The sequence below is a fragment of the Megascapheus bottae genome, chromosome 38, assembly GCF_031878675.1.
Source record: "Megascapheus bottae isolate mThoBot1 chromosome 38, mThoBot2.hap1, whole genome shotgun sequence".
NCBI classification, from domain to species: Eukaryota; Metazoa; Chordata; class Mammalia; order Rodentia; family Geomyidae; genus Megascapheus; species Megascapheus bottae.
The window spans coordinates 5,507,702-5,578,122 of NC_143546.1; the positions used below are offsets into that span (position 1 = coordinate 5,507,702).

General features: G+C 51.0%; 1 protein-coding gene across 1 annotated transcript; it reads right to left on the minus strand.

Annotated features, from left to right (window-relative positions):
- Window positions 1-917: 917 nt before the first annotated feature.
- On the minus strand, window positions 918-50,071 carry Ergic1 (endoplasmic reticulum-golgi intermediate compartment 1). Its single transcript, XM_090325431.1, has 10 exons — window positions 49,934-50,071; window positions 31,698-31,759; window positions 30,057-30,129; window positions 20,090-20,184; window positions 16,721-16,845; window positions 13,085-13,189; window positions 12,715-12,775; window positions 10,807-10,907; window positions 9,025-9,147; window positions 918-1,450 (listed from the first exon to the last, which is right to left on the minus strand). The coding sequence occupies exons 1-10, from the start codon at window positions 49,951-49,953 to the stop codon at window positions 1,343-1,345; spliced, it is 873 nt and encodes a 290-aa protein (XP_090181557.1). The 5' UTR covers window positions 49,954-50,071; the 3' UTR covers window positions 918-1,342.
- Between the last annotated feature and the right edge of the window lie 20,350 nt (window positions 50,072-70,421).

The window sequence follows — 70,421 nt, forward strand, 5'->3', positions numbered from 1 at the left end:
ATAAAAATAAAAAAGCAAGGCAGGGCCGTCTCTGGAGGGGAGGGGAGGAGGAGGGGGAGGAGGAGATGAGGAGGAGGAAGAGGAGGAGGAGGGGAGAGGAACAAGAAGGAGGAGGAGGAGGAGGAGGAGGAAGAGGAGGAGAGGAGGAGGAGGAGGAGGAGATGAGGAGGAGGGGGAGAGGAACAAGAAGGAGGAGGAGGAGGAGGAAGAAGAGGAGGGGAGGAGGAGGAAAACAAGAAGAAAAGGAGGAGGAAGAGGAGGAGGAGAAAAGGAGGAAGAAGAGGAGGAGGAGGAGGAGATGAGGAGGAGGGGGAGAGGAACAAGAAGGAGGAGGAGGAGGAAGAGGAGGAGAAAAGGAGGAAGAGAGGAGGAGGAGGAGATGAGGAGGAGGGGGAGAGGAACAAGAAGGAGGAGGAGGAGGAGGAAGAGGAGGAGGAGGGGGAGAGGAACAAGAAGGAGGAGGAGGAGGAGGAAGAAGAGGAGGGGAGGAGGAGGAAAACAAGAAGAAAAGGAGGAGGAAGAGGAGGAGGAGAAAAGGAGGAAGAAGAGGAGGAGGAGGAGGAGATGAGGAGGAGGGGGAGAGGAACAAGAAGGCGGAGGAGGAGGAAGAGGAGGAGAGGGGGAGAGGAACAAGAAGGAGGAGGAGGAGGAAGAGGAGGAGGAGAAAGGAGGAAGAAGAGGAGGAGGAGGAGGAGATGAGGAGGAGGGGGAGAGGAACAAGAAGGAGGAGGAGGAGGAAGAGGAGGAGGAGGGGGAGAAGAACAAGAAGGAGGAGGAGGAGGAAGAGGAGGAGGAGAAAAGGAGGAAGAAGAGGAGGAGGAGGAGGAGGAGATGAGGAGGAGGGGGAGAGGAACAAGAAGGAGAAGGAGGAGGAGGAGGAGAACAAGAAGAAAGGGAGGAGGAGGAGGAGGGGGAGGAGGAGTAAAGGAGCAGGAGGTGGGGGAGGACGTGACTCGGGGTGCCGGGGGGAAGGGGCTCTCCGTCTGACCCGGGTCCGCAGTCGTCTTGAGGATTCCGGGGCCGCCCCGCGGCGTGCGGGCAGGGCGGGCAGGGCGGGCCGGCGCCGTGGACGCCGTGGACGCCGTTTCTCCCCCAGAGATGCTGCTAGGACGCGGCCGAGGCCGAGGCACGTCGGTGGGGTCGGAGGGAGGAAGGGGCGGCTGAGATCCGAGGATCGCGGCTGGGGGCCGCCGGGCGCCGCTCAGCGAAAACCCGGCAGTGGAGCCGGGAACAAGAAAACCAAGTCCACGGACGCTGCCGGGGCCAAGTTCAGGCCCAGGCCTGGCACAGAGAGCAGGGCACCGGCGCCGGCCCCCAGCGCGGTCAGGAAGGCGCCGCCCGGTCAGTGCATCTTGCCCAGCTGGATCTTCTTCCAGGCCTCCGAGGCGGTGAAGATGCACGAGTCCAGGATGCCCGCCACGGTGAACGTGCCTCCGATGATGGCGCAGATCTGCGAGGGAGGGCGGGGGCCAAGGTCACGGCGGCACGGCCCCGCGGTACCCACCGCGCATGCCCCGGAGGACACGCTGCCCCCCCCACCATACCCACTGCGCATGCCCCGGAGGACACGCTGCCCCCCCCACCATACCCACCGCGCATGCCCCGGAGGACACGCTGCCCCCCCACCATACCCACCGCGCATGCCCCGGAGGACACGCTGCCCCCCCACCATACCCACCGCGCATGCCCCGGAGGACACGCTGCCCCCCACCATACCCACTGCGCATGCCCCGGAGGACACGCTGCCCCCCCCACCATACCCACCGCGCATGCCCCGGAGGACACGCTGCCCCCCCCCACCATACCCACCGCGCATGCCCCGGAGGACACGCTGCCCCCCCCCCCACCATACCCACCGCGCATGCCCCGGAGGACACGCTGCCCCCCCCCCCCACCATACCCACCGCGCATGCCCCGGAGGACACGCTGCCCCCCCCCCACCATACCCACCGCGCATGCCCCGGAGGACACGCTGCCCCCCCACCAAACCCACCGCGCATGCCCCGGAGGACACGCTGCCCCCCCACCAAACCCACCGCGCATGCCCCGGAGGACACGCTGCCCCCCCCCATACCCACCGCGCATGCCCCGGAGGACACGCTGCCCCCCCCACCACACCCACCGCGCATGCCCCGGAGGACACGCTGCCCCCCCACCAAACCCACCGCGCATGCCCCGGAGGACACGCTGCCCCCCCCCCACCATACCCACCGCGCATGCCCCGGAGGACACGCTGCCCCCCCACCAAACCCACCGCGCATGCCCCGGAGGACACGCTGCCCCCCCCACCATACCCACTGCGCATGCCCCGGAGGACACGCTGCCCCCCCCCACCATACCCACCGCGCATGCCCCGGAGGACACGCTGCCCCCCCACCAAACCCACCGCGCATGCCCCGGAGGACACGCTGCCCCCCCCACCATACCCACTGCGCATGCCCCGGAGGACACGCTGCCCCCCCACCATACCCACCGCGCATGCCCCGGAGGACACGCTGCTCCCCCCACCATACCCACTGCGCATGCCCCAGAGGACACGCTGCCCCCACCATACCTACCATGCATGCCCCTGAGGACACGCTGCCCCCACCATACCCACCGCATCTACTGCGCATGTCCCGGAGGACACGCTGCCCCCCCCACCATACCCACTGCGCATGCCCCGGAGGACACGCTGCCCCCACCATACCCACCGCATCTACTGCGCATGTCCCGGAGGACACGCTGCCCCCCCCACCATACCCACTGCGCATGCCCCCTGGTCATCCACAAGGTCCCCAATGTACTGACTCAAAGCCACGTGTCAACTGGGCATCTGTAGCTCGCTCCTGTCATTCTAGCTACTCAGGAGGCTGAGATCTGAGGATCCGAGTTCGCAGCCAGCCTGGGCCGGAAAGTCCGTGAGACTCTCCTCCTCAGTGAACCTCCAGGAAACCGTGGCCCGAGGGAAAGAGCACCAGGCTTGGTTCAGCGAAGAGCTGAGGGCCTGACCCGCGCACCCCCCCCCACCCCCCCCCCCCCCACAGAGCACTTGCTGATGAACCTACTTCTAATAAAAGGAGCTCTGGTAGCTCACGCCTGTCAACCTAAGCTACTCAGGAGGCTGAGGGCTGACGATGGAATAACTGTCCCCGACGTTCTTTAATTCCCACGTCAACCCTCTGGAGGAAGGGGGCTCCTGCATCCATTGTACAGGTAGGAAACCCATACGCCACCCAGTGCAGAAACAGAGGTGGGATTCGAACTCAGGAATGTCTTGAGACACTGAGGTAGGTGGCGACAGGCATGCCACCCCTGGAGGGGCGGAAAAGGGGACAGAACCCTTATGGATCGTTTCTGGGTGCCAGGAAACAAGAGGGCAGGGCAGGGTGCGGCAGGAGTGAGCCGGCATTTATTTTCACCCTGATATTTTCATGGGATGAGCTCAGGCCCGAGGTGGGGAGGAAGGCTCGGAGCTGGGACAGAGCGGGTTTGTGCAGATGGTTGGTAAGTAGAGCAGCTGGCATTCCAGTAATAACAAACCCAAGAGGCTGGAGCAGCCCCCCTCCCTGGGGAGTGGAGAAACTGAGGGGGGGACTGAGGGGTGATGAGGAAGTGATTTTAATCAGCCGGGCCTCACCCCGGCATGACGCAGACCTACTCTGCACAGAAAAAGTGATGGCAGCAAAGCTGGTTTATTTCAGGGGAAGTGGATCAGATGATGGGCCATTTTTATACCACCAAATGCTTTTCGAGCTTGGATCAGAAGGCAGGAAAATATGACTTAAGAGCAAACGAGGCAAAAATAATAATAATAAAAATAACCACACACACACATCTGTGTTCATCACACCGTGCAACATGAAGTTGTGACTCAGACACCCAGGCTGAAACTCTTTTTATGGGGCTGGCCCCAGGGAGTTTGGAGGTACACAAAAAAAACCCCATCCTGTGGGGGAAACTGAGGACCTGGGAATGGGCCCAGTCACAGAGCAAGTTATGATTAACCCTAAGGCTGAGGATCCTGGGGCTTGAACTCGGGGCCTGGGCACTGTCCCTGAGCTTATTTTGCTCAAGGCGAGCACTCTACCACTCGAGCCACAGCACCACTTGCGGCTTTTTCTGGGATTAATGGGATAGTAGGCCCATGGATTTTCCTGTCCCAGTTGGTTTTGAACTCTGATCCTCAGTTCTCAGCCTCCTGCGTAGCTAGAATGACAGGCGTAAGCCAACAACACCCAACTATTTTGTTCTTGTTGTTGTTCTAGTATTGGGTTTTGAACTCAGGGTGTAGCCATTGTCCCTTAGCTTTGCGTCAAGATTGGTGCTCTACCACTTGAATCATACCTTTAGTTCCAGCTTTTTGCTGCTTAAGGATCTCGTGGTCTTTCCTACCCATAATCTTCCCATCTCGGCCTCTTGCCGGGCTTGAGTCTGGTGAAGGGGCTGGCATTGGTGGATGGCAGGTATGTGTGTAAGGGGTAAATCCTGGCAAATTCCAACCCCAGGAGCCTGTCCCAAGCTACCACAGCCCCTGCTTTTCTGACAGAAGGGTTTCCTTATTCTGGGGACACAGCTAAGACCCACATTGGTGCTTAGAACTTCAGATTTCTAAACTGCACACATCCTGTTTTCCTAAGCAAATATACCTATAATGTGATTCACTAAGAAGCCACGTGTGAATGCCAGGTCCTGAGTTCGAGTCCCAGTTCTACTACTTCTGAAATAAGTCTTTTAATTATTTTCAGACTGTGGCTGACTGCAGGTAACAGAACCTGGGTAAAAGTGGAGCTTCTGTAGTTCCTCTTTACCTGCACCCCAAAAGCGTAGGCAGTGATTGGCATGAAGCAGTGATTGGGGGAAAGCTCAGATTCCCTCCACTAATGCATGCCCAGGAGAGAAGATTCTAGAAGCATCTGGTAAATAGTAGATGCTCAAGGTGTGCTAAATGAATATGGACAGGCTGCAAAAGAGTGGGGGAAAATGAGCAAGGAGAGGTGAATGAATGAAGCACTGAGGAAGAAATGATACCAGAGGTGAGGGGGGCAGAGGGGGGGCTGTGGCAAGGTGGGAGCAGGCAGCAGGGGCACCCCCTCACCCCCACCCAGGTCCCTGCACCCAGCAGGTGCTACAATGCCATGGCTTTGTAGTGTTCCAGAAATTGAGAGCCCTCCCATGTGCCTGTGTGTTTTCAGGTTCTCTGTGCCTCAGTTTCCTTATAAGTGGGGCTTGAACTTGGGGCATCACGTTCTTCCTTAGCTTTTTCACTTAAGGCTAGCATTCTACCACTTGAACCACACTTGTTCCACTTCTGGCGTTGCGCTGGTTAGTTGAGAGATGAGCAGTTTACTGGACTTGCCTGCCTGGCTTTGAACCGTGATCCTCAGCTATCAGACTCTGGCGTAGCTACAATGACATCCTGACTTTAGCCCTGGTCAAGCTAGGGTGGGAGGGGGGATTTTGGTTGGGGAAGAGAGCAAGCAGGGTCACTGAGGTGAGATGAGCCGTCCCAGCCATCGGCCATAACCCTTGAATCAAAAGCAGGATGATTCGATATGCAGGCTCCAGCCTGTCTCGAGAGAATCACATTGGATGTGCATTGCTGGAGAATCATCGCTAATGTCCCTCTGATCTGATTCGGTCATTTCCTTCCACCATGACTTGCATGAGGTCAGCTAGTGTTTTGCTTTTGTGTTGGCACTAGTTCTGGGGTTTGAACTCGGGGGCACGGGGTCCTGTAACTGAATTTTCTTTGCCAAAGCCCCCACTTCAGGCTTTTTTTTGGGGGGGGGGTTCAATGGAGATCAAAGTCTTAGGAACTGTGAATCCCAGCTGCACAAGAGACAGTGTACAGGAGGATCCAAGTTCAAAGCTGGTCTAGGCAGGAAAGTCTGTGAGACTCTTTATCTCCAATGAAGCAGCAAAGAAGTCTGGAGCAGACCTGGGGCTCAATGGTAACCAGTCTGCCTTGAGGGAAAAGGCGAAAGAAACTGCCCAGGTCCGGAGTTTGAGGGCCAGTCCTGGCACACGAACGGGCAGGGCAGAGCAAGCTCCCGACTTCACACCTGATGACCCTGGCTGCCTCTGAGCCTCAGTTTCTCTTTTCTACGACCCTGGGTGGGGGAGGGCCATCCAGCTGCCTAAATGCCAGGAACTGCAGAGTGGCGTTCGGGGTTTGTGGAAAAGGCAGAGTCAGAGAAATAAATAATGAACTTCGTTCTCATCGGATGCGGGCGGGCGGCAGACTGACTGGAGCCGGGAATGAGAACACCCACGAGAAAGGCAGGGGTGGGGGCTGTGGGGGGGGGAAGCGAGGGAGGGGTGCTGGGCCTCTACTTAGCACACATCATCATTCCTTCCTAGCTCTGAGTTTGTGGGGGGGGAGGGGTTCCCAGGGCTTGAACTCTGCCCCTGAGCTTCTTTTTGCTCCAGGCTAGTGCTCTACCACTTGAGCCACAGCTCCATTTCCGGCTTTTTGCTGATTCACTGGGGAGAAGAGTCTCACGGATGCTTGTACTCTGCCCAGGCTGGCTTTGAACCACAACACTCAGCTCTCACCCTCTTGAGCAGCTAGGATGACAGCTCCAGTTTGATTAAGCACTTATTATGTGCAGGTCTGGGAAGATATTTTCTACTGTCTTTTCACCCAATCCTGTGATCAGGAGCCAGACTCAGGGAGGGGATGGCTTGTTCAAGGTGACAAGGCTACGGAGGACACTGGGGGGTCCCCAAATCCAGGCTTGGGAATCAGGAGAGGGTCTGCTTTTGCAGCTGGGCCTGTGTCCTTCCGTCACAGCCTGCACAATGCTCTTCCTGCCTTTCCTTGTGGGGAGAGCCCTGCCAGGTATGGTATGTGCTCTCTCAGTTCTGTGAGAAAGACCTTGTGGAAGGGAAGTTTCTGAAATAAAAGATCTCCTCCTGCAGAGGGGATCTAGTAAGAACTAGTGCAGCTTTAAAAAATAAAAATTAAAAAAGGGAGCTGGAGCTCATATCTGTCACTAACAACTCAGGAGGCTGAGATCTGAGGATCACAGTTCAAACACAGCCCAGGCAAGAAAGTTCCTGAGACTTATCTCCAGTGAACCAGCAAAAAAAAGGAGACATGGAACTGTGGCTCCACTGTGTGAAAAAGCTCAGAGATGGCACGCAGGCCCTGAGTTCAAGCCCCAGCACCAAAAAATCAAATATAAACAACAACAACAAATACCCATTAAGCTTTTGGGCCACTTTCAATGGGAGAATGCTGTCACTGGCATTTGGTATTTCCTGGTGAGCAAACAACTGTCACACCCAGCCCACCCCAATTCTGGCACCTGGCGGCTTCCCCCAAAATAAAGCCAATCACACAAGCCGAGAAGGACGACACAGGCAAAGCCAGCCGATCTGTCACCACCACCCACTTGAGGGTGATTTCAAAAACAGGAGTTGCAATCAAGTGGCTGGGGACAACTGTGTGTGTGTGTGTGTGTGTGTAAGCAGCTGGCACTTGCCTGTTGTCAGCTGTAATCTCCCCCATTCCTTCCAAGGAGCAATTTTCTGGCAGAGCACAAAGTAAAAAGTCTGAGCAGGCGAAGGGAGTTATGGACAGGCAGAGAGGAGAGGGTCAGGTGGCCTGGGTGGGTATTTCTGGAGGGTCGGGGGGCAATCTGCTCAGGTTGCACACTGAGGGACGCCCTGGAGGCACCTCCAGGCCCCCATTCTTGGGAACTATCTCTGCCGGGCCCCACCTGCCTGGAGACACCCACAGCCACATTCCCAGCCCTGCGGGAGCCACAGAATACAGGGCTTAAGCCACCTCTTCATGTGCAGTCCCCCCCCACCCCCAGGGCTATTTGTAGGGGACCCCCCACTTAGAGCATTGCCTGCAAGGGCTGACTTTCTAAAAAGAGAAAGGGAAGACAGCTGCAGGTGCCCGCAGTCTGGGCCACGCTCACGCGCGCGCACGCGCATACACACACACACACACACACACACGCGCGTGTGTCTCAGTGCCAGTGTCCTCCCCGCATCTGCTGTCCTTGTGACAAGGGGCTTTGTGAGCGCACAATGACGCCATCTGCCAGGAGATGGCATCTGCCAGGGGACAGCTGGCGTCTCTGAGGCTGACCCCGCCTCCCTTGCCCCCCCCCGTTGCCATAGCGACGAGGACCAGGGGCGGGGCCTTGGGAAAGCTAGCAATAAGGATGGACAGTCTGAGCCCCTGGCACTGGACGGGGCAGACATGGTGGGGCAGGTTTGGGGGCCAAAAACAAACAAAAAGAAAAAAGAGGGAGAAGCTAAAGGAGTAATGGGGTGTTTGGCCTCTGGATGGGAGGGGGGGCTCCCTGGTGGTTTAGGGGTAAAACTCCAGTGATCCCTCTCAGGGCTCTGGCCTCACCACTTCCTAAAGGAGGACTCAGCTGGGGGGCTTCTTTTGAACCCCCCCACTATAGACCATGGCGGTACTTCGGTACTCCCTTCTCAAATCTTGCCTAAGCACAGGTTTTGGCCCATGGAAGTTTCTAGAAAGCATCAATGGTTGAATTAAGTGACATGGCTTCAGTCCTCTGCCATCTGGCAAGTGATGGTAATGCCTAGTGGTTCCACGCGAGAGAGAATGGGACAGGGGTGTGGGAGTGGGCCAGGGGGAGCCCAGGGCCTGGAAGATTCTATTCCTGAAATGCCTCAGGCCACACCCGCTAGAAGCCCAGCAGTTATCTGGACCTAAGCCATAGGAAGAGAATCGCAGGGAATCAGCTTCCAGACCCCCCCCACCGGCGAGCCTGGGGCATCTTGGGAGAATTCATTTGCTCAAAACTCTTCCTTTTGGGGATCTGTGGATGTGTACATTTCCCTTCCAGTGTGCCCGTAGTATATGGATAACAGTCACGGGACTTGAACTCAGGGCCTTTGGCTTTCCTTTATTTTACTTGTCTTAATCCTTTTTTTCTCCCTTAGTATTTTTTTTTAGACTCAAGACTGACGATCTATCACTTAAACCACCCTGGAACTGACATGTTTCTGGCCCTGTCTCCCAGCTCCCCAGGGCCCCGGGCGGGCACTGACCGTGGTGATGAACCTGTACAGCGGCTGTCTTCTCTCGGTGTACTTGACCGTGATGGGGCTGAGGTCATAGCGGAACCAGATGGCGGGGATGATACGTCCAGTGTGGCTGTAGGCCACATATTCCTGGAACAGAGGAAGGGAAGAGGGCATGAGAGCCAGACACCTGGGCCAGGCCTTCTGGAAGGTGGGGGAGGGGGGGTGGATTGCCCAGGAAGGAGGGGGCCTTCTCCCTCACCCCCTTCTGATTCTGCCATCAGCAGCAGCTCTCTGGGTACCATGGCTGGGGGAAATCTTGGACCATGCAGCTGTTGGGAAGTTGACCCTGTGACCCGGAAGCAGTGCCAGAATCTCAGGCTGCATCTGACCCCGCCACAACTCACGGGTATCACAAAGTCATTCATGCATTCAGCAGTCATCCGTCGAGCGCCTCTCTGGGGTGATGGTTTCCCCGGAGGAAGCCAGCACACAGCATGACAGAGGGACACGGGTCTGAGCTCCATGGGCTACACATGACCACAACCTGCTGGCGTGGTGTACGCGCATGTGTGTGTATGTGGTGCTTGTGTGCTTAGCATGCATGCCTGTGTTTGTGCGTGCGTGTGAACGCATGCACGGCTATGTATTCGTGGGCGTGTCCGTGTGCGCATGTGTGCAGGCATGCGCACAAAAGCCATGTGGGAATGAGCTCTAATTAATGGGGTTCTAGAAAGCCACAGGACCCCACCTGCCGGGAAGACAGAGGTGGCTGAGGGGCTGAATGAACCAGGGTGTCCTGGGGCTCAGTCTCTGACCTGCAGGCCTCCTTGTGACCAGTGTCTCTTGTCTCCAACAACTGAAGACTAACATTGGGGTACCCCAGTCCCAAACGCTGGGTCTGGGGTTCTCCAAGGCCTGGAGTGAACAAGACTCAGCTTAGCTTTCTCTAGGAGAGCTGAGGGGTAGGGTGGGTGACTGAGGACAGAGAAGAAGAATTAATTAATAGCGGTAATATAAGTGTCACCCTATCTTCCTTTGTAGGCTAAGCCATTTTGTTTTGAAGAACTGCCTCATCTGACAACCATCTTATTTATTGACTCATTTTATTTATTCAGTCATTTTTGTGCCAGTAGCGGCTCTTTTTGTTGGTGCTGGTGGTGGTGGTCGTGGGGCTTGAACTCAGGCCTGCGCCTTTGTGTTCAAGGCTAAGTCTTCTACCACTGGAACCATAGTACCACTTCCGGTTTTTGAGTGGTTCATTGTCTCACAAGGGCCCGAGTTGGCTTCAAACCGTGATTCTTAGATCTCAGCATCCCAGTGGTTAGGAAGACAGGTGTGAGCCACCAGTGCCAGCCCCTGCCTGCCTTTTCTTATATAGTTCACAGCCTCAGTCCTGGTCAGATTTTTCTCTCTTGGATTCTGTCACTACTTGGTATCCCATAGTATACCAAGGTCCAGGTATATTATTTTCTTTCTTTCTTTTTTGTTTTTTTCTTTCTTGCCAGTCCTGGGGTTTGAACTCAGGGCCTGAGCACTGTCCCTGAGCTTTTTGCTCAAGGCTAGCACTCTACCACTTGAGCTACAGCACTACTTCTGGTTTTTCCTGTGTATGTGGTACTGAGAATCAAACTCAGGGTTTCATGCATGCTAGGCAAGCACTCTGTCACTAAGCCACCTTCCCAGCCCTGGGTATTTCATTTTCATGGACACAGACTCTGAAAGGCTGGACTGGAGGAATTGCCCTTGTTGGCTCCGGCCTCTGCCAGTAGGGGGCGCGGCTGCACAGGCCAAGTTGGGCCCACCCACCTTATTAGCCACCGTGTACTGGTAGGAATACCGCTGCTTGCCATTCTTGTCCTCATACACCGTGGGTACAATCTTCAGGATGTAGTCGTGGGAGGCCAGGGCTGTGAAAAGGACACAGGAAGAGGGAGGGGGAGGAGATGGGCCTGATCCTGCCCACAGCTCCGATCCTAAACCCTGCTGGCAAAAGTGTGTGTGGGGAGGGGGAGGGGGGGCTGCCATTTTCTCCAGGAAAACCAAACGATCTTCAATTTCTCTCCCTTCCTGGATGCCAGAAACTGAGGATTTCCTCCTGGCTGGGTCTGTACATCTGCATGTACAGAATGATTACAGTTCTGGAAATCACCCAAATATCTGTCAACAGGATAAAACCATTCATGTGAGGGGAGAATTTGAGAGGGTTGTTAAGCTAAAAACAAAACAAAACAAAACAAAACATCCTAAATTACTGGAGAGGGGTAGGAGAAAGAGAGACAATTGTTAATGTATGTGAATAGGAAGAATTATCTAGAACAATCCCCTAGGAAAAGCTGAGCTTCAGCCACTGGCAAGAAAGGCATTTGAGAAAGATGCCATTTCATTCTGAGGATTGTTTGAGTAGCATTATTTCGGTGTGTGTGTGTGTGTGTGTGTGTGTGCGCGCGCGCATGCCTGTGTCAGTCCTAGGGTTTGAACTCAGGGTGGGCCTGGGCACTGCCCTTACTTTTGCTCAAGGTTAGTGCTTTACCACTTGAACCACAGCACCACTTCCGACTTCTTTTTGCTTATTAAGTGGAGATAAATAAATCTCACATTCTGACTTGGGCTGGCTTTGAACTCACAGATTTTTTCCTTCCCGAGGCTGGCTTTGAACCTCAATCCCTTGGTCTCCAAGCTTTCTGCATAGCTAGGAAGACAGGTGTGAGCCACGGGTGCCTGAGGCTCTGTTTTAAAAAGAAGCAGCCCATCAATCAATTGCTCTGAAGCACTATGATTGGTGATTGATTTCCCTCCCTTTTGGCAATGAGTGGCCACTGTTTTCCTTACTCACCTTCCTGTCCCCAGAGCCCTGTGCGGGGCCTGGTACGGAGAGGACAGTAAGCAGCAATGCTTACTGAATGAATGGGCGTATGGACAGAGCCATGAATGGCCTGCACGGATGAATCAGCCTCTGAGAAGCATGAAATAACAGGAACTGAGCACCAGGCTAATTGACCAAAGACCGATCTCAGGGGGGGGGGGGGATAGGCCTGAACTCTCCTGGGCCTTTAAGGATGCTGAGAAAAGTGAAGGAACCTTCCATGCCTTTCTAGAATCTTACAAGGAAACTGCTGAGTGAAAGCTGTGGATTCGAATCCTGCTCTCTCCTTGACTCTGCTCTTTCCTCAAGACATTCATCTGTAAGAGGGGTGGCGATGGAAGAGACCATTCTAGGCTTTAAGCACAACCTTTCTGTCACTGTTGAGTCTCCTAAGGAAAGAAAAAATATTTCTAGGAGCTGTGAGTGTGGCTTAGTGGTAGAGTGCTTGCCTAGCCTGCACGAAGCCCTGGGCACGATTTCTTAGTATCACACACACAGAAAGAGCCGGAAGTGGCACTGTGGCTCACGTGGTAAAGCACTAGCCTTGCAAGAGCTCAGGGACAGCACCCAGGTCCTGAGTTCAAGCCCCATGACCACCCACAACAACAGAAAAATTCAAGGCTGAATGCATACATGCGTACACACAAAGTAGCTGCCTTTTATAAAGCTGATTATTTCCCCAAATCATCCCCCCCACCCCAGGGTCAAGTTCACTCTCTCCCACGGTGGCTGTGAGCATGGGGGGAGGGCAGTGTGGGTGGCTTCCAGGCTGGTAGCCTGCCTGCCCCCACCCTCATACCCCCTCCAGGGAGACTCTGGGGGGAAAGCACCATTAGGGGTTGGGGACTTACGGTTGGAAGTGAGTCTGTCTGCTCCGCCAAGAGCATTGAACGCGCCATGGAGGTTCTGCACCTGTGGAGAGGCATTGTGAGGTAGGGGAGAGGAGGATCGAGGTTCAAAGCCAGCCTGGAAGGAAAGTCTATGAGACTCTGATCTCCAGGGAACCAGCAAGAAGCCAGAAGTGGCTCTTTGAGCTAAGTAGCCTTGTATGCATGAACCCAGCCTCTGGGAAGCTTCTGGAGCAATGGCAGAGCCCTGGAAGGGAGCGGGCTGGCTCTGGACCCACAGGCTGGGGCCCTCAGGTGGATGCAGGTGATGAAGCAGTCTCTCGGCCAGGCAGCCCCACGGAAGGACAGGCGGCTCCCCCCGGCCCCGGCTCACCTGCAGCGTGTCCCCAAAGGAGAGCTTGTGGATGGCGTGTGTCATGTCTGGGTTCTGCGGCTGGGCTGTGGCACTGTGTGTGGACACGTGGAAGTTGCCAGGAACCTGGGTGAGGGCGCAAGGGTGAAGTCACCAGGCAAGTGACATCAGGCAGGACCTGGGGACGCATCTCAGACCACTCCCCCAGCTGATCACCCCAGACAGCGACCCTGAAGGAGGGGGTTTGTGGGGGGCACGAGGGGGGCAGAGCTCACCCATGGGCATGGGGGAGGAGCAGGCCAAGAATAGCCTGCTTCAGCCAAAGACCCCCTCCTTCCTCTCCCTCCCCGACCCCCAGTGCTGAGGTCCCATGAGTGGCAGGGGCACAGGATCTCAGACAGGCCTCAATGACCTCACCCTCCCCCCCCCACCCCAGTGTGAGCCTGGCCCAGGCTGGGACAGCAGCCACCACTGGTCCCCAAGGCCTGGACCCTGCACGGGGTCCCAAGTGGGTGGGGCTCACCCCAGGTTCCCGCGTGGCACCTGCCATGGAATGCCACCCACCCTCCGGTCCTCCTTAGAGTCTGACTGAGGGTGGCTGCCGGGGCTAAGAACTCGCATCTCTTTCTACGATGTCCAGCCTGGAGTATTTCATTGTGGCAACGGAGAAGAGGAACCCTGCCTGCTGGCCACCCCCTCCCTCTCACCTCAGTTCTTATCTGCTTGCCACAGTCTGGCCAGGGCACTGCCAGGGCAGAGTCTGGGCCTGTTCCTACCTCCTGAACCCCTTCCCGGTGGCTTCCCTTTCTTCTCTCTTACAGCTGTGCACATCTGCCCTGCACATCTGCCCCTCCTCCCCCCCGCCCCCCCCCCCGCCGCGCCATCCATCACCTGCTTGGGCACAGCCCTAGAATAGAGGTCATGGCGAATGCTCCATGAGTGGGGAATGAGTAAGACATGTCATCGTTCAGTCCCTGGTACCAGACATGGTGCCAGGCTTAAAGAAAGAATCCTAAAGAGCTCAGGGACAGTGCCCAGGCCGAGAGTTCAAGCCCCACGACTGATAAAAACAAACAAACAAAAACTAATTACAAGGGGCTGGAAAGGTGGCTTAGTTATAGAGCGCTTCAAGCCCCAGAACCTGAACAAAATAAACAACCCCCGCCCCCTCCAGCCATCCATGTGGTCTAGAATTTCTAGTTCTTTTTCGTCAGTCCTGGGGCTTGAACTCAGGGCCTGAGCACTGACCTTGGGCTTTCTCAAGGCTTGAGAAAGGCACTACTTCCAGCTTTTTTCTATGTATGTGGTACCGAGGAATTGAACCCGGGTCTTCGTGCATGCTAGGCAGGTACTCTACCACTAGGCCATGCCAGAATTTTTCTAGGTGGCAATCAGGCCACGGGCAGGGTTGGGAACCCCAGCCCCCCCGGATTCTATGTTAACTGAATGAAGAGGAAGGTCTGCCACCAAGCCCCCGCCCCAGGGGCCATGACTCAGTCCCTCGCAAGCTCTGCCCCAGGAGTCCTTGCAGGTGGCTGAGTCATGGCACCACACGCTGGAAAGAAAAGGTGGGGAGGGGAGACGACGCATTTGGAGCCTGTGACCTAGGCATCTACGTCAGAAAACAGGACCCCACTCCTGAGAGGAGGTCACCAGGAGGTCTCCCATCCCCGCTGGCCACAGCTGGAGAGGAGAACGCACATCTGGCTGGTGTTGATTTCCTGACGGAGGTAGCTGGACGTGGCTCTGCCTGAGGTGGGGGTGGAGTCCCTGACAGGGCACAGCTCCCCTCCACCCCAAAGAGGGAGGGAGAGTGGGTATGGGTAGAGGGTGGGCTAGAGCCCCTGGCCACACAAGTACATGTTTAAAAGAAATAGATGCGGCCGGGAACCAGTGGCTCCCGCCTGTCATCCCAGCTACTCAGGAGGCTCTGAGGATCAGGGTTCGAAGCCAGCCTAGGCGGGAAAGTTGGTGAGACTCTCATCTCCAATAAACGATGCAAAAAAGCCAGAAGCGGCACTGTGGCTCAAGTGGTAGAGCGCTAACCTTGAGCAAAAAAGAGGCTCAGGGACAGCACCCAGGCCATTTTGTTGTTGTTGTTTTTGTTTTTTCCAGTCCTAGGGCAGTAGACTCAGGGCCTGGGCACTGTCCCTAAGCTTCTTTTGCTCACTTTCCCTTTTTGAACCACAGTGTCACATCCCACTTTTTCTGTGTATGTGGTACCAAGGAATCGAACCCAGGGCTTCGTGCATGCTAGGCAAGCACTCTACCACTGAGCCACACTCCCAACCTCAGGCTCTTGCACAGCTAGGATTATAGGTGTGCACTATCAGATCCAAGCTGGATTGTGATGTGATCATTTCACTTTAGATGTCTTTAGATGCTAACACCTGCCACCTGTCTCTGGGCTACATGGGAGGGGGGACTGGTCATTTGTGGCTCCCGTGTCAAGGGCTGGGGGAAAGTGGGTAGACACCACGAGTGACCAGTGACATAGGGACGAGGATGTGGATAGGATATCCGGGCTGTGTGACCTTGGGGAGGTACTTAACCCCTCTGGGCCTCAGCTTCCAGTCAGAGGCTTCATGGCGTCAATCCAGAGCCAAGCAGAAAGCAGGCAGGAGCTGTTCAGGGCCCAGCCCCAGTGCCCTGGCCGTCCATGCCCGCCCGTGGAAAATGGGGTCCTTAAACCCACCCCTCCTCGTACCTCACCTGCTTTGCCCCCATCATGCCTCTAGAATGCCCCCAGCATGCACACTGCCACCTTCCTTAAACACACAGCTCTGCAGGTCGGTGCCAGTGGTTCACGCCTGTCTTCCCAAGCCACTCAGGAGGCTGAGATCGGAGGATCATGGTTCGAGGCCCAGCCAGGGAAGAACGATCAGGGAGATACTTCCTCTCCAGAGTCAGCAAAACAAAGGTGGAAGGGGAGGTGTGGATCAAGGGGGTGGAGAACCAACTTAGATTGAGAATGCTCAGGGAAGAGCATGAGGCCTTGAGTTCAAGCCTTAGTATAGGCACAAAAAGGAATGAATGAATGAATGAATGAATGAATGTGTAGTCTCAGATGAATAAATTGAGTGTGCACTGACTCTTTAATCCTCACTCAACCTAAAAGTAGCTTGTGTACATTGCTCTGCCAGAGGAAGAATAGCTTAGCACCGCAGGGCTCTGGCGTCTGACACCTGTAATCCTAGCTACTCAGGAGGCTGAGATCTGAGGATCGTGGTTCAAAGCCAGCCCGGACGTGAAAGTCCATGAGACTCTTTATCTCCAACAAACCACCAGAAAACTGGAAGTGGCGCTTGGCTCAAAGGGTAGGGCGGTAGCCTTGAGCTGAAGAGCTCAGGGACAGTGCCCAGGCCCCGAGTTCAAGCCCCATGACTGACCAAACCAAAAAAAAAAAAATGGGGAGAAGAGTAACCCCTTTGCCCCATCCATTAACAACACTCATTGAAGCTCGAGCCCAATCTGGACTCTGGGATACCTACAGCTGGACTTTGCTTCCAGCTGGCCATTGGGGTCAAGAGTCAAGGTCACAGAGTCTCCACTTGGGGATGGGCTGGCCGTTGGGGTCAGGGGTCAAGGGCACAGCCTTTCCACCTGGGGGGGGGCAAGGCTGGGCCAGAGGGAGGGAGAGGACAGGGGGCGCCATACCTTGTTGATGCTGAACTGGCCCTCGAAGCGGCAGCCTGCCCCGTTGTTCAGGGGGATCTTCATGGAGTTGTCGATGTGACCCACCTCGTGTCGGCCCATCTCATCCTGGATGTCCAACCCGACCACTGTGGACGCAACAGAGCCCCGTGAAGCCCGGCCCGGGCATGCCAGAGGCCATGCAGGCACCAGCCTAGCCTCCCCAGTGCAGGAGAAAAGAAAGCAAACAAAGAGGAGAAAAGCCAGCATCTCCCAATAGGCCCGTTCACCAGAAAACCTCCGCCCCATCGCTGGACAGAGAAGTGGAGGCTCCAGGGGCGGGGGTCATGGTTATCTGAGGCCTTCTTAACCCCCACCCCCAGCCTCTCTGGGTATCTCTCTGTGAAATGGGAACAATACAAATGCAACATGCCAGCTTGCTGTATGTCATTTTAGCTAACTCAGGAAGCTCAGATCTGAGGATTGTGGTTCGAAGCCAGCCCAGGCAGGAGAATCCATGAGACTCATTTCTAATGAATCACCAAAAAGCTGGAAATGCGAGGCCAGGGGTTTGGCCTAGTGGTAGAGTGCTTGCCTAGCATGCATGAAGACCCAGGTTCGATTCCTTGGTACCACGTACATAGAAAAAAAAAAAAAAAAACGGAAGTGGTGCTGAGGCTCAAGTGCTGGAGCTCTAGCCTTGAGAAAGTTCAAGGACAGTGCTCAGGCCCTGAGCTCAAGCCCAGGACTGGCAAAAAAAAAAAAAAAAAAAAAGGGGGGGGGTGTGGGGGGGAAGGGAAACGGGTACCAAGACATGTGAAAGGGTATCAATGTATGTGAATTAATGCACCTTCTATCTGGCAAATATCATGTAACCCTTTTACTAATTACAATAAAAAAAAAAATCCTAAAAAATAAAAAAAAAAAGTTATGAGAAAGGTTATCAATGTCCAAGAAGTAATGTACCCAGTACCTGACAAATGTGACTTTAACCCCTCTATACATTACCCTGACAATAAAAATATATATATATTTGTATATATGTATATATGCCACTTAAAAAAAAATAAAAAGGAATTTCCACGGAAGAGTACGGATGAATGGACCTAGAAAACGTTTAGAACAGAGATCGATGGACAGAAAGTAAAAAGAGTAAATCAAGGGCCCGGAGTATGGCCTAGTGGTCAAGTGGTTGCCTAGCATGCACAAAAACCCAGGTTCAATTCCTCGGTACCACATACATAGAAAAAAGCTAGAAGGGAGAAGGGAGAAGGGAGAAGGGAGAAGAGAGAAGGGAGAAGAGAGAAGGGAAAGGGAGAAGGGAGAAGGGAGAAGAAGAAGAGGAAGAAGAAGAAGAAGAAGAAGAAGAAGAAGAAGAGGAGGAGGAGGAGGAGGAGGAGGAGGAGGAGGAGGAGGAGGAGGAGGAGGAGGAGGAGGAAGAAAAAAAAGCCAGAAGTGGTGCTCTGGCTCAAGTGATAGAGCGCTAGACTTGAGTAAAGCCCCAGGACAGTGCTCAGGTCCTGAGTTTGAGCCCCAGGACTGGCAAAAAAGTATCCAGATATCAGTACTTCATGAATCTCAGACTCTCGGTTCTCAGGGGAGAGGAAAGCATCCCTTCATCCACTCATTCATCCACTGCTTCCACGCACACACCTTTCTTTCCCCAAAGCCCCAAGGCCCTCTGTCTAGGGAGGGTACTTGGGGGCCCGGGTGATTCCTCTGGGTTCTTTTCTGCACACCACATAGCAGGTGGCCTTGAGTCCTGGTCCTGATTTTAGCAGGCCTCTGTTTAGGGCTGTGTAAAACAGGCAGATCACAGTGCCTGCGGTGTGGCCTGAGATGGCTAGAGAGGCAGGCAGGGTGAGATCAGATCCTGTAAACTATAGAAATGCAGAAAAATTCCCTGGTAGGGGCGTCAGAAGAAGGGCGTGATGCGGAGTGAAAACAGCTGGAAATGATTTAAAAGAGAGCCTGCCATAAAAGGCATCGGGGGCCCGGCCTACCTAGAGGAGCTCTGGGCTCTAGTCTTCCAAGCATGAGGCCCTGCCAGCTGGGCTCTGCAGCGCATGCCTGTAACACCAGCTACTCAGAAGGCTGAGATCTAAGGATCCCAGTTCAAAGCCAACCTGGGCACAGAAGTCCATGAGATTCTTATCTCCAAAGAACCACCAGAAAACTGGAAGTGGTGCTGTGGCTCATACTGGTAGAGTGCTAGCCGTGAGTTGAGGGGCTTAGGGACAGCACCCCGGCCCTGATGGAAAGGATGAGGAGGAGAGCCAGCCCGGTGCCAGGCTGCAGGACTGGCAGGTGTGGATGGCACACCTCCCATGAGTCACCGCCTCATGCTAGCAGAGTTCCATTTTCTCTCTTCCCTTTCCTTGCTCTCAGGTGTCCGTCTGGTGTGACTAAGACTTTCCTCGTTAAACAGCCACAACTAATTCCTGCAGGAGAAGCTGCCAGAAGAATTCTTTTTTTTTTTTTCCCCCCCAAAAGGAAGAAGAGAAAAAGAAATTCAGAAAGATTCAAAATAAATAAACCTGCCACGATTTCGACATCTCTGGCTTGGGGCCCTGATGTAGATTCAAAGCCGTGATGTCATAAGCACTAACAATGGGACTGCCTGGCTAGGGCCTGACCCAATGTTCTCGTCCTGCCCTGGCCTTTTCTCAGGAAAAAGAGGGGTGCAGGGAGGGGAGGGGTGGATAGGAAGTCGCACCAGGCCCCTTCTGCTCCAGACTGTCAATTCATTCACCACCAAGCCTGGAGATCCGTCTCATCACACTCTCCTAGCCACCCCTGCTGCTGGGTCCCACTGAGCCCACTGCACAGATGGGGAAACTGAGGCCCCACCAAGGCCTCCTTTTTATTTTTGTCAGGGCCCGGTGGCTCATACCTAAAATCTTAGCTACTCTGGAGGCTGAGATCTGAGGTTGGAGGTTCAACGTCTGCCCAGGCAGGAAAGCCTGTGATACTCTTCTCTCCAACGAACCACCAAAAAGCTGGAAGTGAAGGTATTGCTTTAAGTGGTGGAGTATCGACCTTGAGAGAAAAAGCTAAGAAACAAGTGTTTGGCCTAGCATGCATGAAGACCCGGGTTCCATTCCTCGGTACCACACACATAGAAAAAAAAAAAAAGCTGGAAGTGGTGCAGTGGCTCAAGTCATAGAGCTCTAGCCTTGAGAATGCCCAAAGACAGTGCTCAGGCCTTGAGTTCAAGCCCAGGACTGGCAAAAAAAAAAAAAAAAAGGCAAACAAACAAGCAAGCAAAGGAGGCATCATCTGGCAAGCGCCATTTACAGCTTGGCACTGTCCACATAGCTTATCCTGGATCTCTCACTGGTTTCCCACTCACAATCTGTCCACAGGAGGTGTCCTGCTGTTGCAAATACTCACATTCGCAGTGCAAATTGGGTAAACTGATGTTGAGACTGACATCGATTTTCCCTCCGCTGTCCTTATCCGGGTCATCAACGTAGAGTTCGTTTACCCTGGGCAAGGACAAGACAGAAGCCTTGATGAAGATGGAGGTGCCATTCTTGGGGACACCGGAGCCCCTTTTCAGCCACCCAGCTCAGACCCTGAGAGGAGGAGGTAGGGGAAAGCATGTCTTTTGGGGGTCAGATGTGCTCAAGTTCAAATCCTGGGTCTGACACTTTCTAGGTTCGTTTCTGAGAACTCTGTTGATGGGGGGAGGGGGGCGAGGAAAACACCATTACTAATGGGAGGGGGGTAAATATTGAAATAAGAAATGGAGCCAGGCACTGGTAACTCAGGGACAGTACCCAAGCCCAGAGTTCAAGCCCTAGGACAGGAGGGGAGGAAAGGAGAGGAGAGGGGACGGGAGGGGAGGGGAAGGGAAGGGAAGGGAAGAACAAGAAGAGGAGGAGGAGGAGGAGGAGGAGGAGGAGGAGGAGGAGGAGGAGGAGGGGGAGGAGGAGGAAGAGGAAAAGAAAAAGGGAAAGAGAAAGAAAAAAATCAAAGCCATCCCAGGCAGGAAAGTCCCCTCTTATCTCCAACGAAACACCAAAAAGCCAGAAGTGATGCTGTGGCTCAAATGGTAGAGTGCTATCCTTGAACAAAAAGGAGCTCAGGGACACAGTGCCCAAGCCCTCAGTTCAAACTCCAGGACTGGCATGAACAAAGAAAAACAAGTACCCGATCACCAAGCTATTAATGTGAGGTTTGCTCTAATCCTCAGATGACAAGAAATTTGCTTTGGAGGCAAAGACCAAGGTATGGACTCTCTGGCTGTGTATTCACTGTTAAGCACTGGTTAATTATCTGCCCGTGTAGTTCCAAGTCTGGAAAGCAGAGTGACCAATATGCAGCCTTTCTGTTCCTCTCAGTCCAAAAAAAGAGGACGGGGGTGGGGGGGTGGGGAGGGGGCACACAGATTGAGAATTAGGCCACCACCCACAGGAGTCACTCAGGGCAGCGGCTCAAGGGGTAGAAAATCAGCCTTTGAGCAGAAAGCCAAGGAACAATGCAAGGCTCTGAGTTCAAGTCCCAGGATCAACACACACACACACACACACACGATCTTATATTTGCCTAACACTTTTTCCCTCTCTCAGACCTACGGCCTTTCTTATGAAGGAATTCTCTTCAATAAATCATCAAAAGGCAGAAAGTGGAACTGAGGCTCAAAACGGTAGAGCATCAGCCTTGAGAGAAAAAAAAAAAAAAAGGTTCAGGAACAGCATCCAGGCCCTGAGTTCAAATTCCTGGACTGAAACAATCCTCCTCTCCCCTCAAAACAAAAACCAAAACCAACGAGATCTAAGATCTAAATGTCTTTACTTTTAACATCACACAATAGGAAATGGTTGAGCATTCTAGAATCTCTATCCAGGATTGGTGTGTGTGTGTGTGTGTGTGTGTGTGTGTGTGTGTGTGTGTGTGTGTGAAATGGTTGAGCATTCTAGAATCTCTATCCAGGATTGGTGTGTGTGTGTGTGTGTGTGTGTGTGTGGGTGCTCTAGGGCTTGAACTCAGCACCTGAGCGCTGTCCCTGAGTTTTTTCACTCAAGGCTAGTATTCTACCACCTAGGCCACAGCTCCACTTCCAGATTTTTGCTGGTTCACTGGAGAGAAAAGAACCTCCCAGACTTTTCTGCCTGGGCTGGCTTTGAACCACGATCCTCAGATCTCAGCCTCCTGAGTAGCTGGGGTGCCAGGCTTATGCTCTTACTTTTGCCTTGAGCAGACTTGCTGCTTTATGACACTACAGCTACCTCGAACTGTCCAGTGGGTGCCCCCGGAGGGCACCAGGCAGGGAGACACCCCTGCCATCTCAGCACTGACCCACAGGCCAGAGCACAGCAAACGAAGAGGCCAGACAGATGGGAAGCTGAGAACGAGGACTGCCCGAGGGCCTTGGTCCTTAGCACCCACTTTCCACCGCAGCCTGGCTTCAAAATGGAACCCTGATGAGTAAGGATCTTCTTGGGTGATTCGCACCTCAATCACCAGGAGGACTGTCCCTTCCTGTCACTCTTCCTGCAGCGGCTCACCTTTCCCACCTGCCATGGCTGCGTCACTGAGGGATTATGGGATGACGTCATCTCCTGGCAAACCCAGAGAGGTGACCTCAGTGTATGGCCAGGTAAGCCTCAGGTGGGGCTTGGGGTGAGCTCACACCCCACCCCAGGTGGCCTCTCCCAGCCACAGCACAACATGGCGGGTGCCCAAGATGCCAGGGGGAGGGGGGGGGCGCTAGACAGCAGACTTGGCAAAGCCAGCTGGCGGCTCTGGGCGGGGTTTGGTTATGTAAGCCCAGGACTGGCAGCTCTGGCCTGCTTCCTGGAGTGCCAGGGTTCAATCGCCAGATGAGTCAATCTAGCACTTTCCACAGCCAAAGCAAATGTTCCAGTCTACTGGCTTTCTGCCATTGCAGCCCGGGGCAGGCTTGACCAGCGCTACACTGGCTTCCCTGCCTGGAGCTGAACTGATTTCAAAAGGCCAGTGAAGTTGTCAGAAACCAGCCCCACTGGAAAGAAAAAAATAATAAATGCTTTTGGTGTCGGGGGGGGGGGGGAGCTTTGCTGTGGTTTGGGAATTCTCCACGGCCTAGCACCTCCTCTTACCAGTGCAGGTGATGAGAAAACCCATGGGGGTGTGGGCTCCATCTTTGGTCTCTGTCACCTCTAGGGGAAGCAGCTAGGATAAGTGGTGTTGCCTCTCTGAGCCTCAGTTTCCTCATGTACACTGGAGCTGCTTGGGAGCAGTTCAAAAATAGGCAAGACCAGGGGTAGGGGGAGGAGGGAGGGACTGGGAGGGGTAGAAATGAACTTTCTAGAATGCAGAAAGCTAGGTCTTACCCCAGGTAATGGCTTGATGTGTGCAAATAGGTGCTAATTCACGGACGGGAGCCTTGCAGCTCTGTGCACGTTTGATGAATCCCAAGTTATAAAAGGAGAAAAACCCAGAAGGGAAGAGAAAAGGGCAAGCCAAAGCGGATACAAGATATGAATGCACCTGTAGCCGAGGCCTGTGACCCTAGCTAAGCAGGAGATTGAGATCTGAAGAACTAGGTTCAAATCCAGCACAGGCAGGAAAGTTGGTGAGACTCTTCATTCCAATGAATCACCAAAATGCCGGAAGTGGGGCTGTGGCTCAAGTGGTAGAGCACCAGGGACAGAGACCAGGCCTACGAATTTAAACACCACTACTGCAAGCAGACAGACAGACAGACCAGATACACACACACACAACCTTTAATCGCATTCATGACCCAATCCTGTGTGTTGATGACAAAAGAGGCATCACATCGCACAGTCCCATCTGGAATAGTCGAGGCCCCTTTAAAAGCTAGGAGGTGTCCCAGCCTGAACCCCCAGTTCAGCTCCTGTGCTAGGAGGCTTTCACTTGTGACACCCCCTAAACACGCTCAGCAAGATACTAGGGGGAGGGTTCCCCTCACCCTACACCCCACAAACTTCCACCTGCCACCCCTGGGACTGGGACCCAGCAAACAAGAGCAGACATGGGGGCCAGGGGTCTGTCTGAAATCCCAGGAAGTGGAGGGCAAAGGCAAGCTGGTGGAGAAGTGGGGAGGCACGTTTCCAATGGGGAACGCCAGGCGGAACCCGTGGGGCCTGTGTGTATGGGGACCGGGTGGGTGAGAGCTGGCCTTATAGGGAAAGGAAGAGCAGGCCTGGGAGGTAGGGATGGGGGGCGGTAGGGGAAGAGGGGGGCGGAGGTGGAGGGGGAGATGGAGGTGGAATGTAGCCCTGGGTCTTGAGATTCTAGGTTGAGGCGTGAGTCTGATGACATCCAGGGAAAACAATTTTATTTGCTTTTAGAAGGGCGCTTGAATAGTTCGGATTCCTGCCCAAAGTTGCTGACCTCCGAGCTTAGCAATTTGATTGAATGGAAACTTCCAGGCGGCTAGCACTGCAGCCAAAGCAGAGCGAGGGAGGGGTGGGGTGGGGGCCAGAGGGGAAGGGATGGAAGCCCACCAGCAGGCATCTGCAACCTAGAATTTAAGATCCAGACCCCTTCAGCAACATAAAGGCCATCTAAGCCCGGGGGGGGGGGGGGCCCTGCAGCTCTCACCCGTTACCCCAGCTGCTCAGGAGGCGGAGATCTGAGGATGGCAGTTCGAAGCCAGCCGGGGTAGGAAAGTCCGTGAGACTCTTACCTCCAACAGCCACAAGTGGAGCTGTGGCTCACATGGTAGAGCGACAGCCTTGACTGAAAAGTTACAAGACAGCTTGGGTCTGAGTTCAAGTCCGAATACCAGTGCGCATGCGTGCACTCCCTCCCTCCCTCCCCCCCCACACTCTCACACACACACACACACTCACACACACACACACTCACTCCTGCTCTGCCTCTGCTCCAAAGCCCTCTCAAGTCCTCAGCCTTGGTCATCACCCTATTCTTTGTCAGAGCCTGGGCCCCAAGACATGTCTCCATGCTCAGACACCTTCAGACCATTCAAAGCTAAGGGCTCAAGCCTTGATACTCCAGGCTGGGACATCATGGCTGTCCCCTGCCCCCACAACCCTGGACACAAGTAAGGGATCACTCTCTGTTCAGCTATTGGGTCTCTCCAGTCTGGCCTTGCTATGGGGACATGGTACAAAACAAGCTCTCACCCCGGAAGGACACTGCAATCCTCCACTTAATAATTCTAACCAATGCCCACACATCTGGGGGCTCGAAATGTGCCGACAGCAGCTGATGGCTGAGTGGCAAGCCGGGTGCCCAAACCGGGCTTGGTATGTGCTACCTCTACTTACTTGCTAATTGCTAACATCATGGGGTTTTAGCCTCTTGGTGCCTCAGTTTCCCCTGCCTTAAACGGGGGCCAACAGTAACACAGCAAGCTCAAGGGCTTTTGTGACAGTTACGTGAAATGTTCATGAGAGACCGACACCCAGGATATGTTAAATCAAGCACACAGACCCTTATTTTAAAAAATAAAAATTAATTTAAAAAGCCAGGTGCCAGTGGCTCACGCCTAGCACTAATTCTAGCTACTCAGGAGGCTGAGATCTGAGGATAGAGGTTCAAAGCCAACCTGAGCATGAAAGCCCATGAGACTTTTATCGCCAGTTAAAAAAGCTGGGGGGCCAGGAGTTTGGCCTAGTGGTTAAAGTGCTTGCCTAGCATGCATAAAGACCCGGGTTCAATTCCTTGGTACCACATACATAGGAAAAAGCCGGAAGTGGTGCTGAGGCTCAAGTGGTAGAGCTCTAGCCTTGAGAAAGTCCAAGGACAGTGCTCAGGCCCTGAGCTCAAGCCCAGGACTGGCAAAAAAAAAAAAAAAAAAAAAAAAAAAAAACATAAAAAAGCTGGAAGTGGAGATGTGGCTCAAATGGTAGAGGGCCAGCCTTGAACAGAAAAGGCCAAGGGATAGGCTGGGAGCGTGGTCTAGAGGTAGCGTGCTTGCCTAGCATACACAAAGGCCTGAGTTCGATTCCTTGGCACCACATACATAGAAAAAGCCAGAAGTGGTGCTGTGGCTCAAGTGGTAGAACACTAGTTTTGAAAAAGCCCAAAGACAGTACCCAGGCCCTGAGTTCACGCCCTAGGACTGGGGAGGGGGAGAAAGGCTAAGGGTGAGGACCTGAATTCAAGCTCCAAAATAATAATAATTAAAAAAAAACATATCTGGAAAATGCCTTGAGGTGGAATTCATCTGTTCCATCAAATTATGATGATGCCTCATCAGGCTAATAATTAGTCAGAGCTGTCAGGGCCTGGGCAGTAAAAGCTAGAACATTCTGCGGCCACCTTTTACTGAGGAGAGGACAAGATTTTCTGAACATCCTGTGAGGCCACTGTCCCAGGATAATCACCAGCTTGTCCAAACCCCGGGCTGGAACCCAGCTGGCCAAACAAACATCCCTTCTCCACGGGCTGGGCCAGAAAAAGCACCTTATGTCACCAGTCACCACAAACTGGGCTGCAGTGGTCACTCAGATCCAACCAGTGGTGGTGACTTCATTTCCTGGGTTTACATTCCCATGGGGGGTGGGGGGGGGCATGCTGGATATCAGTGTACCCAGAAGACCACCAGGGAGCGCTGGCTACCCCCAGAAAGAAACGATCACCCTGGGTCTCCTCCAACCTGCATGCTTTCCTGGGACAGGGGCCATTTTCAGATACCAAGACCCCCAAGGGGTGAGCCCCTTTCCTAAGCCTGAAAAAGGGTGCCAGCCCCTGTTGAGCCCTGTAGACAACTCCTGATCAGGGTGAGGGGCCTCAGGATGGATGAAGGCAGCAAAGTCTCTGCGTCTTCATGCAGGACAGATCTCATGATAAAATGGTAGAGGACCAGTGGCTGGCGAGCCAAAGGCAGACGTGGAACTGGTGGTTCTGGCATTCCTGCCTCCTCATCCTTCCTCCCCTTCTTCTTCTGGGATGCTGTGAGATTGAACCATCCCAGGATGCCCTGGGATCGGACCATCCAGGAGGTCACAGGATGTCCTGGGCTGGGCTGAGAATGGTAGGAACACACTGTGCTCAGAGAAAGGAGGTAGCCTCATGCTGAGTGAGCAGCACCACGGGGCAGGGTTGCCCCAGGGGCCTGGCCCAGGCATGTAGCAGTGCCACCACATGGGCAGGCACCCAGGAGGTGGGGACCCAAACGCCTCTCCAATCCCAAGCTCTGACGTCAAAACCCAACCTCACAGCACCTGAGCTGACTAATGCTTCCCTCCGGGTTATTAGTGGGAGGCCAGGGGAGCCAGTTCTTAACTCAAAGGGAGGAGACAAGGAAATGAGCATTCACCACGCACATATTACACGCCAGGTACAGAGCAATCTGAGGGCAAGCTTTTCAACTGAATGGGGGAAACATCAGCAATGAATAACTGGGTGAGATACAGACTGATGAATACGAAAGCCCAGCAGGAGCTATGTGAAGGACCTTTTGGCTAAATAAGCCAGGGTAATCCTTGCAAAATATCACCAGGCCACAGCCCCGCCCCCACTGCCCCTTGTCCCCTGGTCTAGCTCCTCCTTCCTTGCCCTGCTTGGCTTTTGTATTCAGAGCACTTGTCACTAAGGATTGCCAGTCAGATCGCTCTGCAGGAAGGTTCTGGAATCTACAGATTCAACCCGGGCTCAGGCTGAAAAGCCTAGGGCAGGGGAGGTGGGGGAGGACAGAGAGGGGAACAGGACTGATGGCTACTGGGCGCTGGGGGTTCAGGCTTGTCATCCCAGCTACTCAGGGAGCTGAGATCTGAGGACCGTGGTTTGAAGCCAGCCTGGACAGGAAAGTCTGAGCGATTCTGATCTCCAATGAACCACCAGGAAACCAGAAGCAGAGGTGGGACTCAAGTGCCAGCCTCGAGTAAACAGGCAGTGCCCAAGCCCTGCGTTGAAACCTCAGTACCAGCACGTGAGTGCATGTTCTCACACTCACACACACTCCTGAGTGGAATTAGAAAATTCCAGGGTTGAACGGGAGAGGGGGTGGCTGGCTCCATGCGACGACTCTGTATATTGTGCACTCAGCAAGGAAGCACCTCTGAAGTCTGAAGCCAGTGGCAGGGGCAGGAAACTCCCTCACCCCAAGAGCAGTAAGGAGGCCAGGCTGACGAGATGCCAGTGGCATGTGTCACTCATAGCTGCAGGAAGGAGAAACTCTAGGAACCAGGAATGGCTTCCTGCTCTGTCTGTCACCCTCTGCCTGGAAGGTCACATGGATGCCCTTCCTCTAGGGTGGGCTTGAAAAAAATGGAGAGGGGGGGCTTGTGGAGGGCACCCACACAAAGAAGCTGCTCTGGCTTGCAGCAAGTAATTCCAGATCATGAAACGACAAAGATGATTCAGAGGGGGGAAAGTCTAAACACGGAGACGAACAAATGATTTCCATCCATCCACGGATCCACTCTCCTACCCCACAAAGAACAGAACCCCAGAATCTTCTTTTGCTTTGACAAACCTCATTCAATTTTGTTCAAGACCTATGTGTGTGTGTGTGTGTGTGTGTGTGTGTGTGTGTGTGTTGCTACCACGGCTTGGACTCAGGGCCTGGGCATTGTCCCTGAGCTTTTGCCACTCAAGGCTTAGTCCATTACCATGTGAATCACAGCCAACTTTTTGCTGGTTAATTGGAGACAAAAGAGTCTCACAGGGGGGATGGGGGGGAGGGTAATGGGTACCAAGACATGTGAAAGGGTATCGATGTATGTGAATTAATGCACCTTCTATCTGGCAAATATCATGTAACCCTTTTACTAATTACAATAAAAAATTTAAAAAAATTAAAAAAATCAAAATCAAAAAATCAAAAATAAAGCTAACGATCCACATGCATATAATATATTATTACTATGTTTATCTATGTATCCATCTCTATTTATGTATCTACCAATCGAGATGTATATATCCTAGCTCTCTATCTGTTCTAATGTATCAACTTATGCAATTTATTGAGATCTTCATGGTAAGCATAATAATCTAGGTTTGAAATATATGTATCACATGTTTTCTCCCACATCTGGATTCTACATGTTTTTAAAGTATGCTAAAATAGAAATAAGGCTATATGGGAATAGGAGAGGGTACTTGGAACCAGTGGGAATAGACATATCTGAAAATGTCAGGATAAAACATTACTTTGTATAATTAACACAATAAAATGTACTTAAGGATGAAAAAAAAAAAAAAGAGTCTCACTGGCCAGGAGTGTGACCGAGTGGTAGAGTGCTTGCCTAGCATGAATGAGCCCTGAGTTCAATTCTTCCATACCATAGGTAGAAGTGGTGCTGTGGCTCAAATGGTAGAGCTCTAGCCTTGAGAAAGCCTAAGGACCATTGCTCAGGCCCTGAGTTCAAGCCCCAAGATCTTCCCTTCTCTTTCCACAAACCTATCTCAAATGGATGGACCTACCAAAAAAAAAAAATCTTGTCAAGTGAATTAAGCCAGGCTCAGAGGGACAAAGAGGGACAAGAGAGAGTTTTCTCTCATAGATGGGACATTAGATCTAAATTATAAACCCAGATGAAAATATATCCAGGGCACTACGTGTATACACATCTTATCAAGTATGGTGTCTGCAGGGAAGACTGCCAACAGTGGAAGTCCTTCGAGCAAGCAACTTACAGCCACGAATAAATATCAAGAAACTGGAACATGGGCTGTGGGGGTGGGGAGGAGCTAAGGAGAGGGGACAGGGGAATGGAGAGAGGAGAGTGGGTGATGGGCACTACTGGACGTGCTTTGGTAGAAATGGGCCCGGGGCACTTGAGGGAGGGGTGGGGTGGGGAGAGAAGGGGTATATGGATTGATTGGGACACACTGGGGTCCAAAACTGAGGTGCTGAATGGAAACCACTCTTATGTAACTACTTAAAAGAGGATTTTTGTTTTGAGTTGTGTTCTGCCGGTCCTGGGTTTGAACTCAGGACTTGAGTGCTGAGTGGTGTTCTACCACTTGAGCCACAGATCCACTTTCAGAAGTTTCTCCCATTTTTTTTTTTTTTTTCTGTGATAAAGAATTGTATGGAACATCAGAACTAGGCTGGCCTTTTTACCTTTTCTTTTTTTTTTTTTCTTTCTGGCTGGTTGTGAGGCTTAAACTCAGGGCCTGGGCTCTGTCCCTGTGCTCAAGGCCACCTGAGCCATAGTACTACTTCTGGCTTTTTCTGTGTATGTGGTACTGAGGAATGGAACCCAGGGCTTCAGGCATGCTAGGCAAGCACTTTAACCACTAGGCCAAACTCCCGGCCCCTAGGCTTTTAAACTATGATCCTTAGATCTCAGCCTCCTGAGTAGCCAGGATAACAGATGGGAAACCAAAGTGCCTAGCCTTAAAAATAATTAAAATATATATCTTCCCTCTCTCCCTCCCTCTCTCTAGCTCTCTCTTCCTCTAGGGAAAGGGGAGGAGAATGACTTACACTTCTGTTGTGATGAATCCCGTAAGTTCCGAGAGGAAGAGGAAGAGGATGAAGAGGCAGCAGCAGACAGAAACTACAAGAGAGGACACAGTGTTCATGAGAGCCCAGGACCACGGCGGTGGCACTTTCAGAGGTCTTTCAGGTCTTCAAAGTCCCTTCATGCTAGGGGCTGGAAGTGGAGCTATGGCTCAAATGGTAGGGCACCAGCCTTGAGTAAAAAAAGCTCAGGAAGGGGGCCAGGAGTTTGGCCTCGTGGTAGAGTGCTTGCCTAGCATGCATGAAGACCCGGGTTCGATTCCTCGGTACCACATACATAGAAAAAAGCCAGAAGTGGTGCTGAGGCTCAAGTGGTAGAGCTCTAGCCTTGAGAAAGTCCAAGGACAGTGCTCAGGCCCTGAGCTCAAGCCCAGGACTGGTAAAAAAAAAAAAGCTCAGGAAGAGTGTGTCTGGGTCGTAAGTTCAAGCCCCAGGACTAGGACCAAGAGAAAACAAAACCCAGTTGCATGAACGGTTCCCTGTGAGTCTGCCTCGCGACCCTAAGCCCTCCACCCCGCCTCTGTCTCATGAGGTGTCTCACGGACATATGAATATATATGTGCACATTAATGTATGCAAATGTATGCTAATGAAAAATATACATCGATACCTTGTATAACAAACTACACAATATTAACACACATTTATTTTTTATATATTATTGTGCTTTTTGTATTAGTACTTGGGCTTGAACTCTGGATCTGATAGTTGACCTTGACTTTTTGGCTCAAGGCTACTCTATCACTTCAGCCACAGCTCCACCTCCAGTTTTTTGCTGGTTCATTGGAGATGACGTCTCAAGAAGCCAGGCACCGGTGACTCGGGACTATAACTACTCAAAGAGGCTAAGGTGGGCTGGGAATGTAGCCTCGTGGTAAGAGTGCTTGCCTAGCAGGCATGAAGCCCTGGGTTCAATTCCTCAGTACCACATACACAGAAATGGTGCTGTGGTTCAAATGGAAGAACACTAGCCTTGAGAAAAAGAAGCTCAGGGACACTCTCTAGGCCCCGAGTTCAAACCCCAGGATGGGCACTAAAAGAAAAAAAAGAGGCCGTGATCTGAGGATTGTGGTTTGAAGCCAGCCTGAGCAGGAAAGTCTGTGAGATTCATCTCCAGTTAACCACCAGAAAAACAGAAATAGCACTGTGGCTCAAAGTGGTAGAGTGCTAGCCTTGAGCACACAGAGTTCAGAGACAGCACCGAGGCCCCGCGTTCAAGCGTCATGGGATTTCCTGCCCAGGCTGGCTTTGAACACAATCCTCAGATCTTCAACCTCCTGAGTGGCTGGATTACAGGAAGGAACCAGGGCACCCGGTTGTGTGCCATGTTTAGCGCACCTGTTTCGGCTGTAACCAATCATACCACACCAGGCATGCATTTTGCCACTGTGATGGGACATTGGCACCTGAAATATTTCAGCTGTAGAGGGGGCTTGAGGCTTTCTTTGTCAGGTATAATAACCATAGACATTCAGTGTAGAAATCACAACTGGTCTCCATGCTCTCTCCAATCCTTTCTTCCCAGAATTCTGCACAGAGAGGGGCCCAGCTATCCAGGGGTGCACACAAGAAGGGTGGTATGGGATCAAAGGGGTAGCTACTCACTGATGGCGCCTGTGTACGTTGGCTGTGTCAGGTCTTTGGGCACCTTTCTGTAGATGTCAAACCTGCAGGAGACAAACAGAGCAGAAGTGAAGGGGACACAAAGCAGCAGGCCAGGAGTGTGCTTCCCCGAGATAACCCCGCCCCCTTAGGCCCCACCCACAGGCTTTCAAAGACACGCCCCCATCTCCGGAAGTAGAACTTGTGGCTCAAGTGGCAAAGCACCAACCGTGAGAAAAGCTCACTCAGAACCCAGGTCCTGGAGTTCAAGCCCCAGGACTGGCATACACACACACACACAATGAATAAATAAAACGTGAAGGCCAGATGCTACTTAGAATCCAGTACTGGCACAAATAAATAAATGGTAAGATGCTTTGGAGAATCTTGGGGGGTTTTGGTGGGCTACAGACCCATGCTGGAGGGCAGGGGCGAATTAGGGGAGCACAGCCCAAGATCCTGGCTTCGCAGGTGACCAGAAGTGGAGTGAGTGCGTAGAGAATGGCATGGAGAAAGTGGGTGACCACGGAGGCACGTGAACACTCGGGCGTGGTGCAGCCACCATGCGCTCGGGTCACCCTAGGTCCCTGAATGGGATGTTCAATTCTCTCTCACCCGAGGGAGAGGCAGGCAGCCAGCCATGTGGGGCGCAGAAGAGGGAGCCCTAGAATCGTTCTCACCCTCCCCCAACCAGGATCTGTTTTTTTTGGCCAGTCCTGGGGCTTGAACCCAGGACCTGGGCACTGTCCTTGGACACTTTTTACTCATTGGCTAACACTAGGTAACTTGAGCCACAGCGCCACTTCCGGCTTTTTCTGTGTATGTGGTTCCAGGGAATCGAACCCAGGGCTTCGTGTATGCTGGGCCAGCGTGCTACCACTAGGCCATGCTCTGGCCCAGCCCTCACCAGAGTCTTGACCCACTCCCACTCTGCTGACCCAGGCTGGGACCTAGGTGGCCCAGCTTTGGGGGAGAAAGAATAATTCTAGCAACAGTAAAGGTAAAGATAATGGCAGTATCTTCACCAGACCTGCGCCTTGGACCATGTCATGATTTAAGTATTTATTTTTGTGCCAACCCTGGGGCTTGAACTCAGGACCTAGGCCTTGCTCAAGGCTACCACTCTACCAGTTCCGGCTTTTTGGGGGGGAGGGGGTGATTAACTGGAATTGAGAATCTCATGGATTTTTCTTGCCTGGGCTGGCTTTAAATTGCAATCCTCAGATCCCAGCCTCCTGAGAAGCTGGGATGTCAGGCGTTGAGCCCTTGGGCCTCAGTTCTGTCCCCCTGGGAGGCAAGGAATACCACGAGTTCAAGCCCACAAAAAAAAAAATAAATAAAGGAAATGACTTAGGTACAAGACGGTTCAGCATGGCAGCAGGGTGACAGCAAATATCAGGAGACCCAGTGGGTCGAAATGGCACAGGACACCCTAAAATGGAGCCCAGTCACCTGCTAAGCAGAAGAAGGAATGGCAGTCTCCAGGATTCATGGCGATCTAGTCCTGGGGCTTGAACGCAGGGCCTGGCCACTGTCACTTCGCTTCTTCCCTCAGGGAGGGCCTGCCTGGCCTTCCGTGTGAGGTGACTGTCACCAAATGGTATTTAAGCCGCAGCTGGCTGGGCACCGGAAGCTTTTGATGATTGAAAGGGTCAGACACCTTATGAGCACCTCTGCCCCTCCTTCTGTTTTCCCATCCTGGCTGTGGATGAAATATCTGGCGCTGGGCAGCTCTTTTGGGGCAGGAAGAAATAAGCCAAATAGTGACAACTCTGGCATCTTTGGGAGGCTAGAGCAGTACCAGCAGCTGCCTAAGCCTCTGGTTTTCTTTTAGGGAAGGAAAGACAAACAGCTGGCCCCAGGCCTGTTGTTCCAGCTGCACAGGAGACTGAGATCTGACGATTGTGGTTTAAATCCAACCCAGGCAGGAGAGTCTGTGAGACTCTTATCCGTAACCCCCTAAAAGCCAGAAGTGGAGCTGTGGCTCAAGTGGTAGAACAAGTCTTGAAGAAAAAAACCTGAAGAGACAGAAGTGCCCAGGCCCTGAGTTCAAGCCCCAGGACTGGCACCGAAAAATAAATAAGGTAAGACTTTTCTTTCTATCCCTATGCAGAAGGGCATAGGAAAAGGATTCAATGTCCTTTCCGCCTGGCTAAAAGTTACTTAGGGATGGTTTTTCAGTTGGATACATTTGTGTTGCCAGTTATTCTGTAATAAGAAGGCTATAAATTAATAACACTAGCAAGACAGCCAGAATGTGCTTTAGGAGATCTACGATTGGCTGGCTGCCCTTTCCTCCCCACCCAGCCAGCTCTGCTCACACTGTCTGTCCCCCAAAGGCCTCTGTCCCAGCTCTATGTCACCCAGTGCCTTTGCATATGCTGTACTTTGTCTCTATCACACACACACCCCTATAACACTTCAATATTTCCATCATTATAGAGTATCAAGTGCTAGGGGTGAAAGGTGTCACCTCAGGCTCAGCTCCCAAGGGGACAAGTAAATGGACCTGTAAATTAAATATAAGGGAGCAGCCTAAGAGGATATACTGGCAAGAGTATCCCAGAAAGGACAGCAGGTGCAAAGGCCCTGGGGCAGGACGCAGACCTGGCAGGGGGTGCTAACAGCTGGAGGTGGCAGGGAAAGTCTGAAAAGCTATCCCTAACCAGTCTCTGCTGCTTCTGAAGCCCCAGAACATGTCTCCTGTCATACTGTCATTAAATGTACGTGTGTGTGTGTGTGTGTGTGACAGCTGAGAAGACAGGCACAACCCACTCTACCTGTTGCACTGCTAGTGTCTCCTGACCTCAAAGGTCTTGTGAGCAGATCCTGAGAAGCTCAATGCCCAGAACCTCAGTGTTCTGCAATCTTAAATACAGAACATCATCTTTAAGCAACAAGAGGCTGGGTACTGGTGTTCACGTCTACAATCGTATCTACTCGGAGGGCTCAGACCTAAGGATTGTGGTTCAAAGCTAGCCTGGGGAGGAAAGTCCATGAGACATCTACCTCCAGTGAACCTGGGGGGAAAAAAGCCAGAAGTAGAAACGTGAGCATGGCCCAGTGGTAGAGTGCTTGTCTAGCATACAAGAAGCCCTGGGTTCGATTCCTCAGTACCACATACATAGAAAAAGCCAGAAGTGGTGCTATAGCTCAAGAGGTAGAGCGCCAGCCTAGAAGCAACCCAAGGACAGTGCTCAACCCCTGAGTTCAAGCCCCAGGACAAAAAGGACACAAACCAGAAAGCACCAAACCCTGCAGGCTTTGTGGATTGTGATGGTAGCAGACTCTCCTTGGAGAGACGCCATCTGTAAGGCAAGTGAAGAAGGAAATTGAATTCTGATCCGGATTCACTGTCCCCTGTGACTTGAAATCACGTTCTTTGCTAGGCAGGGAAGGACGACAGGGCCCTAAGGGAGACACCCAAGCTCTGCTGTCCACAGCACACTCACACGGCCACCCCCTGGGGGCCCCTGGAGTATCCCCCAGGCCAGGGGGGGGCCCGTCTCCCCTCCACTGGCTGATCCACACCTCCCACTCCAGCAGACTTGGGCCCCGAGCCATGTGTCATTTTTCAAAAGACACTCATTCAATGAAATCTGGATTTCGCAATGTCCTGGCAGAGGGTGTGTGTGGCCTGCCTTCCCTGGGCACACGCTGTCCTATGGATGTCATTATCACCTCCTCCTCCACCCTCCAGCCTTACTGGGGGAGAGGGGTGTACCCCCTGGCAGATCCGCCCTCCCCCCCCAAAAAAAATCTCTCAGTCGGTCAGCATTGTCTGGATGAGATTTCAATATTGAAAGGAGAAATGTGGGGTTGGAGGCGTGGCTCAGGTGGGAGAGTGCCCAGACACTGGGTACTGAGTTCAAGTTCTGATCGCAGATAAACAGTAAAGAGGAGCTCCCCGCTGACCCAGCCTGGGAAGCATGCCTCCTCTCCTGTAGAACCCCAACAGCCAGCATTGCAGAGCTGCTCAAGTACCAAGAACACAATGGACCTGTTCCCTTTAAGAGCCAGGTAAAGCCAGGCACCGTGGCTCACGCCTGTAATCCTAGCCAGGATGACAGGAGGCTGGGATCTAAGGATGGCAGTCTGAAATCAGACTGGGTTGTGGGTGGGGGGAGAGGGGGAATGTGTGAGACTCTCATAAAAGCTCAAAAACAGCACCCTGGGCCCCGAGTTCAAGCCCCAGGGTCCGCACGAAGGAGGGAGGGGGGGAGAGAATGAATCGCCAGCTGGATTCAAGGCCTTTGCATTGGGTCAAGGTCATTTTGAAGAGACACAAGGGGACCTGTGGTTCAAGCATTTGAGTGCTTAGTCTTGAGTGGAAAAGCTAATAGACAGTCCCCAGGGCCTGAGTTCAAGCCCCAGTAGCAAGAGCAGAAAAAAAAAAAAAATTACACACACACACATCAAGTTCACTCTCCACCTCTCTTTCAAGTGACTTGATCAAGTCCAGAAGAAAATCTTTTTTTTGGATGCTAGCAAGCCTTTGAATTAATTTATTCTGGGTTCATTCGTTTGAAGCCACGTCTCCAATCCCCACTTCCAGCTTGGTAACAGGTCATTTTTTATACATGAAAAAAGAAAAAAAATATCAATCAAGAGAAGTCCTCTGTTTTTCTATCTTTGGGGTCTGTTTCAGGAGATATATTATTTTCTATACATATGGGTAAATGTGATTCTCTCCTAAGGCTATCTTCTGGTCTCACTGCACAGTAATCATGGGTGTGCAGGTGTCAGTACCAGCAATTATTTCAATAACAAATAACCACAGGAGGTGGCTACAGTGCTCGCCTGAACGAAGCCGTAGCCCTAATATCTCATTTTTTAGAAAGAAGAGGAAGCTTCTGACCTAGGATCTGTCACCACACTAAGAGTCTTTGGCTAAAATGTTCTTTTCCTGGCTTATAAATTTGCAGCTCTGGAAATGAGGTCTTTGCCTTTGAGATCTCTTCCAGTGGGGTCAGTGTGACTGTTGTTCTTTGTGCCAGTACTGGCAGACTCAAAGTCAGAGCTGGCATAGCTTGGTGGAGTTTTCCACTAAAAGCTAATGCTCTAGCGCTTGAGCCACAGATATACTTCTGGATTCGTTGGTTAAAAAGAGGTAAGAGTCTCAACGGATGGTTCTGCCCAGGCTGGTTTCAAACCACAATCCTCCCATCTCAGAGGTGACAGGCGTGAGCTTCGAACCCAGCATCGTATTTGCCTTTTCCCTCTTCTTTTGTCTCTCTTCCTGTCTCCTTCCCTTTGGCTCTCAGAATAAACCATGTCCTGAGATCATTTTCAAAACAATCTCCCAGAAACACTGCAGGGCCTCTGCACCCTTTCACCGAGCTTCTCCTTGGGCTGAAATCTCAACAGTCATGAGAGAACGTCCCTCACAAATGAATCTGGGCCTGGTGTGTGTCCCCCATTCTCTGTGCTTCTCACAGAATACCTGAGGCTGGGTTTTTTTAGGGAGAAGCAAGGTTTATCATGCTCTAATTCTGGAGCCTGCGCCACCCAAAAGCAATGTGAATTGTGGCAGGAACCAAGCCAGAGTGGCTGTTCCGGGGTGGAACTGTCAAATGTCCCCACAGAGCTCACACTGCCAGCAGGGGGTGCTGTAGCCAGAGGCTCTAGAAACCTGGGAGGGGAGAGCTGGGCCAGCCCCTTCCTTGCTGTCTACCATGAGGTGAGGATATTTCACAACTCCCAGGTATTCTTCTGCCCAAGTGCCTGCAGCCAACTGACCATAGACTGGACTTTCATTGCCTGGGGAAGGGGCAGGGGAGTCTCCCAGAAGCCCCCCCAAAGCAAGGCTTCCATTTCCTCCTCTGTAGTCATGAACCCTGGGGGTGGGGGGAGAGGGGGCAGCTGTGGGTTCTGCCACATTCTGGATGAAGCTCTTGTGGCTAACTTTAGCATCCATCCATGGTTGGTTTGGCTTTATGTTCTGAACATTTCCCTGTGTAGCCCACGCTGCAGAATGCATGATACCCCTGCCTCAGGCTTCCAAGGTCTAGATTACAGGCGGGAGCTACCATGCCCAGTGCCCCCGTCCGTGTATTTTAATGAAAGCAACTGCATTTCTTGTAGTGTTTTCCATAGTGATTATTTTTTTTTCCACTCTGCCAGCCTTTCATACAGTCACTTATTAGAATAGTCATCCTTTTCTTGTCTTCAAAATAAAAGTCCACCTTGCAGTGAGCAGAGCTAGGCCTGGAGATGAATCATACTTGTTTCTACTAAAAATATACAAAATAACAGCATCTCTTCAAACTTTCCCATTTTCCTCTACGCTTCCTCCTTCCCTCTATTGCACCCACATGCCTTGTACTGATGCTTGCACTCAGGGCCTGGCACACTGTCCCCTGGCATTTTCACTCAAGGCTGGTGCTCTACCACCTGAGCCACAGTTCCGTGGACTCTCCTGTCCAGGCTGGTTTTGAACCGTGATCCTCAGATCTCAGCCTCTGGATGAGTGGCGTGATTCAGCCCCAGGCTTTCTTGCCTCTCTTGATCTTTTCCTGTTTGTCCCATCACTCAGTTTTAGAGCTGTCCTGCCTGCTGCCAGAAGTAAACATCAGGAAACTTAGCACTGCTGAGTACACTGTGTCTTTTGTTGTTGTTTCCTCGGTACTTAGATTTGAACTCAGGGCCTTACACTGGCTAGGCAGAAGCTCTACCCCTACGCCATACCTCCAGCCGACTCTGTGTCCTAACTGGGTCTGTGAGTCACACCTGGGCCTTTTCTTTTTTTTAATCCAAGACCAGGACTCGAACTCGGAACCTGAGGCCTACACGCATGCGCACAGGGAAAGCCGGCCCAGGCTTTACACGCATGCTCGATGGGAGACTACACTGCCGAAGTGTGGACGTCTGGCATCACGGATGCCCGAAGGCATCAGGGACACAGGTGGGGAGGGGGTGGGAGGAGTGTCGCCATGGTTACGCGCGTGCGCAGTGGCAGTGGACTCGCTGAGGACGGTGTGCGCACGCGCAGGCCTCTCCGTGCCTTGGCGTCCCACCTTTCACAAACTCACCAGGCGTGAGACGAAGAACCGTGCCCGGGGCTAACGCTGCATTCAATAAAGTAGCACATGAATACGATCCTTGATCGATGCCGCCCCAGTACAGTCTCCCCCACCCCACCCCCCAGTCCCACCCCCCAAGCAGGCGCTCCACCACTTGAGCCACAGCTCCACTCCCGGCTTTTTGCCAGTTGGGGAATGCCAGGCATGAGCCCCTGGTGTCCCGCCTCTGCATTCCCTGCTGGGGTCGACCCCAGGGTCTTCTCCACCCCCAGCCCCACTGCTGGAAGCCAGGACTAGCATGGGGTCAGCCCTTGAATGCTCAATCTGGCACTGAGCCCACGGCCTTGCATGTCTGTGCCACCCGACCTCCATGCCAGCTTGTTGATGGCATAAGTAATGAGCAAACACAAAGGAGCCTAGGGGGTGGGGGGCGTCAATGTGCAGAAAAGTAAGGCTAAGTGCTTGTAATAACTCAGGACAAAGACATCCAACCTTGGCAGAGCCAAGAAACCCAGCGGAGACGGGGCACAGGTGGCTCACAAGCAGCAATCCTAAGACTTGGGCGACTGAAGATTGCAGTTTGCCACCAGCCTGGGCATTAAAGTCTGTGAGACTCTTTATCTCCAATGAACCCAGCAAAAAAAAACCCAAGCAGTAGTGCTGTGGCTTAAGCACTAGCCTTGAGCAGAAAAAGCTAAGGGACAGCGCCCTGAGTTCAAGACCCAGTACTGGCACAAAAAAATAAAACAAAAACAGAAACCCAGAAGGACAAAACAGTCAAATCACCAGGCAGCACAAGGTTCAGAGCTACGGTGGGCCGCCTCTGGTGTCTGGAGTTAGAGAAATGTCACTACCAAACCCCAGAGCCACCCTCCACCGATCAGGCTGTCATCTCAGTCAGGCCTGCCCACAGGTGGCAGGCTGCCTCCTGCCCAAGGCCACTGACCAAGGCCCAGCTCAAGGGCTGACATCGTCCAAGCTCAGCTCCCAGAGGTATAAAGGCTACAGAGGCTTCAAAGGCACTGAAAAAGGGGGGCTTTCACGTGATCCACTGAAGGTGGCACTGCCAACCTGCATCCTGCCTTCGCCTGTAATGTGGGACAGTGAGAGCTGCTACCCCTGCCAACATAGAGGATGGCACTGTTAGCTCCAACCTTACTCCACAACATCCACTTGTTTGCCCAGTGCCTGGCACACAGTAGGACCAGTACCTGGCACACAGTAGGACCACTGCCTGGTTCATATGCCTAAAATTGTATGTGGCACACAGTAGGATCAGGGTCTGTATATGTAGCACACAGGATCAGGGTATGGCTTTGTCGAATGAGCCTAAGGAAAGCTAACAAGCAGGCTGACATGTGAACAAGACCTCCCCGCTCTTCTTTCTCTCCTGCGGGGGTGCTGGCACAGGAGGTCCCCACACAGTGAACTAAGGAGCCCTCCCTTGTTGAGCTGGAGGAAAGCACAAAGGGAGGCGGAGGGTCCGCCCTGGAATGTGGCTGGAGGGGAAAGCAGGGTTCCCAGGGGTGGGGTGCAGTAGAGCAGAGGGCCTGAATGAATGAAGGACTGGCTGGCCCAGCCTCAGCCCAGCACAGCCCAGAGCCATGTCTCATCAAAACAGGAAAATCAGAGAGGAAAAATGCAGGCGTCAGTGGACTGGTATTTACAGGGATGGGCCCTGCCTTGACCCCAGAAATGGGAGGAGGGACTGGGCAGGAGGCAGAGGAGATGCAGACACACACACACACACACACACACACACACACACACACACACGCACACACACACACACACACACACACACACACACACAGGGCACTTAGGGGAGTGCCTTAGCCTCAGGAGGTGGTCCCAGAAAGCTAGATGGGTGAGTCTGGATATAACTTGAAAAATTCCACCTCCCGCTTATCTACCATCCAGGGCAGGCGGGCCAGGACTTTGACCCCCCCCAGATATCTGACACATGGGTGCCTTGTGAACTCTGGGACTGTGACCTCCACCCCAGGGTGTTGGACCTTGGACCTGACCTCTCTGACATGGCTTGCATCTGTACCTCTGCCTTGCTGTCTTTCTTCTATTTTTTGGGTACTGGTCCTGGCGCTTGAACTCAGGACCTTTATGGTGTTCTACCACTTAAGCCACAGCTCCACTTTTGGCTTTTTTTTTTTGCTGGTTCATTGGAGATGAGAGTCTCGTGTACTTTCCTGCCCAGACTGGCTTCAGATCTGATCCTCAGATCTCAGGCTTCCTGTAACCCCCTCATTCCCTCAGTCTTAGCTCCTCCTGTGGCCACTTCAGTCTGGCCTCAGGGCCTTTGCCAATGCTGTCCCTTCCACCCAGGCCTCTTGCCCTCTCCTTCCACACTTCATGAACTCCCACCAATCTCAGCCACACTGAGAGATGGCTGCTACCACACAATGTCCCTTCAGAAAAAAGGGGCGCCCCCCTATCATCCTAGCTACTCAGAAGGCTGAGATATGGGGATCGTGATTCAAAGCCAGCCCAGGCAGTTAAGTTCCTGAGACTTCCCTCCACTAAACTAAAAAAAAGCCAGAAGCGGAGCTGTGACTCAAGTGACAGAGCGCTAGCCCTGAGCACAGACGCTCAGGGACAGCTCCCAGAGTCTGAGTTCAAGCCCCAGGACTGCCCAATACATCCCACCTACCCTGTTGTGACCCCCACTCCAGTGCTTCCTCCTCCAGGAAGCCCCAAACCCCTGCTTGACACATTGTCCCATTTGCTCTACAGCAGGCCCACTGTCACTGGACACACGACCTTGACCCTTGCACACATGACCTTGACCTTGCCATGATGGGTGGGAATGGGCCTTGGCTTGCCCACAAGCCTCCGTGCTTCATTGAAGCCAGGTTCAAGGCCACCTATGTGTCTAGACTCCCCAGCCTGGGCCCCACCCAGGGGACAAAGGGGGGGTGGGGCCTGGGCAGGCACCCCTCCCTGCAGGAAGCCAGCTCCCAGCACCAGCCTGTCCTCCAGGGGCCGCCCTCAGGCCCCATCTCAAGACCTGCACACAGCTGGGCTGCACCTCTTTGGAGATCTCTGGGGGAAATCTTGCTAAGAAAACTTTGTTTTCGTTGTTGCTTTTTAATGGCAGTTCTGGGGTGTGCCTGCTCTGCCTTTGTTTGCATTCATTCAGCTGGACTGACACCTTCAGTTATTTATTTTTTGGGAGATGGAGAGTTTTGTGGGCTTTTCTGCCTGGGAGAACTTAAGACTCTGATCCTCCAGATCTCAGGGAGTCAATGGCACCTGGGTCCCCAACTCCAGACCATCTCCTCATCCAGATGTCCCTGAAAATGTGGACAGGCAGTGGCTCTTGCTGGACAGTCCCTCTCTCAGGCAAACCCACAGGTCCCCTCTCCTCTGGGAGGAGGCACAGAGAAAGATCCTAAATTCACAGGTGCAGGCTTGATTCCCACACTGGAGCCAGTATCAAGATGCAAACACAGAACTATCCTAGCAAGTCGGACATTATATATATATATATATATATATATATATATATATATATATATATATATATATATATATGGGCTCACGCCTATAATCCCAGCTAATCTGGAGGCTGGGATGGAAGGGTCAAGGTTCGAAGGCAGCCGGGACACAAAAGCTCCTGAGTCTCTTAGCTCCAATGAAACACCAAAAAAGCTGGAAGTGGAGCTATGGCATTGATTCCAATTTCCCTTAGTAGCGGGACCCAAGGATTGTCTCTCCCCAGCACCCCGAGTTTGCAAGCCCTGCTTGGGGGCGGCGCGGATGGAGAGAAGAGGGATCATAACAAGGGAATTGTGGGGACGAGGGCAGTTTCACACAACCCTGTTTGCAGATCAGGCTCAGAAAGGTTGTGCAAGCAGCCCAAGGACACACAGCAATCAGGTAACCATGCCAGGAGGGGGACAGATCCACAAGGTCCTGAAGCCCCGGGTTCTCATCCTCTTCCCCCCACAGCCCCAAGCCTCACCCAGTCTTCTGAGCAGGCACCCCAAGTCTACCTGGAAGCCCTGATTGTCACTGGGGAGTGGCCGGCCTGGGCGGAGGCGGGCGCCCAGCCTTCTCCTGCTGGGCTAACTTAGAGTTACTCAGCCCTGAACAACGACCTGGCTCTTAGGTGACCCAATTTCTCAGTGAGGCAGAGCTGAGGTCACTCTGCAAGCTGTTCTGCCACTTGTTTCGTGGGAGAGAATATGTGGGCTCCCTCTTCAGCTTCTAGAATCTTCTATCCTGAGCCCACAGCCAAAGGGGCTAGCTGGACCTACCCCGGAACCCTCGGGCCTCCAATACCACTGATTCTAATAAGCCACTAACCCACTGTCAGCTGGGGAAAGAGAGGGGAAGGGACAAACCCCCCCCCAAACCCCATGGCTTCTGCCTGATGCATCTCTCCTTCCCAGCGACTTAAGTGCAGACAGTGGGGACAAGTCTTGTGTATTTTACAAGGGTCAGAGAAGACTAAACGACAAGTTTGCCAGATATCAGTGCTCACACTTATAATCCTAACCAGTCAGAAGGCCGAGCATCTCCTGAGGATCGAAGGTTTGAGGCCAGCCAAGACAGGAAAGGCTATGGGACAGAAGTAGAGTTGTAGCTCAAGCCTTAAGGGGAAAAGCTCAGGGACAGGTGCCCAGGCCCTGAGTTCAAGTCCCAGGGCCAGCATAAAAACAAGTCTGTTTCTACCACCTAGTTCCAAATACTTTGCACAGATGTTCCTTGACAAATAACGGGGTTATGACCTCATAAAGTCCTCATCAATGGGGGATGGTGACTACAATTAACCTATAACCACAGCTCAGCTCCACCCACCCTAATCATGCTCAGAGCAATTAGGCTAATTGGCAAAATCATCATGAACACAGAGCCACTCCTACAATGGTGGCAGACAGCTGGTGAAATGAAGAGGAAGACTTTCGCATGCAAAGCTGAACAATTCTTACGTGGAACCATCCATGCTAAGTTAGACAAAACCTTCAGAAAAGGGATGCAAATGGGGATGCAAATGAAGATGTCAATTCAGACCAGCAGACCTCCTATCACTAAACAAACCTCAGTTTCCTCATCTGCACACGAAACCACAACCTTGACTAGCTCGGGGGCTACCTCAAGACTCAAGAGGCAGCCACCTTCACAAATAGACTTGCATCCTCTGTGTGTGTGTGTGTGTGTGTGTGTGTGTGTGTGTGTGTGTGTGTGTGTGCCAATACTAGGTCTTGAGAACACAGGTCCTGAGTGATGTCCCTTGGGGGTTAATTGCTGAGTGACCCCGAGTGGATAGTGGAAGCTGCAGGAAAGAGCCTTCTGGAAAAAGTACTGGGTAAGTCAGGTGTCAGCTCCTAGCTCCTCAGGAAGGCTGAGATGTAAGGATCCAAGTTCCAAGCCAGCCTGGACAGGAATGTCTGTGAGACTCTTTATCTTCAATGAGCTACCAAGAAAGCTGGAGGTGGAGCTGTGGCTCAAGGGGTTGAGTGCTAGCTTTGAGGGAAAAAAGCTCAGGGACAGCACTCAGGCCCTGTGTTGAAGCCCAGGGGCCTGCACAAGAAGGGAGGAGGGGAGGGAAGGAGAGGGAAAGGAAGGGAAGGGAGGAGGGAACAGGAAGGAGAGAGGAGAGGGGAGAGGGGAGAGGAGAGGGGAGGGGAGGAAGAAAGCAAGAGGTAAACAAGGAAAGGGGAGAAGGGGTGGGAGTGGGGGAACTGCAAGACTTGTCCTTGGCATGAAAACTAGTTCAACACCTACAAGCCAGCCTGTGGGAGACAGAATGCAAGGGAGAGCCAAGGATTCTACCAGTTGACACAGATACAGCATCTGGCGAAATTCAACACCCTTTCTTGATTTAAAAAACAAAAAACACCTCTTCACAGTTGAGGTGTAAAGGGAAAGTTTCACAAAACTCCCGGCTGATAAAAGCTGGGAGGTAACACTTCCAGTTTGCCCACTGAGATCCAGAGAAAGTCAAGCATGCCCCATCTCTCCATACCAGCCCCTTGAGTACGACAAACGCTAGCAAAAGCAATCAGACAGGAAAAAAAAAAACAAATGAAAGGTATCCACATATGAAAGGAAGAACAAAACTCTATTTGCAGATGGCGTGATTTTGTATGTAGAACACAATAAAGTGCCATTAAAAAACAACAACAACTGGTGAGCTAAGGAATCACATCGCTGGGACTCAAAGCGGTAGAACGTTAGCCTTGAGCAAAAGAGCTCAGAGACAGTGCCCAGGCCACAAGTTCAAGCCCTACCACCAACCCAAAAAGAAAAAAAGAAAGGGTTGGATCTAACAAATGAGCTTACCAAAGTTATAGGAAACAGAACGGACATATGAAACTGCTTAGGAAACTGTAGGCTCTCACCTGTCACCCTAGCTACTCAAGAAGCTTGAGTTCTGAGGATCGCCGAGATGGGGGAACCCACCCAGAGGACAGACAATGCCCACTCAGAAGGTGGGGTACCTATGAGGCACCCTAGACACCCTGGCTTGTCTGCTTCAGGAAACCCTGAGTTTCTTCTGCCTCTCTCTCCAGCCTAGGTGCGTGTGTGTGCGTGTGTATATGCACACCAACCTAGAGTTTGAACTAAGGGTGCTGTCCCTTAGCTTTTTGGCTCAAGACTGATGCCTTACCACCTGAGACACAGCTCCACTTCCAGCTTTTTTACTCCTTAATTGGAGATACGAGACTCAGATACTTTCTGACCCAGGCAGGCTTTGAACTCCAGTTTACAATCCCTTGAGCAGCTGGGATTCCAGGTGTGAGCCACCACACGTGGTATGAGCAGGTTTTGAACCCCCAATCCTCCAGTTCACAACCCTTGAGTAGCTGGGGTTACAGGCATGAGCCAACACAGCCGGTGTGAGCCAAGATTTATAAAAACAAAAACCCATAACCAGATCCTATACTTTCCCATACACACATGGCCTATGCAATTAGGTTAATAGATCCACATGTTAAAGCTGACAAGAGAAAATTAAAATAATTACCACCTCTTTCAACAACCAATTAGCTGTGCATTTCCCAAACTCTCCTGTGTAATAGCACTAGAGTTCTCAGACCCATTGGGCAACAGAACAGGGCTCCATCTAGAAGACACTAAGATTCCTCTGTGCACGGCTTCTCAGAGCTGGGTGGAGTGGCCAGCGCCAGGTGGGGTCAGGTCAGCCACACGTAGCATTGTGAACTCTGTTTGCATGGGAAGCCTGCCAAAACAGACACACACTCTGGGTGGACAATTCAAATGCTGTTGAGACCAAGTTCCCAGAAAGAGCAAGGCTCTAAGAGAAAAGTCAGACCGCGGTGGGTGTGGTAGCATACACCTGTAATCCCAGCCACTTGGGAGGTGAAGGTAGGAGAATGGAGAGTGCCAGGCTAGCTTGGGCAACTTCACAAGAATCTATAGCAAAATAATAAGGGCTGGGTAGAGGGATGGCCCAGAAGGTGAGACCCTCAGTACAATCTTCCTGCAAAGGGGAGGGAGGGAGGAAGGAAGAAAAGAAAGGAAGGAAGGAAGGAAGGAAGGAAGGAAGGAAGGAAGGAAGGAAGGAAGGAAGGAAGGAAGGGAGGGGAAAGGGAGGAAGAGAGGGAAGGAAGGAGGGAGTGGGGGGGGTGCTAGAAATGTGATTTAGTGGTAGACTACTTACCTAGCACACACGAAGCCCTGGGTTTGATTCCTCAGTACCACATACACAGAAAAAGCCGGAAGTGGTGCTATGGCTCAGGTGGCAGAGTGCTAGCATTGAGCAAAAAGTATCCAAGGACAGTGCCCAGGCCCCAAGTTCAAGCCCCAGAATGGGCCACAAACCAAACACCCCCCCCCCACCACAAAAAAATACAGAGAGGTAAGCCAGGCACTGTGGCTCGCACCTAACTACCCAGGAAGCTGAGATCTGAAGAGGACTGCAGTTTCAAGAAGCCAACAGAGGCCAGAAAGTCCATGAGACTCTTATCTCTAATAAGCAAAGAGCTGCGGAACTGTGGCTCAAGTGAGCAAAAAAAAAACCCTTCTAGGTCCTGAGTTTAAGCCACACACACACACACACACACACACACACACACACACACACAATTAGTAAATAAATAACAGGCAGTGAAGCCGGTTACCCTGCCCCGTCCTGGCTGAACCTTGCCTGGTGTGGGGATTAAAGGGATACAGGGCCTGAGTGGTCAAAAGCCATGTAGGACCCCAGGCTGGATTCTGGGAGCGTCGAGGCTCACTTGCAGGCTGAAGACAGCAACGCTGGAGGGGGAGAGGACGGTGCTGGGGCAATTTGGGTCTTTCTAGAATGGGGAGATACTACTTAGAAGGCAGCTAGCATCACAGGCCAGCCATCTGCTCTGTCACATGGGATCCCAGACACACAAGGGCTCTGACTTGGCTTCAAAGCTGGGAACCGCCCCCCCCCGCCCCGCAAATTCTCAGCACTCTCTTTAGGGGCTCCACGCTTTTCCTTTCACACTGGACCCCACAAAAGGACGACCCTGCCCTCCCTACCATGGGGGCTATGTCACCTGACCCTGCCACTGGCGCTTAGCAAGTGAGACATCGGCATCAGCCACGCCCCTTGCACCTCCTTCTTGAAAGAAGGGCTTTAGCTCCAGCGAACCCAGAGACAACCTTATGCTGTTCTTTCCCTGTCCCTCTCCTAGGTGAGAGGGTGGTACAGCCCTGGGAAGGGGGAGGTGACAGGTGCCAGTGGCCATAGGCCAGCCCGGAATTCTGGATCACACCTCCCGGATCTGGGTCACAAGGCCAGTTGTACCAGGTGCCACGGTCCAGCTATCAGTAATGGTGTAACAAGAGGAAAGGAAACACAAGCAATCATTTATAGTGCAGGATATCTCCTCAGCCTATTGCAGCTGCACCTTCAACTCCAAAAAAAAAAAAAAAAAAGGAGAGGGGGGACAACAAATTCAGCCAAATACAGTAGTTTATCCCTGTCATCCTGGCTACTCAAGATGCTCAGAACTGAGGATCATAGTTCAAAGCCAGCCCAGATAGGAAAAGTCTCATTTCCAACGATCTGCAAAAAACTGGAAGTGAAGCTATGTGGCTCAAGTGGTAGAGTACCAAGCCTTGAGCAGAAAAAAACATATACAAACAACAAAAAAAGCAAGGGCACAAAGTTCCATGTTCAAGTTCCAGTACCAGCACAAAAAAAAAAAAAAGAAAGGAAGGAAGGAAAGAAGGAAGGGCAAAAAAAGGCAAAGAGGGAGCAGAGAGCCTGGGAATTACATCGATGATAATCAATAATTCTTACTATGAATGCCTGAAGTCCAAGCTTTCATTCCCAGTGTGGAAAAAAAAAATGCAGAATTTTCCATCAGTCACTAATGACAATGACACCTGTACTAAAGGAAATACTGGAGCACACGATGGCATTGTTTGCAATGGGGCCACTTTAGCTCAAGCATCTTTTGAGGCATTAGAATAAGGCAACTTTGAATAAACTAGAAACAAAATCCTTTCCCTTGCAAGCTCACATTACTTCTAGGGAACATAAGAATTAATGAATTACATGGGCCGGGAGTTTGGCCTAGTGGTAGAGTGCTTGCCTATCATGCATGAAGACCCGGGTTCGATTCCTCGGTACCACATACATAGATAAAAAGCCAGAAGGGGTGCTGAGGCTCAAGTGGTAGAGCTCTAGCCTTGAGAAAGTCCAAGGACAGTGCTCAGGCCCTGAGCTCAAGCCCAGGACTGGCAAAAAAAAAGAATTAATGAATTACAGAATAAAGTGTGTTAGATGATCATTTTTCCTTCTCCTGACTGTTTCAAGAGTAACAAGAACCAGGCAACTAACTGGCGACTCAGCTACTAAGGAGGCTGAGATCTGAGGATCACAGTTCAAAGCCAGTCCCAGGTAGGAAAATCCTTGAGCCTCATTACCAATGAACCATCAGAAAGTTGGAAGGAGAGATGTGGTTCAAATGGCACAGCACCAATCTTGAATGGAGGGGGAAAAAAAAAGTGAGAGCAAAAGGCCTTGAGTTCAAGCTCTAGTCCCAGCACCCCCCAAATCAAGGGAGATTTCTTGATTCAAAACTGCCCTGAGACTTCATTTGTCTCAGGAACTCTATGCCAGCCTCAGGTCTGCCTAGAAGGAGCAGGAAGTTGGCACCCATTTGCCAGATGGCACTGGTGCCCAGGCCACCCTAGAAAACCACGTCAGCTTAGTCTTTAGGTCCTAGGCCCATATTTTCTCTAGGCCTAGACCCCACGGTGCCCCCTGTGCAGTGAGGGGTGATGGTGGGCTTGAACCTCATGTCTTTGGGTGTCCTGTCTTCATCCACACGGAGGCAGAGGATTCCCCATTTTTCCAGACCTGAGAGGCACAAGGATCCCCTCCCCCACGAGTTTCTGCTACAAACCATAAAGACTCTGGGGGTGTCTCCCCAACACTCGCAGGTGGCGAAACCTCTTTTTTTTTTTAGTTCTAATTTGCAAAGGACAGAAATAGAGATGCCTAGAAGGTTCTCAGCGTGGGGGAAGGGAGAACCTGAACTCTAGCTTCCAGAAGCCCCCAAGCTGCCCAAAAGGAATCCAGTGCTTCCTAAAAAGCCCTGTTGACATCCCCTCCCCTCCCCTCCAGGTTGGGCTCCAAAGCAACCTCAGTATTTCATGGTGACCCCTTTTTCTCAGACAGGATTGCCAAGACCCCCCCACACCTAAAGAAACCATTGTGGCAACTGCAAAATTAAATAAATAAATACATCCAAGGCCCGGACCTGCAACAGGCCCCTAGGCTGAACTCTGCCCAAGGCTTGGGAGGGGAGGGGAGGCCTCCTTGTCTCCCCACAAGGCCCCCACACGTAGACACACAGGCCAGGGCCTGGACAGGCCTAGGAGGTGGCCTGTGTGGTCCGTGTGGGGGGGTGGACGAAGAGGGGGGGCTGCCTCGGGCTCTGGAAACCTGAACCTCGGCAGCTGCTCCCCCAGGGGTGCAAGGGTGGGGGTGCAAGGGTAGGGGGGGGGGCCTGGGCCCACCTGTCAGCCAGGGTGGGGTCCCCCCAAGGGTGGCCCGGGAAGGATGGGTGTAGAGAACTCCCTCTTCCAGGTTGGGGGGCTGGGGTGCAGGGGAATCCTGGGGGAGGGGGGTCCCCGGCCTGGGGAGGGGGGGGGGGTGGCCCGGAGCCTGGCGAGCGTGCACCCGGCGCATGGGGTCGCGGGGTGCAGCCCGCACGTGAGGAGGGGGTTCCCGCGCGCCGCACTCACCTCCGGAGGTCAAAGGGCATGGTGCCAGCGCGTCCGGGGACAGCGCCGCAGGCCGGGCGGGCCGCGCGCCGCGTGGGTCACAGCCCCGAGCCACCGCCGCCGCCGCCGCCACCGCCTCAGGCCGCCGCCGCCTCCACCGCTACCGCCGGACAGTGACGTTCCGCCAAGCCATTGGACGCCCGCCAAGGCCACGCCCCCCGGCACCGCCCCTTCCGCCGCTCGGCGCCCGCCCCCTCCGCGTCCTGGCCCCGCCTCTTCCGCTGCCCGGTTCTAGGGACCCTGCATCCTCACCTCTCAGGTTCCTCAGCTCCCTGGCTCCAGCCAGCCCGGCTGATGGTGCCCTGATTGTCCCATTGGTTTGGTTTGGTTTTTTTTGTTCTCAAGGACCCAGAAATACAAAAGGCTGATGGCTGGGCTGGTGGGGAAGGCAACTGAAGTCACTCTCTCATCTTTTCTGACTTACCCCTAGGTCTCTTCCCCTGACACCTTCTTCCAGGCTGTGAGGAGGAGCTGGTGATTCACACCTACCAGCCCAGCTACTCAGGGAGCTGAGCTCTGAGGATCACAGTTCCAAGCCTGCCCAGGTAAAGAAGTCCATGTGAGACTTGGAATCTCCAGTGAACCACCAAAAAAAAAGCAAGAAATGCAACTGCAGCACACACTAGCCATGAGCACGAAAGCTTAGGGACTGTGTCCAGGCCCTGAGTTCAAGTCCCACAACAGCACACACACACACACACACACAAAGGCAAAACAAAGAAACAACAACAAAAATAAAACTGGAGGAAGGTGGAGACTCAGGTTCAACAACACAAGGTCCTTAGCTAGGCACGGTGGCTCAAGCCTGTCATCCTCGCTACTAAGGAGGCTGAGATCTGAGGGTCAAAGCCAGCCCAGGCACTAAAGTCCTGAGACTCTTATCTCCAATTAATCACTAGAAAACCAGAAGTGGGGCTGTGGCTCCAGGAGTAGGGTGGTAGCCTTGAGCTGAAGAGTTCAGGGACAGTGCCCAGGTCGAGAGTTCAAGCCCCTTGACCCATATAAAAATAAAATTAAAATTAAAAAGCAAGGTATAAATCGAGGGAAGACAATCAAGGATTGATTACTCCAGCAGGACACATTAGCTTACAGGTCTAAAGTACCATCAATTGCTTCAGTGTCCTTTGAACCTTTTATATTTCTTCTCACTCTGCCACAGATGGGAGGCTGTTGGGAACAGAAGGAACTCTACTCTTCTTTTTCCTGAACTCAGGCCCTAGGGACTGTCCCTGAGCTTTTTTCTCACACCCTAGGCTCTTTCACTTGAGCCACAGCTTCACTCCCACCTTTTCAGTGGCTCATGGGAGATAAGAGTCTCACAGACTTTCTTTCCAGGACTGGCTTTGAACTGCATAATCCTCAGATCTTAGCCTCCTGGGGTTCCAAGAATGATGGGCTTAAGCCACTAGGCCTGCTCCCATCCCCCTCCCCACACACTTTCTCTGGATTGATTAGAGCATCTTCAGGACACTGGGTGTCCTGGAAGTAGAGGTCTCTGGTAGGCAGGGAGTTTGGCCGATAGAGTGCTTGCCTAGCATGCACGAAGACCCGGGTTCGATTCCTCTGTACCACATACACAGGAAAAGCCACAAGTGGTACCGTGGCTCAAGTGGTAGAGTGTTAGCCTTGAGAAATCTCAAGGACAGTTCCCAGGCCCCTGAGTTCAAGCCCCAGGACTGGCATAATAATAATCGTAATTAGAAGTCTCTAGAAGAACAGGAATTGGTCCAAACTGTTGGCTGAAAAGCAACTGATATTTTAATTCAAGTCATAGTGTTCATGGCAGAAAAGAGGAGAAGGAGAAGGAGGAATGGAAGGAAGGAAGGAAGACAGGCAAGAGCAGAGGTAGAAATGGGTTTCAGGTATGGCTGGATTCAGGTGCTTCAGAAGGAACCTGCCTCTTCCTAGCCCTAGGCTAGGAGCAAGGTGTTCCAGTGGCCTTTTCTGGTAGCTCCAGGCCCATAGTTTTCTCCTCCCACAACTCTCAGATAAGGATCACCTCTTTCCTAACACCTCTGGCACAGGTTCCTGGAAACCCTTCCCAGGACCCGGCTGCCATTCCAGCCCTAAACAATGGCTGGAGGGGAATTGGAAATCCTGATTGGTTTGACTCCTCTCCCCAGGGGACCTGGAGAGAGGTGAGGTCAGCCTCACTTCACCTTCTACTCAGAGGAAGCAAGAGTGTTTAGAGTCCCCAGAAGATCAAGGGAGGGGAGGAGTCTAAACCACCAGGTGTCTTGGACAGGAGACCAAATCTCTGAAGGCTTCCAGGAGGAGGAAGAGTCTGAGCCAAGACAAAAAAACAAGTTAAGAGTTAGTCAGGGGAAGAAGAAAAGGAAGCTGGAAGCCTCCCTTACCTGTGGCTATGAAACTAGGTCAGGAATCTGGCTCAGGCTGAGTCAATGCAGTCTGAAGGCCTCTGACATTAAGGATCCAAAGTTCTGCCATGGCTGTAGGCTGGAGTGTTGAAACTAGGCTTTTTAGATGCCAGGTCCCCAAATTAGAACCCAAGTGAGGTTCCCATGTGTCAAATACACATTGAAGGGCAGAGAAAGGACATATTCCCTGGTGCCCATGGGAGGACAGCACTTAGGGTACCTTCAGCACCTTTAGGGGTGCAGACATTGCCTTCAGGTTCAATAGTGGGGACCGGGGGGCAGAAGTGAGAAAGGCCTGCAGACATACAACAGAGCCATGCCCAGGTGAGACCCAGTGGACTGTGCAAGCAGTCTCTGTCCTTGGAGGAATTGTGGAGAATTGTCACTTTATTACTGGAATAGAACAGGAACTAAGAGGTGTCTGAGTTTGGGCATGTTTAAGACGATCAGAAGACATTGGGCAGGTTGCATGTATTCCCCACAACTCAGGAGACAGATCTGAGGATCACAGTTCAAAGCCAGCCCAGTGATCTCTAAGAGACCACTAGTAAACTGGAAGTGGCACTGAGGCTCAAAGTGGTAGAGTGCTAGCCTTGAGCCAAAGAGCTCAGGGACAGTACCCAGGCCCTGAGTTCAAGTCTCACAACAGACCAAAAGAAAAAGAATGTGTGTGTGTGTGTGTGTGTGTGTGTGTGTGTGTGTGTGTGTGTGTGTGTCTGGGTGTCCATTTCTTAGCTTTTTCATTTAAGGCTGGTGTTCTACCACTTGAACCACATCTCCACTCCCAGCATTTTTTTTTTTTGCTAATGGAAGAGCTGAAGTGCACAAACCAGAAATGGGGTTCCTCAGTCCCCGTGCGCCTCAAGCAGCAGCTTCTAGTGTCTCAATTACACGTGGCTCACTTGCAACATATCTCTCCCACTGTAGCTGGAGCTGCCTGGCGCCATGTGTGGGTGTGTGTGGGCCCCGAGTGGGTCATGACCATGGGTGGTGCCAGGTGAGTCTGTCTCCCGGGGCTGGTGACTGGGCCTTGCGTCCTCCAGCTGCTCACATCTGGGGCTCAGTCAGCTCGCTCTGTGAGGAGGAAACAGGAAAGGTGATTCTTGTGGAGAGAAAAGAGAGAGAGGCCTGACTCTGAAGCCACTCACTGGGCCTGCCTGGAAATAAAATCTCTTCCTTTCTAAGCTGGAACGCTGGAGAATTGAAAGTTCTTCCTTGTATTCTTGCTTTCCTTCCTTGCTTTTTTCTTCCCTTTTTATTCCTTCCCTCCCTCTTTTTTTATTTTAGTTTATTTTATTTTTTGCCAGTCCTGGGGCTTGAACTCAGGGCCTGGGCACTGTCCTTAAGCTTCTTTTCCTCAAGCTAGCACTCTACCATTCAAGTCACAGTGCCACTTCCTGGTTTTTTTGTTTTGTTTTTGTTTTTTTTTTTGTTTTTCTGTGTATGTTCTACTGAGGAATCAAACCCAGCTCTTCATGCATGCTAGGCAAAGAACTCCCCCAGGAAGCCACCTTCCCAGCCCTCCTTCCTTTCTCCCTCCCTCCCTCATTTCCTTCTTTCCTCTCATCTCCTTTCCTTCTCTCTCCTGGCCCAAATATCAGCTCACAAAATAGAATTGTCACCAGCAGGTGCCAGGAAGTAAGTAGCTCACACCTGTAATCCCAGCTATTCAGGAGCCTGAGATCAGATGATCCAAGTTTGAAGCCAACTCAGGCAGGGAAATGTATAAGACTAAGTAAGCAGCAAAAAGCCAGAATTGAAGCTGTAGCTCAAGTGGTACAGTGCCAGCCTTGGGCCAAAAAGCTCAGGCCCTGACTTCAAGCCCCAACACCACACAAATAAAATGAAAGGTTTAGCCGGGCACAGTGGCTCACGCCTGCAATCCTAGCTACTCAGGAGGCTGACATCTGAGAATCGAGGTTCAAAGCCAGCCTGGGCACTAAAGACTATGAGACTCTTATCTCCTAATTAACCACTAGAAAACCGGAAGTGCGGTTGTGGCTCAAGGGGTAGAGCAAGTAGCCTTGAGCTCAAGAGCTCAGGGACAGCACCCAGGCCCAGAGTTCAAGCCCCAGGACCAACAGCAACAAAAAATAAAATTAATTAAAGGGCCAAATGGTAGCCTGGGGTAAGAAGAAGAGCGAATGGCACTTCACACTGAAGGCTGAACCCTTCTGTGTCTGGGGGTGGTGTGGTAATGAGGCTCCTGGAAGGGAGAATAATGTGGGAAGAATAGAAGATGACTTAGTTCAAGTAGAGGAAGTGATTGTCACCAGGAAATAAGCTGCTGAAACCACTTTTGGGACAGGCAGAAAGTTCCTGGCATCCATGGACAATTAAATATGGCACTGCTGCTGGGTGCTGTGACCCATGCCTGCAATCTTGGCTTCTCAGGAGGCTGAGATCTGAGGATCCTGGTTTAAAGCCAGGTCAGGCAGGAAAGTCCATGAGACTCTTATTATTTTATTTCTGCCTGTCCTGGGGCTTGAACTGAAGGCCTGGGCACTGTCTCTGAGTTCTTTTGGCTTAAGGCCAGCCCTCTACCACTTTCAGCTACAGCACCAAGTTCCAGTTTTCTGGTGATTCATTGGAGAGTCTCTGACTTTCCTGCCTGACCTGGCTTTGAACTAGGATCCTCAGAACTCAGCCACCTGCGTACGTAAGATTATAGGAATGAGCCACCAGCACCCAACATTCCATGAGACTTTTATGTCCAATTAAGTACCAAAAATGCCAGAAGTAGAGCTGTGACTCAAGTGGTAGGATGCAAACCTTTGAGCAAAATAGATCAAGGACAGTGCACAGGCCCCAAGTTCAAGCCCCAGGACTTGCTAATAATAATTGTAATATCCCAACCATTTTGGGGGCCCCCCCAAACCTCCCAGCAATACAATCATTCTGTGAACAAAGCTAGGAGTCAGTTTAATAGCATCTCAGCAGCTATGTTCCACCTTCAGGCTGATAGAGTGCAACCCTGACCTTCACTGGGGCTGAGCTTTTCAAGGTCAACACCACACACAGATGGTATTGACTGACTGCGTGATGACACCTTACACTGTCCACAACCACAGGGATGAAACGACACCCAGGTGGTCACACAGGTTAAGCATTTCTATAAAAACAATTTGGCAGCTAAGCCTGCCAGGTTATTACAATAATAATAAAATAAACCAAGAACTGGTGGCTCAAGCCTGAAATCCCAACTGCTTGGAGAGGCTGCGCTCTGAGACCCACAGTTCCAAACCCACTGGGGCACAAAAGTCTATGAGAATCTTCAATAAACTAAGAAAAAGCCAAAAGTGGCCAAGCACTGATGGCTCACAGCTGGAATGCTAGCTACTCAAGAGGCTGAGATCTGAGGATCATGGTTCAAAGCCAGCCCCAGCAGAAAATTCTCAAGGAGACTCTTATCTCCAATAAACTCAAAAAAACTGGAAGTGGCACTGCGACTAAAGTGGTAGGGCACAAAGAGGCTTAAGGACAGAGTTCAGGCCCTGAGTTCAAGCTCCAGCACCAACAAAATAACTATAATAATACTTTTGTCTGGATTGACCATAGGATCTAGGGCCTTGGGCAAAAACATACAAGGTATGTGCTTTACAACTGAATTCCATCCTTGACCTTTGAAATATTACTACTTAAAACTTAGAATTTTATTCCTTTTTTTGTGAAGTTCCAAATGTATTTATTTCATGTAAGATGGAGAAAGAAAAGATCATAACATTCCAAATATTTAAGTCACAACTACACAGGCAGAGCATAGAAATGGCAAAATGCCTTGAGGATATCACTATCTTCCACAATAATCTGGAACTCACAGGTTTCCATGTTATTGACATTAACACTGATGGTTTTCTGAAAGAATTTGATTCACTTTTTAAGTTTTTTGAAATCAAAATCTGGCACTTTTCTTTGGGCTTTTTTTTTTTTTCCCTCTTCCAGGCTAGTGTTCTACCCTTAAAGTCACAGCTCCACTTCTGAATTTTTCTCACTGGTTATTTGGAGCTATAGATCTCATCGACTTTCCTTCCCAGGCTGGCTTGGAACCCTGATCCACAAATCTCAACCTCCACAGTACCGAGTACTATAGATATGCCACCAGCACCCAGCCGTTATTTTCCATATATTTAACCCACAAAGATTCAAGGAAGAAATTGTTCAGCAAGGTAGAAATTAGAAAGCCAAAGCTATAACCATTGGGGTTAGCTATTACTGTAAGAGATAATAAAAGGAAGCCAGGCATGGTGGCTCACGCCTGTAATCCTAGCTACTCAGGAGGCAGCAAGCTGAAAGTGGAGGTGTGGCTTAGGTGGCCAGAAGACCAGCCTTGAGTGATAATTACTGGAGATACAAGTTCCCAGTGCCTCTCTTTTCTTTTCCCTACTTTCCTTATTATCTACTCACTCTTCATGTAGAAAATGAATTTTTTTAATTCTTTGCCTTTTGGGTGGGGGTGGGTTGGGAGTCAGTTAAGGGGTTTGAACTCAGGGCCTGGGCACTGTCCTTGAGCCTCTTTGTGCTCAAGGCTGGCACTCTACCACTTGAGCTACAGCTCCATTTCTGTTTTTTTCTGAGTGATTCTTTGGCAATAAGAATCTCAGGGGTTTGGCTAAGGTGGAAGCAGGGTCCTGCTGATGGGCTGTGTGTGTGTGTGTGTGTGTGTGTGTGTGTGTATACCTGTCTGGGATTTGAACTCAGGGTTTGGGCCCGGTCACTGAGCCACAGCTCTACTTTCTGGCTTTTTGCTGATTAGTTGGAGAGCAGTCTCTTGACGTTCCCCCCCTGGGCTGGTCTTTGAATCCCCGTCCTCATATCTCATCCTCCTTTAAGTGGCTGGGATTGCAGGCACGAGCCACAGTACTCAGCTTAGGAATGGATTCTTAAATCTAGACTGTGTATATAGGATTTATTACCCAACCCACATTTGCTGAAGGCACAAAGTAGTTGATGATTTAACCATGTACTAATCACAGATCCAGGAAGAGCATGTCAAACCCTGCCTGAAGTTCCTGGATCCCATGTTCAAAGCTGTAATCCTTTCCTTTCCCAGCCAGTACCCCATGCAGCCCTGACAGGCAGTGAGCACACAAGAAGGGCCCGTGATGGGTGACTGTGGCCCCACTTCTCTAAACACTCCCCAGAAAGGGCAGAATCCCTGGGGGGGGAAGCAGCTCATCACGATGACAGCGTCCCCTCCTGCACTTTACTGTTAGCTGAGCTGTGGTGAGCTGGCTGGTAGGATCTGGACATTCTGTTTGAGGAAGGGAACAGAACATGTGGCCACAGGGAAGAGCCCAGAGAGCTACGAAACAGGAAGTGAGCCCTGGCAAACAGCTTACCACACTCACTTGTTTGTCCTTCCTGTGACCTTGAAGCTGCCCTCCTTCTGGGAGGGCACTGAGACTCCCAAAGCAAGTCTAGGAATTTGGGCTCACAGCTTAGGATGAGAGGGAATCCTAGATGGCTAAAAATGTCTGGAATAGGCCAGGCACCATGGTTTCCTGCTTCATGAGAGGCTGACCTCTGAGGATCACAGTTTGAAGCCAGCTCTGTCAGGAAAAGTCTCTGAGACTCTTATCTCCAATGAACCACTTTAAAAAAAAAAAAAAGCCTGGGCCGGAAGTTTGGCCTATTAGTAGAGTGTTTGCCTAGCATGCATAAAGGCCCGGGTTCGATTCCTCGGTACCACATACATAGAAAAAGCTGGAAATGGCGCTGTGGCTTAAGTGGTAGAGCTCTAGCCTTGAGAAAGCCCAAGGACAGTGCTCAGGCCCTGAGTTCAAGCCCCAGGACTTGCAAAATAAGTAAATAAATAAAGACTGAGAATGTGATTTAGTGACAGAGTGTTTGCCTAGCATGCATGAAGCCTTGGGTTCGATTTCTCCGTAACATATACACAGAAAAAGCCAGAAGTGGAGCTGTGGTTCAAGTGGTAGAGTACCCATGCCCTGAGTTCAAGCCCCACAACCAAAAACAAAACAAAACAAAAAGCCAGGGGCCGGGAGTTTGGCCTAGTGGTTAAAGTGCTTGCCTAGTATGCATGAAGACCCGGGTTCAATTCCTTGGTACCACATACATAGAAAAAAAGCCAGAAGTGGTGCTGAGGCTCAAGTGGTAGAGCTCTAGCCTTGAGAAAGTCCAAGGACAGTGCTCAGGCCCTGAGCTCAAGCCCAGGACTGGCAACAAAAAAAAGCCAGAAGTGAGTCTGTGACTTTAATTGCAAAGTGCTAATTTTGAACAGAAAAGCCAGGCCCAGAGTTCAAGTCCCAGTAGCTGCACACACACACACACACACACACACACACACACACACACACACAAAGGAAAGAAAGAAAGAAAGATTGATTTGAATTTTGTGCATATTAGCCAAGCATTCTATCCTTAAGCCACACTTCTGGCCCCAAAAAATTTGAATAATGTTAACTGTGCTAAGTAAAAATACTTTCCTGTGTGTGTGTGTGTGTGTGTGTGTGTGTGTGTGTGTGTGTGTGCATGCTGGCAGCAGGGCTCGAATTCAAGGTCTAGATGTTGTCTTTCTCCTTTTCTTTCCGCTGGCTCTCTGCCACTCTGAGTCACAGCTCAAGAGCTGTCATTACAGTTCAGAGCTCTGATTTGAGTTTGATCTATCAAGCTTCACTGCCTGGGCCAGCAACGGAGTCATGTCACTGTGGATGGGACAGGGAAAGGAAAACAATCTCAGGATACAAGCCCAGACCCTGCCTGCCTTCCCAGATGTTCTGGGTCGGAATTCTTGAGACAGATGTGTGCTGGCCGGAGCAAGCCTCCAACCACTTTTCCTTGAATGAAATAAAAGGAAATATTGACCTTGTCCTAAACCCTTCCCTTTTGCTCCCTAGCCCCTGAAGTTTGGAGAACCTTAACCCCCACCAAGTTACACAATAAGCCACGAAACATCTAGGAACCAACAATGTGTCAATAACACTGGAGCGGGTGACATTTCCCAGTAGCCCCCGCCCCTTGCCTGAGTAACAGGTATTCACTTCCTTGCCTATTTTTAAAGAACCCAGTCATTGGGTTGACATTTTTTTTTTAATCTGCTGGATTTTAATAACTTACTGAATCATTCCTCTTTTTTTTTTTCCTTTTTCTTCTTCTCCTACTTTTGGACTGATTCATTCTTTTGCCACTTCCTTTTATAGAAATACAACCTCAAGCCAGGCCTGGGTGGTCATTCTAGCTACTCAAGCAGCTGCCATCCATGGAATCCAGGTTGAATTCCAACCCAGATGGGAAAAGTCTGACAAGGAAGCAAGAAAAAGCTAGTGGTGTGACGGTGTGGCCCAAGTGGTAGAACACCAGTTTTGAGTGAAAAAGCCAAGGGATCAAGTTCAAACCCTCCTTCCAAAATGAGCACCAAAATTCACATTGTCCAGGGGCCATTCTTGTACCCAACCTTCTCTGTACCAACCATCTAATTTTGGGGGGGGGGTTGTGGGGCTTAAACTCAGGATCTGGGTGCTGTCTACCCCCCTTTTTTATTTTTGCCAATCCTGGGGCTTGAACTCAGGGCCTGGGCACTATCTCTGAGCTTCTTTTGCTCAAGGCTAACACTTTACCACTTGAGCCACAGCACCACTTTGGACTTTTTCTGTGTATGTGGTATTGAGGAATCGAACCCAGGACTTCATGCATGTTAGGCAAGCACTCTAGGACTAGGCCACACTCCCAGCTCAAGCTTCTCTGTGCTCAAGGCTAGTGCTCTACCAGTGTTAGCTTTTCCTACTGGCTACTTAGAGAGAGGAGTCTGGCATATTTGTCAGGCAAGGCTGGCATGTCAGTCTCCTAAAATAGCTGGGATTACAGGCGTGAGCCACCGTGCCCAACCAAGTGTAAGAATGTTAACCAATGTGCATGGAATACCACAAAGGATAGGCATAGACGTGGAAGAATCTGGTTGAACAGTTCCCAGGAGAAATGCTCAAACATGATCTTCGTGGCTGAGGTTGAATGTGGCCAGCTCTAGCCCCGCATCCCTTTAATCCTGGCTGAGTAGACAAAGGCTCCAATGGAGGATGTCATAGCCTGTGGACCAGACTCTGAGTACAGAGGTTACAGCTGGTGGTGGCTTCTGGCGTTTGGACACTTCCCAGGGCAGGTAGATTTGCAAGAGCTCGCCCTTAACTCTGCTTCAAAAGGGACCTGGCAAGAAAGATCATAGGGTTGGGAATGTGGCTTAGTGGTAAAGTGCTCTCCTAGTATGCATGAAGACCCAGGTTTGATTCCTCAGTACCACATACCAAGAAAAAGCTTGAAGTGGCACTGTGGGTAAAGTGGCAAAAGCCCTGAGTTCAAGTCCTGGGACTGGCACAAAGAAGAAAAAGACTTCTTCTTGGATTATTATGAGGTTTAAGTAAAGATAACAGTTCATTTTTTAAAGAGAAGAGATTACTCCCCACCCCCCACCCCAGTAAGTGAAGCTCAGAGAGGGTCATATACTATTTGAAGTCACACAGCCCAACAGCAACAAAGATCTGAACTTAGCTCCATCCGACGTGACTTGAGTGTCCTTAATTCTGATCACTGACGGCCCTTTGTGGTGGGCATGGAAAAATCCAGGGCTTCATGCATATTAGGCAAGCACTCTACCACTAAGCCACATTCACAGCCCCTGGGCACTGCTATTTGAATTCCAGCTCTACTTCTGGCTTTGTTTTTTGGCCATTCATTGAAGAAAAGAATCTCAGGGATTTTTTTTTTCCTGCCCCTCCTGGCCTCCAACCTTGATCCTCAAGTCTCTGCCTCCTCATTTGCTAGGACTACAGGTCTGAGCCTAATTACAGGTGTGTCCTGATGGTTGATTGCTCTGGGCAGAGGCTGTGCCCTTGACCTCCCGCTGGGGGCTACAGCCTCTGCCTGGTCCAGAGGAGTGCTAGGCCCCGTCTGGCCTCCTTTGTGTGCTGTGCCAGCCAGCTGCTTACCCTCTTTCTACAGTCTAAGACCCTCCTCGTGGCCCCCACGTATATACAGGGGAGTTTGGAACTAGCCAGCGTGACTTAATGATACTGATGATTCATTGTGGCCTCTGAAAGAGCAAAAGCCCAGATCTTCCCAAGACAGCCTCTTATTCTAGCTGGCCTCTACCCTGGATGAGAAATGAGTCACTCTGGCCCTTTCTTTGGGGCTCCCCATCTTCACTTTGCCTGTCCCTAGCCCAAGCAAACAGCAACTTCCTGTTCTGGGGTGGGGGCAGGGGAGGAGAAAAGCAGAAGTGAGTGTGTAGCAGAGCTGGCTTTTTTGGGAGTGAGTTTCTCCGTGAAAGGGGGGATCGAAGGCCTGCCTTTCCCTGTTGACACTCACGAGTGTTTTGTTTTGGCCTGGCTAAAGGCCAGGCCTGAAGCCTGCTGTCCAGATTCTTTACTCAAGAGTAGAAAGACAATCTGGGCATGCATGTCATCCTAGCAACTCAGGAAGCTGAGATCTGAAGACCCTGGTTCAAAGCCAGCCAGGGCAGGAAAGTCTATGAGACTCGTATCTCTGAAAAGCAGAAGTGGTGCTGTAGCTCAAAGTGGTAGAGCGTGGAAACCCTGAGCAAAAAAGCTCAGGGACAGCACTCAAGCCCTGAGTTTAAGCTCTGGGACTGGCACACACAAACACACACACACACACCTGTGCAACTCTGCAATGGCACTGATGTTTAGTGCTTGAACTCAGAGCCTGTGTGCTGTTCCATTACTCATTTTCCACTAAGGCTGGTGCTCTACCGCCTGAGCCACAGCTCCATTTCCGGCTTTTTGGTGGTTCACTGGAGATAAGAGTCTCATGGAGGCTCATGCTTTCACTTCTAGTTGTCTGATGGTTCAGTGGAAATCAGAGTCTCGCAGACATTCCCATCCAGGCTGGCTTAGAACCACGATCCTCAGATCTCAGTCTCCTGAGTAATTTCCCGACCCCATAGTTTCTCATGAAAATGTTTGGCCATACAGACAAGTCTTGAGAATCTCTTCTTTGCCCCGTCCTTTCTCATTTCCATAGTTCCGCTTTACGGAGATGTCACTGATAAATAAAATAGCCTATATTTAAATTGCACAATGTGATAGGGTGCTATACACAAACATTGTGAAATGGTTGCTACGTGACCTATCTACCGCGTCATCTGGTTACCTTGTTTTCTTGTTTGGTGAGAACACTTTAAGATCTAGTTTCTTAGCAAATTTCCTGTTTTCTTCTTCACCCTACCCCCGTCACCTCCACTTCTTTCTCTGCCAGTGCAGGGCTTAACAGCAGCGCCTGAAGCTTTTGCTTGGCTTTTTCATTCAAGGTGGGGGGCTCTACCATTTGAGTCAAGCCTCCACTTCCAATTTTTTTGCTGATTCCTTGGTGATACAAATTTCATAGATTGGCTGCCATGGCTGGCTTTGAACCATAGCCCTCAAATCTTAGGTAGTGGGAGCCACCAACCCCAGCTCTGTGATCATTTGTATGTGTGTGTGTGTGTGTGTGTGTGTGTGTGTGTGTGTGTGTGTTGGTCCTGGGGCTTGAACTTAGGGCCTGGGATCTATTCCTGAGTTTCTTTTGCTCAAGGCAAGCATTCTACCACTTGATCCACGGCTCCACTTCACATCTTTTGGTGATGAATTGGTAATTAATTGGAAGTAACAAACTCATGGACTTTCCTGCCCAGGCTGGCTTTGAACTGTGATCCTCAGATCTCAGCCTCCTGAGTGGAAGCTCAGACCTGAGCTTCCAGCACCCACCTTTGTTTTTTTTTGTTGTTGTTTTTTTTTCCTTCTGGGATCCCTCCGGTGCTTATACAAGGTGCCAAAAGAGGGGCTGGGAAGGTGGCTTAGTGGTAGAGTGCTTGCCTAGCATGCATGAAGCCCTAGGTTCGATTCCTCAGTACCACATACACAGAAAAAGCTGTGGCTCAAGTGGTAGAGTGCTAGTCTTGAACAAAAGAAGCTCAGGCACAGTGCCCAGGCCCTGAGTTCAAGCCCCAGGACTGGCAGAAAAACAAAACAAGGTGGCAGAAGGACCTGTCAGGACCGAAGTCAGCCACACTTGGAGGGCATAAGTTGGCATCTGTGTCTCTGACCCCACGCAGGGCACTCAGGCCTGCTTCTTGCCTGCTATGCAGTTAGCTGAACACAGCCACGAGCGCTCCACGGACTGCAGCTATGACTTCACTCTCCACAGGTGAGGCTGGAGGGTGAGTCAGCTGTCAGATGCAGGGTTGGGGTGAGTCAAGAGGCCAGGCCAGAATCTCGGGTTCTGGGGAGCACTTCCTCCTTTCCCCACTTTTTTTTTTATCATCTCCACATACCATATCACCCCGTGTCATGGCCGCTGGGTGTCCTGCACAGATAAGGACCCGTGCTTAGGAAGCAGACAGACAGAGCTCGGGCTGCATGCCTCTACAAGGGATCCTCCATCTCTCCAGGCTTCCTTTCTGTTCACTCTTCTCCTGGAGCTGGGAATGGATTCTGTGACAATGGGACAAGTGTGGTGACGTCAGGAAGAGGTAAATATTGAGTATGTGGCAAAGAGCCAGGCTTACAGTGAAAGCTCAGTAGAGACTGCAATGTATATAATTAGATATAATCAAATATATGCTACATCATATAGAATACATAATACTATGTTATATACACATCATATACACATTCCACATATATAATTATATACAATCATATATAATATATTAAATATTTTATATACTATGTAATGCATATTATATACACAATACATTCACATTACATAATGTATATAATTATATATAATCATATGTATGACAAATATATGATACATATCATATACACACATATTATATACCTATCACATATATAAACTATTTTATGTAGACTATATAATATATACATATACACACGTTACATACATATACATATGTACATATGTACATCATATATATACTATATTTCCTATATAATTATATATAATTTTATTCATGTATTAGTGTTATTACTAATATTGTGTTTTGTGTGTGTTCCACTCAAGACCTCAGCACTATCTCTTAGCTTTTTCTTTTTACTTTTTTATTGTTTTGTCGGATGTGGGGCTTGACCTCTGGGCCAGGACGTTGTCCTTTAACTCTTCAGCTCAAGGTCCACTTGAGCCATTTTCCCATTTTCTGATGGTTCACTGGAGATAAAGAGTCTCAGACTTTTCCAGTCCAAGCTAGTTCCCTACTCTGTTTGAGTCCCAGCTCCACTTAGGCTTTTTGGTGGTTCATTAGAGAGAAGCTTCTCACAGACTTCCCTTCCCAGGCTGGCTTTGAACTATGATCCTCAGATCTCAACCTCCTGAGTAGCTAGGATGACAGGTGTGTGAGCTACAATCCTGGCAATTACAATGACTAACATTCCCCGCCCCCCACATACCCATACCCTATGCACAGAGGCAAAATTGGGACACAGAGTGAATCATTTCTTCTTCTCTTCCTTTCCCTTGGGACATTTGTAAGAGACAAAGAATGAGCGCATTCATTCGCTCCTGCCAACGTTAATTACTAAGTGTTTTCTGATTATGAAAAGGAAATTGTATCTCAATTCATACTTTAAAAAAATATACTGTCATTGTTCTCTGATGGGTAAGAGAGTGGCAAAGAGCTTGCCTAGCAAGTGCAATGTCCTGGGTTCGATCCCCAGTATCCCCCCCCCAAAAAAAAAGGAAAAAAAGAAAAACAAAGAAAGTGGGGAGCAGGGGGCAGCTTAGGTCCCTAGCTGCCAGGCTTATTCTTGACTCAGGAGGCCTGCCTGCATCTACAGCTCCCATCTGCCACCCTAGCTACTCAGAAGGCTGAGATCTGAGGATCACTGCTGGAGGTCAACCAGGGAAAGAAAATCCATGAGACGCTTATCTGCAATAAACCACTGAAAAGCCAGAAATGGAACTGTGGCTTTTACTTCCTAGCTGGCAGAGGAGACAGAAGTCATTATTGTAAGGATTAGTCTTACAATGAATCCCCTCCCCCTCCCCCCTCCCCCCCCAAATCCACTAAGCTCTGACTATAGAGCCCATTTCACAGGGGAGGAAACTGAGGCCCCAGGAAAAAGTCAAACCTAGTGGTGACAAGCCTTATGGGCTTTCACCCACCTCTACTCTCTCTCTGTCTGTCTCTTCTCTTCCTGGAGTCCTGGCTGGGGGAGACCCCTTTTCTCAGGGCCTCAATTTCTAAGCATCTGGGGGGAGTGGGCTATCCTGTTGCCTGAGTGGTGAAACAGAGCGATGTGTGTGTGTGTGTGTGTGTGTGTGTGTGTGTGTGTGTGTGTGTGTGTGTGTGTACTCAGGGCTTGGGAGCTGTCCCTGAGCTTTTTCACTCAAGGCTGGGGTTCGACCACTTGAGCCACCGCTCCATTTCCAGCTTTGGAGTGGTTGATTAGAGATCAGAGTCCCATGGACTTTCTGCTAGGCAGGTTTCCAAACTAGATCCTCAGATCTTAGCCTCCTTGTGTTAGCTAGCATGTGGCAATCTTTTCATTCTTTGCTATTTTGGTCCTTTTTTTTTTTGGATTTTATCTACTAGATTTAAGGCTCCTAAGAAGCAAATATGTGGGCTGGAAATGTGGCTCAGCAGTACGTCACTAGCATACATAATGTCCTAGGTTCGATTCCTCAGTACCACATTAAACAGAACCAAAAAAAGCGGGGAGTGGTACTGTGGCTCAAGTGGTCGAGTGTTACCCTGGTGTTAAAAAAAGAAGCTCAGGGATAAAGCGCCCAGGCCCTGTGTTCAAGGCCCAGAATGGGCCAAAACAAAAACAAAAAAAAAGAAATATATGATCAATTATTGACATGCCTTTATCTCTGAGTCGCCCTGTAAGAAATACTAAACTCTGGAAAATGTGTCTTGCTATCCCAGAAAATAGATCACATCATGAAAACAAGGGGGGGGAAACATATAGAAATATTCATAGCCTCATAATAGCAAAGTTCACTGAGCACTTCTGGGTTGGGTATCTCCCCAGATGCCCTTTGTCCATCCGCTCATATCAGGGGCTTGGTAAATATTTTAAGCTTTCTTTGCCACAGTTTCTGTTCCAGCCAATCCCCTTCCACCTCATTTACATATCCCAGGGTGAAATGCAAATGAGCCCAGGCGTCCTGGTGCCCGTAAGACTTCACTGAACAACACTAATATTCAGATTTCCTGGTGACTCATGCCTGTCACACTAGCTGGTCAGGAGGCCAAGAGCTGAGTGAGGATGGAGGTTTGAAGCCAGCTGGGGCAGAAAAGTCTGTGAGACTCTCAGCTCTAGTGAACCAGGACAAATCCAGGTACTAGCATGGGTCATGACACTTCTTTTGATATATATATATAATCATATCACGTATTTGATGCATGTCAAATATACTTGATCTGTATATACGTCTATCTTCCTTCACCCATTTTGAATATAAAAACTACTTTATTTAGCTAGCGGGTTACATAGAAAGAGGAGGTTAAGATTTGCCTGGTCGATCTGTGTCTATTGAGATGTTTGTGTCAGCTTTACACAATTATTATCATCATCATCATCCTTATTTCTCAAACAGTCTGAGAGAAGGAAACTTTCTCCATGACCCTATATAGCTAGTGGTCAGGCAAACTGCTCTAATTCAAGCAGTGGAACTCCAATCTGCTTTGAACCAGACATTGCTGTCTTACACATGTTTACCTTTCACTAACAAATACCTAGTACAGGTCACACACTGGAATTAAAAATGGCAAGCCCAGCCAGCTGTTATCCCAGCTCCTCGGGAGGCTGAGATCTGAAGATCACGGTTCAAAGCCAGGGGCAGGGAAGTCTGTGAGACTCTTATCTCCCATGAAAACCAGAAGTGGTACTGTTGCTCAAACTGGTAGAGGGCTAGCCTTGAGTGAAAGAGCTCAGAGACAGCACCCAGGCCCTGAGTTCAAATCCCACATCTGACAAAATACAAAGAAAAAAAAAATCAAGCCCTACAGACTTAAAAGGATAAACACAAAAGGAGGCCCTCTCTCCCCAAAGATAAATAATATTCCGAATTTCAACACCTAGCTCACCTGGACTTTGACCAATCTGGACTTGATATGATTTTGACCAAGTTGCTTAACCTCTCTGACCCTCCCCTCCTCGCCTCCCCAGTCCTGGAGTTTGAACTCAGGGCCTGGGCACTGTCCCTGAGCTATTCCTTTTAAGGCTGGCACTTTACCACTTGAGTCCCATTTCTACTTCGAGCTTTTTGCTGGTGAATCTAAATCTCTCTAATTTGTCTACCCGGGCTGGCTTCAAACCATGACCCTCAGAGCTCAGCCTCCCGAGCAGCTGGGTGTGTGCTACCAGCTCCTGCAGGAAAACAAAAATTGAGGATTTGAAAGATTTTCACCTATCGAGACCAAATCCCCACTCCTCCCTCATCCCATTCCCCCCCTCCCCCCCAGCCTCCCCAGCTCAGGTGAGGGGAAGTTGAAATTGCCAACTTCTCCTGTAACAATACTTTTCTTTTTGACAGGTTGTGGGGCTTGAACTCTGGGCCTGGGTGCTGTCCCTGAGCTCTTCAGCTCAAGGTTAGCACTCTACCACGGGAGCCATAGTGCCATTTCTGGTTTTCTGGTGGTTCATTGGAGATAAGAGTGTCATGGATTTTTGTACCTGGGGCTGGCTTTGAACTGTGATCCTCAGATCTTAGCCTCCTGAATCGCTAGGATGACAGGTTTGAGTCCTGGGTGCCTGGCTACAACAGTGCTTTTGATGAGGCTGGAGGATGCAGAGAGAGAGGGAGGGAGAGAAAGGGAGAGAATGGTAAAATCCAGAGAGACATCATTTTGGCAAGGAGAAGGCAACGCAATATGAACTGTGGGGGTGGGAGCGTTCGGGAACATTCGAGGAACTCTGTTTTCCTGGAACCCACTGTTGAGATCAGTCTGCTCAAGGGAGGCCTAGGGCTGTGGGCTGCAAACTTGGTGAAATGAGTCATTCATTCTGAGTTGGCTGAGAATTGGGCTGTGTGGTTCATATTTGGCATCCTAACTACTCAGGAGGTTGAGATGTAAACTGCCTTGGGACACTTTGTCTCTCATTCTCCAGCAAAAAGGTGAAAGTGGAATTGTGGATCAAATGGTAGTGCACCCAGCCTTGAAGGAAAAAGCTAAGGGACAGTACCCAGGCCCTGAGTTCAAGCCCCAGGACTGGCAAAACATTAAACAAAATATTAATAGTAAGGTCAGGACACGGGTGGCTCACACCTGTAATCCTAGGGACTCAGGAGGCTAAGATCTGAGGATCGTGGTTCAAAGCCAGCCCAGGAAAGTCTATGAGATTCTTATCGCCAGAAAACCTGAAGTGAAGTTAAGCTGATTAAAACTTTCGGTATAGGAATCAGGTTTCCCTGAACTGAGTCTCTGTTCCATCCAAGTCTTGTTTTGTGCTTGTAGTGGGGCTTGAAATCTGTACACTCTCCCCCCCCTTTTTTCTTTGTCCAAGGGTGGTGCTCTACCACTTGAACCATGCTTCCACTGTCAGCTTTTTGCTAAATTGAGGTAACTTTTTGTTGCCTCCACTTTGAACTGTGAGTCTCAGATCTCAACGTCTCCAGTAGGCAGAATCATAGGCATGAGTCACAGGCCTACCAAAACTTTGAATTTGAAGGATTTTCTATCTATTTTTGCCAGTCCTAAGGCTTAAACTTGGGGCCTAGGCACTATTCTTGAACTCTTTTTTTTTTTTTCTTTTTTGATCAGTTGTGGGGCTTGAACTCAGGGCCTAGGCTGTGTCTCTGCGCCTCTTTGTGCTCAAGGCTAACACACCACTTCTAGTTTTTGGAGATAAGAGTCTGCCAGGGCTGGCTTTGAACCGTGACCCATAGACGTCAGTCTCCTGAGCAGCTAGGATGACAGGCATAAGCCACCTGTGTCCAGATGAATTTGAGAGATTTTTGTTTGGTTGGTTGGTTTTTGGTATATATATGCTGGTATTTAGTTCTGAACTCAGGACCTCATACTCCTACTTGTTTTTTTTTTTTATTGTTTGTTTTTAACTCAAAGTTGGTGATCTACCACTTGAGCCACAAAACTTTTTTTTCTAGAAAAATTGGAGTAAAATCTAATAAATGCTATTGGTGAGAATAACAAATTAGGGGGTCGGGAGTTTGGCCTAGTGGTAGAGTAATCGCCTAGCATGCACGAAGACCTGGGTTTGAATCCTCAGTACCACATACACAGAAAAAGCCAGAAGTGGTGAAGTGGCTCAAGTGACAAGAGTGCTAGACTTGAGAAAGCCCAAGAACAGTGCCCAGGCCCTAAGTTCAAGCCACAGGACAGGAAAAAAAAAAAAAATGGGGACAAAATCAAGTTGGTATGCAGTGAAAAAAAAATCTATGATTCCATGCAAAAAATATGTCAAAGTTCTCAGCTGAATAAGTCATAAGTAAAATAAACAGATGAAACATTTTTTTTTGCTCAGTGCTTCTGGCTCTCTTTTGACATAGGGAGGGCGTGTCCTCTATTTCTTTGCTGTCTTGCAGGATCAAAGGTCAAAGAAAGATAGAAAACACCCTTAAAAAAAAATCAAAACAAGGCCACAGGTGGCCTCATGCTTGACATCCTAGATGCTCAGGAGGCTGGGACCTCAGGATCCTGGTTCAAAATCAGCTTGAGTAGGAAAGGCTGTGAGCCCCTTCTCTCCAATTTAATCACCCCAAAAGCCAAAAGTGGAGCTGTGGGCTCTGGTGAGTAGAGTGCCAGTGTGGAGAGCAAAAGAAAGAACTCAGGGACAACATCACCCAGGCCCTGAGTTCAAGACCCAGGACTGGCATTAGAAAAAAAAAAAAGACCCAAACAAAAGCACTCCGTTCCTTGACCTTCTGGAAGAATCCAGACGGTGGAAAGTTGGGGCTTAAGGGATGAAAATGCAGAAATGGCCCCGTGGGTACACACAGACTCTGGGTGAACAGTAAGCTGTCCTCCCTCCCCCCCCCCCCCAGCGCAGGGGCAGAGGAGAAACCGCAGAATGTTCCAGAGCAGCTCCTGGTGGCGCAATGTTTATGTTTGTGTATCTAGCATGGGGGGGGGGGTGTCGCCGCCTGGGGCTCCGTGGTCCGGATGGTGGGGGGCGGGGGGCCTGGGGTCCCCAGCC

Excerpts from the sequence above, each read along its gene's own strand:
- Ergic1 (XM_090325431.1), bottom strand. The coding sequence starts at position 49,953 with ATGCCCTTTGACCTCCGGAG. Across the intron at positions 31,760-49,933 it reads ATGCCCTTTGACCTCCGGAG|GTTTGACATCTACAGAAAGG; the intron begins GTGAGTGCGGCG and ends TGTCTCCTGCAG. Across the intron at positions 12,776-13,084 it reads CCTTTGGGGACACGCTGCAG|GTGCAGAACCTCCATGGCGC; the intron begins GTGAGCCGGGGC and ends GCCTCTCCACAG.